We start from the raw sequence: 72,089 nt of genomic DNA on the forward strand, positions 1-72,089 counted from the left end.
AGTACTAATGTTGGAAAAAGAGTGTTTTTGTCTTCCTTTTGTATTTTCAGGATGAAATGAGCTCAAATTCACAAAAGAAGCAAAAAGACAACTAATTCTAGCATAAATACAAGAAAAGGAATAAAAGTAGACTGCCCGAACCATCAACGGCATCCCCCAAAACAAAGAAGAGAAAACAGAAGTCTGAACACGCCCCGTGCTCAGCCAGCACGGGGCCGTGCCCAAGAAGCAGCTGTCACACCCCCAAAATCCACACGCGGAGTATCACCGCTTGGGAGCGTGACTGACCAGGATCAAGCCACCAATCATATTGAACATGTAATTAATATTAAGTAAAATAAATGTAAACCATCCATTCAATACGATAGGTGTTCAAAACATAACCATAGTTTCAAAGTGTAGCGGAAGCATAGTAAGTAAACCAACAATAGTTAATAGTTTTAAATGTCATAATAGTTCAACGTAGAAACCACGATCCTTGCCCACAACGACCCGCTTCTCCAGTGCAAGCTCCAAGTACCTAACGATCTGCAAGGCATGTAACAGAATGATCAACAAACTAGTTGAGCGAGTTCACAGTAAGTAAATGCGTAACAGTAAGTAACGGGTGGCTCTACAGGGCCAATAGTAAGTTATACAGGTGGGGGCTTCCCATGTTATGTGACCACTAGACTATTCGTATTATCCCTGTTCTTCGTCCGAGAACAGTAGCGCGTATGGGGTGTGCGTAGGTTTTACGCACGTATCCTTCACAACCGAGGATAGAAGTAAGTAATGCGTACACGTAGGTTTTACGTGCGTGCCTGACATCCGAGGCAGTAATTGGCATGTGACCACGTAGGTGTTATCCCAACCCACGGAACCGTCCTGACATCCGAGGACCATGATAGGTGATAGTCTAGGAAAAGCATATATACGTTCTCAGTCAATGATAACCTTTAACCCATTCCCACGACCCGGGAATCCCATGCCTTAGTAGGAGTGTGAACTCACCTTGGTTTGCTCGGTATGCTAGGTTATGCACTCACAAGTAATTAATCACGTCCTATTGTATGCACGTATAACAAATCAGTTCATGTTCGAAATGATACGCATGCAATCTAATGTCACATAGTGCTTGATAGCCAATATCATGCGTCAATCATGTATCACATAACAGTCAGTTTGCATATCGGCACAACACGTATCATTTCACATTTAATCATCAGCTAGTGTACACGAATACAAATGTTAACATTCATCACCAAGCATGGCATGCCAAATAAATCAAGCATACATTCCATCATTCAAAGTATGTTTATAACCCCCCATTATCTTTCGACCCAACTGTTATCTTTCGACATATTAGTTATCACAGTTATCTTTCGGACCAATTGTTATGCTTCGAACCAAATGTCATCTTTCGACCAAATGTCATCTTTCGACCACGCTGTTATCTTTCGGTCAACACTACTATGGTTCGGTCAATGCTATCCTTCGGTCAACACTACTATGGTTCGGTCAATGCTATCCTTCGGTCAACACTACTATGGTTCGAAGGACAAGTATCTTTCGGTCACAACAACTATGTTTCGACTAACAAGTATCTTTCGGTCACAACTATGTTTCGAATAACTAATATCTTTCGATAAATATCAGTTACGTTTACTCAAAGTTTCCAAGTTTATCCGTGATTATCAATTAACACAAATTCAAGTATTCGGTTACCTCAGAATCGATCAAACAGGGAGTTTCATATTAAACCTCATGAACCCTAATTTAACCACATGAACAATAATAACACTTAATCATATTATGTTCCGGTTCCATGAACAATAAAAATTCCGAATTGCATAATATCACAGCCGATCCACAAAACATTATCATTAAACATCATCACAACAGATCCGATTAACATACACATCCGATTAACATCCATATCCCATTAACATACATATCCGATTAACATCCATATCCGATTAACATACATATCCGGTTAACATACAAACAACATATTGCAAGACAATTGATAAATCATGAAATCATATACACTCAAAGCATCATCTATTAACATAAACAACATCACACACTAACCGGAAAATCTGGATTACGGAACGAGATCTTCGAACAGAGAATGGGTCTGCTATGCCGTCACACACACACAATGGAACTAGGGTTTTTGAAATAACTGTCGACTTACATGCATTCACGTATATAAAACGTATCACAGGAATGGGCCAAGCCCATTAGAAAGACTGGGCCGAAAGATGTCGAAGGATCCTATCTTTGTTCGAAGGATAGAGTCCTTGGTCGAAGGATATGTTTCGTGATCCTTCGAACTGTAAGTCATGTTTCGTGATCCTTCGAAGGTTGGACCTATCCTTCGAAGGATCTTTGTGTTTCACACTAACAAGTTCACACATTTGACAAGTTTCACAAATACAACCAAACAATCAAACCATAAATAACTTCATGGTAATCAATACATGATCGTGCAATAAATACGAAATAGAAATTTTGGAAATTTGAGTTGTCACATTATCCCCAACTTAAAAGAAATTTCGTCCCGAAATTTGGTACGCACTCACTGAGGAAGCTGGGTAAGTTACATCGTTCACTGGTTTTCCTGAGGTGTCACATCATCCCCCCGTTGATTTGGAATTTCGTCCCGAAATTCAGTAGTAGTAGCTTCAGCCTCAGAAGTGGATGCATTGGTTTCGAATAGCTGGGGGTACTTTTCTTTCATCTGGTCTTCGCGTTCCCAGGTATACTCTGGGCCACGCTGGGAGTTCCAACGAACTCGAACAAGAGGGATTCTCTTGTGTTTGAGGACCTTAACATCCCGGTCCGTGATTTCAACTGGTTCCTCGACGAACTGCAACCGCTCGTCGATAGTGAGTTCCTTAAAAGGAACTATAAGGGTCTCATCTGATAGGCATTTCTTCAGATTCGACACGTGAAATACATTGTGAACTCCACCGAGTTCAGCTGGTAGGTTTAATCTGTAGGCTACTTTGCCAATCTTTTCTAAGATTTCGAATGGTCCGACGTACCGCGGATTCAGTTTGCCTCGTTTACCAAATCGAACCACACCCTTCCAGGGTGAAACTTTCAATAAAACCCGGTCCCCGACCTCAAATTCCAATGGCTTTCTACGCTTGTCCGCGTAGGCTTTCTGACGGTCGCGTGCTGCCGCCATGCGTTGTCGTATCTGCGCAATCTTTTCTGTGGCGTCCACTACAATCTCTGGACCCGTAATTTGACTATCCCCCACCTCTGCCCAACAGAGAGGTGACCGGCATTTACGTCCGTACAATGCCTCAAATGGAGCGGCTTGAATGCTGGTGTGGTAACTGTTATTGTATGAAAACTCCACTAAAGGGAGGTGCTTTTCCCAGCCGTTGCCGAAATCGATAACGCACGCTCGAAGCATGTCTTCTAGAGTTTGGATAGTTCGCTCAGACTGCCCATCCGTCTGAGGATGATATGCTGTGCTCATGTCTAATTGATGTATTGCAAAATACATACTTTTATCGTGTATAGTTTGTATATTTTATCGTTAATTTTAGTTTAGTTTAGGTTAGAATTGCGTGCTATTGATCTTTATTGCGTTTTCCAGGTCTTGATGCATAAAAATGCTGGAATTGGAGCAAAACCGAGCTGGAATGTCGAATGTCAAGTCCTGGAATCAATACACAAGGTGTTAGAATAATTTTCAAGGATTTTGGAGAGTTGAACTAGCTTTTGGAAGCAACATTCTGTGAAAAAGTCCCACTCGCGTAGCGCTAGGGTGACACCCTTACCAGTCGCGCTACGCTACTGCCACAGTTTGATTTTTCGTTGACCTGGGGAGCCTCGCGTAGCGCGAGCGCATGGACCTTACCAGTCGCGCTACGCGAGTGGTGTAACTGATGCGTCTGATCTGCTGGTCGATTAGGGGTTCATATAAAAAGCTTATTAATCATAATTAAACAATAACACACGAACCAAGAACCCTAGGGCGATTTTGAGAGCAGATTTTGAAGGTTTTCGAGGCGTTCGAGCTTGCAAGAATCATAGGATCGAAGCACGGAGCGTAGGAAAGAAGATAATTCGGGTCTTACCTCCCGTTTTTCACTATTTTCGCGTTTTGCTACTTTAGTCATGAATTCTTGTTTTGAAACTGATTTGTTTTCGTTAGACATGATGTTTCTTGGCTAGATCTTCGTAACTACCTAGACTAGATGAAAGTTTGATTATTGTTTGGATCTTTTAAAGGTTTTTATTTGTTAGACTATGGATTGATTCTGAAAGTAAATTGTTCTAGATTTTCTGATTTGGTGCTTATGCATACTTGACAATTGTTTTATAACTACTTGTTACTTCATATGATCCTTGGTGACGGTCTTTATCACGTAATAGGGTTATATTAGGGTTCTTGATTTAGGTGAGTGTCTATATCACGTTATAGATCATTAATCCTTTAGGGTGAAAACGCGTAAGTAACCTTAGAAGTAATATGTGGTAATTTAATAAAATCAAGTGTTCTGCTTAACTTGTCGCTGAGAGGCTCGAGTTAGTTATTAGGTCGCGGTGCAATATATAGCTAAATTAGATTTTGAGAGAAGTCGAGGTTAGTTCCCTAATTGCAGTTGTGTCTAGTAAACCAAGTCAGAACCTAGAACTGCCTTAGATTATCGCGCTGAGAGGTAGATAGTCATATTAGGGCACTTTTAGAATCGTTAGAGGACTGAGAGGAAATCTAACAGTCGGTAATCATAACAGCCTTGTAGGGTTTCCTAGGTTTCTTCCTGAGAAGGGTCGGGAAGTCTTAGCATTGAAATACCTTAAGGTTTAGTATTTAACGATCCCGGCTCCATACAACAATAAAACCGTTAGAAGTCCATGCGTAGTCAAACTGGATTCAAGTCTAGGTAGTCCTTAATCTCATCTGAATCAAAACCCTAGTTTTCGTTTGTGTTTTAGTTAATTTCAATTTAATCATAATTTTAGGATTTTAGTAAAACCCCCCCAAACACAATATTTGTTTAGTCGTGTCAGTGTCTAGTCTAAGTTTAGTCGTTAACGTAATTCATTAGAGTCCTTGTGGGTTCGACATCCGGACTTACTTTTCTGTGCTAGAGTCGACCGGTACACTTGCCGGTGAGTAGTTTAGTCAGGTTAAAGAGTCTAGATTTTTATTACTTGAGTCTTAATTTAGGGTAATTTAGTTTATTTAATTGAACTACTTTTTCCACATCAAGTTTTTGGCGCCGTTGCCGGGGATTCTTGGCAATTGCGTTAACTGCTTTGTTTGGATTTCAACTGATATCGTTACGTGCTTTTTGTGTGTTTGTGAGTCGTAGGAGTCCAAGTACTTTTAGTATCTTTTTCGTATTTCTTTGAGTCTTTTATTGGAGTCGTTTTACTTGTTTGTTCTTGGTTTTGCAGTTCATGCCCCACACGCGTTCGCAGGGACCAGTGAAGCCACCAATTGACAAGTCTTCCGTCTCCACACCAATCCTTCAGGTTCGAAAACCTCCAACTTCATCTTCAGCCCTTTCTGACTCTACACTTCCATCTAAACCACCGAACTTCGACTTTACCCCTAAGTCATCACCCCACAATTCCCCACCACCCTCCCGTCACCCTAGTCCACCACCAGTTCACCAAATGGCCGAAAACCAAACTGTCCACCAGCGTTCCACCGCGGGTTTTACCGCAAACTCACCCATCACCCTCCCTGAAATCACCAATGATAAGTCTTGGCAAATTCCTTCATACATCATGACTGCCATTAACAACTCTTGTCAGTTTCACGGTCGTGATGATGAAGACGCGCCAGCACATATCAACCGTCTCACCCGTCTGTGTAGCACCTTCGGTATCGAAGGTGTGAATCTTGATGCCCGCTATCTCCAAGTCTTCCCCTTTTCGCTTGCTGGCCGCGCAGCCACCTGGCTTGATTCGCAGCCGGCAGGTACTTACACCACTTGGGCCGGACTTAGAGATGCCTTCCTTGCTAAGTATTTCCCACCTGCGAAGGCATCCCGCCTTCGAGATCAGATCCATTCCTTCAGAATGGAGCCTGACGAACCGTATCACTTAGCATGGGAGAGGTTTCAAATATTGCTCTCGCGTTGTTCCCAACATGGACTGTCGGATTGGGCCTTAGTAGAAAAATTTTATAATGGTCTTACCCCTGAGTGCAAGGCCCGATTCGACACATCCGCAGGAGGCCACCTAATGGGAAAGAAAACTGTGGCTGACTGCAACGACCTCTTTGAGAGCTTCGCTCATGCTGATATAGATCATAGTGCTACCGGCAGGAATTCCAATCCTGTGGTTACCTCCTCATCCTCTCGAGGAGTGAATCAAGTCGTTTCAGACTCAAAGGTAATATCTCAGCTTGACTATATCACCAAAGAGTTGCTAGAAATTAAGAAGAAGGTAGATAGATGCGAGGTTTGTAGAGGGGGACATGACACCATAGATTGCCCAACCATCACACTAGAGCAGGTCGAGTATTTAGCAGGTCAAAATAGGGGTCCAACTAACCCGTTCAACAATAGTAACTCTAATTGGCGTGCTAATAATTATCGCTCCTCAGGTAACCCCCCTGGTTTTCCGTCAGGTCAATACCAAAGTAGGGGGCCAGGTTTTTATTCTAGTGGGGGGTCGGGTCAAACAGGTCAATTTGCTAGTTCAGGTTCAGGGGGGCAGTTTAGAGGTGAGGGGTCAAACCAAGAGGCTCAACCTAGGAATGAGGGGTCAAATGGTAGTTTGTCTAGGATAGAGGACCTTCTTTCCCAATTATTGGTTAGAGATCAGGCTACCCAACGTACCTTAGAGGACCATGCTACGCTCTTAAAGAATAATCATTCGAATTTCTTAGACCTTCAAAGGCAAGTTGGGGATATTGCACGCCAGTTGCAAGAACGACCTCCTGGCCAATTTTCGGGCAACACAAAGCCAAACCCATCTGGTAGTGTGAAGGCAATTTCGACCCGTAGTGGTAGGACTCTAGGAGAGGTAGTGAGACCCGAGAGTGTCGAGGAAGAAGATGAGGACCCCGTAGATGAGGAGATTGAAATGGAGACGCCCGGTAAAGTGCAACCTAGGTTAATCCCAGCAAGTACCGCACACACCGGGGGTCCTTCGAGTGAGAAGAGTGTAGGAAAGAAACCCGTTCAAGTCGTTCCATCACCCACTGTTAATATTTCCCGTGCTCCGTTTCCTTCCCGCCTTAAAAATCAAACTTATTCCAAAGAGTACGGGAAATTTTTAGAGATCTTTAAGCAGCTTAGGATCAACCTTCCTTTTATAGAAGCTCTTCAATCAATGCCGAAATATGCAAAATTCCTAAAGGACCTTCTAAAACGCAAGGATAGGTTAGGAGAGGTTTCTAACATCCCCCTTAGTGGAGGATGTTCCGCCGTAGTGTTGAACAAGGTTCCGGAAAAATTGACGGATCCGGGCCTTTTTACCATCCCGTGCTTGTTTGGGAGTGATACCGAGTGTAGGGCCCTAGCCGACCTAGGAGCGAGTATAAACCTAATGCCATATTCTTTGTATGAGAGGTTAGGTCTAGGAGAGTTGTCACCTACACGCATGTCTTTGTCGCTAGCCGATAGGTCCGTTAAGTATCCACGAGGCATTATTGAAAACCTTCTAGTCAAAGTGGATAAATTTGTCTTCCCCGTAGACTTTGTCGTTCTTGATATGGAAGCCGACGAAAAGGTTCCCATCATTTTAGGGCGCCCATTCTTGAACACGGCTAAAGCATTGATAGATGTCTTCTTAGGCACAATTACACTTAGAGCGGGTGAGGAGTTGGTAGTCTTTGACGTGAATACTACGAGAGGGTCGAGTGAGAGAGTTGAGGCGATAGCATCGGTAGAGGATAGTGAGAAGCAGGAGAGAGGTGAGAATAAGGTGGTAAGTGAGCCGAGCTTAGAAAAGGTGTTAAAACCCAAGTGTGGGGATCCACCTGATAGGAGAATCGAAGAGTTGGAAGAGAGAATGAGTACGTTAGAATTTAAGATAGAGAAACTGAGCAAGGCTCAGTGTGGGGATAGGTATAGAGATGATATGTTTAGATTCACACCGTTTGGTGACGAGTTGAAGGAAGTTGAGAGATCTAGGAGAGATACGGGTGATATGGGAGATGGTAGTGCTACGGCCCATACGAGTTGGTTTGGAGGTGAGCTCCACTTAAATGATCCTCCGTAATTTTGTGAACAGTTGTGATTATTTGTAGAGTTTGTATTTTGAGTCGTACTTTGTGTCGTGTCGTTAGTTAGGTTGGTTTAGCGTCGTTTGCGTCTTTTTCGTGTTTTGTGTTTTCGTGTTTAATTGTTTATTGAGTCTTTTGTTTTGTACCATGAGTCTCAATTAGTGGTTCTTGAGTCGTTTTTTTTTTTTAGAGTCGGTATTGCTTTGGTTTGTGCTTGTTTTTGGTTATGCAGATTAGAATATGTACCACCCGTACGCAATCTTCATCCGGGTGAGTTTGGAGCTGCTATTCGAATATAAGGCATTTATCAAGCGTACCAGTGTCAGAGTCAAAGCCGATCGCGACCAAAATGCTATACGATCGTGCAGGATGGGACGAGAGATTTGGAGCATACGCGTTGTTATTAATCAGCTAAGTCGTTTCCCGTGTATTTTTGTATTTATTTATTTATTTCGTCTTTTGTTTTAGTAGTTGTTAGGTAGTGTCGAGTCGTGTTTTCGTTCTTGCATTAGGGACAATGCAATCTCTAAGTGTGGGGATAGGAATACATGTAAATAATCGAGTCTTAATTATAAAAATCCAAAAAAAAATTAAAAAATTGAAAAAGAAAAAAAAGTGAAAAATCAGAAAATGTCTTTCGAAATAAAAAGAAGTTTGCAAAATAAAACGGAAAATGATAGAAAAAACAAATGATTGCTCGGGTTTGAATAGTAATAATATGAGATGATAATAAATCAAGCTTGCGTCTAGTTTGGGATATGTGGATAGGCCCGGGTTTGGTTCTAAGTCCCTTTGAGTTAATATACCTTAATTGTCGGTCTGCTAGTGGGTTCTCGCCTGGGAAATATGGGAAACTAAAACTGGCAAAAATAGTATAAGGGGTGCCGTTATAAGCTAAGATGGTTAGAGTTTTTTGTCATATCTCGCTGAAAAAATAAATAAAAGTGAGCTAGAAACTAAATGAAAGTAACACAGGCCTATGTAATCTGTGGTTGGGGATAGCGACTCTACAGCCGGAATGCCTCTGGGATGTGTGAAATCGACTTGCCGAATAAAAGTACCGAAACCTATGTAATCTGTGATTGGGGATAGCGACTCTACAGTCGGAATACCGCTGGGTTAGGGAAAGCATCGTCTAGTCTCACGAAAATGAACTTGAAAAAAAAAAAAAAGCAAGCTGAAAAAAAAGAGAGAAAAAGAAAAAAAATTAGATTTGATGTCAAACTCTCTTTATCTTGGTATAAAACGGTTAGGAATTGGTCAAATGATCGTTCTTTTAGCCCTATAAGCTTGAGTTGGGAGTAGGTGGACTGTTGATTCTAGTGTGAGACCCTAGGTGGATTGACCGCACTTAAATTAAATTCACATGATAAGGGTTTAGGATTGGATTCGGGTTTAAAGTGGACCAATATATCCGCAATCGCAGCTAACGCAAGTCTTGGTTTTAATTAAGTATACCTATGATTTTCAGCCCGAGTGTTTGTTTGTTTATGATTCCGTTGCATAATTCTTTTTCGGGGACGAAAAAAGAGTAAGTGTGGGGATATTTGATGTATTGCAAAATACATACTTTTATCGTGTATAGTTTGTATATTTTATCGTTAATTTTAGTTTAGTTTAGGTTAGAATTGCGTGCTATTGATCTTTATTGCGTTTTCCAGGTCTTGATGCATAAAAATGCTGGAATTGGAGCAAAACCGAGCTGGAATGTCGAATGTCAAGTCCTGGAATCAATACACAAGGTGTTAGAATAATTTTCAAGGATTTTGGAGAGTTGAACTAGCTTTTGGAAGCAACATTCTGTGAAAAAGTCCCACTCGCGTAGCGCTAGGGTGACACCCTTACCAGTCGCGCTACGCTACTGCCACAGTTTGATTTTTCGTTGACCTGGGGAGCCTCGCGTAGCGCGAGCGCATGGACCTTACCAGTCGCGCTACGCGACTGGTGTAACTGATGCGTCTGATCTGCTGGTCGATTAGGGGTTCATATAAAAAGCTTATTAATCATAATTAAACAATAACACACGAACCAAGAACCCTAGGGCGATTTTGAGAGCAGATTTTGAAGGTTTTCGAGGCGTTCGAGCTTGCAAGAATCATAGGATCGAAGCACGGAGCGTAGGAAAGAAGATAATTCGGGTCTTACCTCCCGTTTTTCACTATTTTCGCGTTTTGCTACTTTAGTCATGAATTCTTGTTTTGAAACTGATTTGTTTTCGTTAGACATGATGTTTCTTGGCTAGATCTTCGTAACTACCTAGACTAGATGAAAGTTTGATTATTGTTTGGATCTTTTAAAGGTTTTTATTTGTTAGACTATGGATTGATTCTGAAAGTAAATTGTTCTAGATTTTCTGATTTGGTGCTTATGCATACTTGACAATTGTTTTATAACTACTTGTTACTTCATATGATCCTTGGTGACGGTCTTTATCACGTAATAGGGTTATATTAGGGTTCTTGATTTAGGTGAGTGTCTATATCACGTTATAGATCATTAATCCTTTAGGGTGAAAACGCGTAAGTAACCTTAGAAGTAATATGTGGTAATTTAATAAAATCAAGTGTTCTGCTTAACTTGTCGCTGAGAGGCTCGAGTTAGTTATTAGGTCGCGGTGCAATATATAGCTAAATTAGATTTTGAGAGAAGTCGAGGTTAGTTCCCTAATTGCAGTTGTGTCTAGTAAACCAAGTCAGAACCTAGAACTGCCTTAGATTATCGCGCTGAGAGGTAGATAGTCATATTAGGGCACTTTTAGAATCGTTAGAGGACTGAGAGGAAATCTAACAGTCGGTAATCATAACAGCCTTGTAGGGTTTCCTAGGTTTCTTCCTGAGAAGGGTCGGGAAGTCTTAGCATTGAAATACCTTAAGGTTTAGTATTTAACGATCCCGGCTCCATACAACAATAAAACCGTTAGAAGTCCATGCGTAGTCAAACTGGATTCAAGTCTAGGTAGTCCTTAATCTCATCTGAATCAAAACCCTAGTTTTCGTTTGTGTTTTAGTTAATTTCAATTTAATCATAATTTTAGGATTTTAGTAAAACCCCCCCAAACACAATATTTGTTTAGTCGTGTCAGTGTCTAGTCTAAGTTTAGTCGTTAACGTAATTCATTAGAGTCCTTGTGGGTTCGACATCCGGACTTACTTTTCTGTGCTAGAGTCGACCGGTACACTTGCCGGTGAGTAGTTTAGTCAGGTTAAAGAGTCTAGATTTTTATTACTTGAGTCTTAATTTAGGGTAATTTAGTTTATTTAATTGAACTACTTTTTCCACATCACTAATCGTGAGCCGAAGGATTTGTGCATCGCTCGCCAAAGCTCTGACGTGAATCGTGCATCGCGATCCGAAATAATAGAGGTGGGCACTCCGTGCCTCGAAACAACTTCTTTAAGATAGACGTCTGCGAGAGTGGAGAACTTGTCCGTTTCCTTGATCGGCAGGAAGTGTGCAGACTTGGTGAGTCGATCAACTATGACCCATATTGTATCGTTCCCACGCTGAGATCTAGGTAGACCTGTAACAAAATCCATGGAAATTTCTTCCCATTTCCATTGCGGTATCTTAGGCTGCTGAAGTAGACCAGCTGGTTTCTGATATTCAACCTTGACTCTCGCACAGGTTAAGCATTTTCCAACGTACGTAGCGATGTGAGCCTTCATACTAGGCCACCAATAAGTAGTGCTGATGTCGTGGTACATTTTATCCGACCCTGGATGTACCGAATAGCGAGACTTGTGAGCTTCATCCATTACAAGTTCGCGTAAACCGCCATAAAGTGGGACCCAAATACGCCCCGTTACATAGTAGGCGCCGTCTTCCTTTTGTTCCATGCGTTGCCTTGAGCCGCGTAAGGCTTCAGCTTTGACGTTTTCGGGTTTCAGTGCTTCTAACTGAGCAGCTCGTATCTGTGCAGGAAGACTGGACTGAATAGTAAGCTGTAGCGCTCGCACGCGCTTAGGTAGAGTGTCTTTCCGACTGAGGGCATCAGCCACAACATTGGCCTTGCCTGGATGATACTTGATGGCGCATTCATAGTCGTTTAGAAGTTCAACCCATCTCCGTTGACGCATATTCAAATCCTTTTGCTTAAGAATATGCTCGAGACTCCTGTGATCGGTGTAAATCGTGCACCTGGTACCGTACAGGTAGTGTCGCCATATCTTAAGCGCGAAAACAACAGCTCCCAGCTCTAAATCGTGCGTCGTGTAGTTCCGTTCATGAACCTTGAGTTGCCGCGAAGCGTAGGCAATAACTTTATCCCGCTGCATCAATACACAACCAAGCCCCTGTACCGATGCGTCACAATAAACCACGAAGTCATCTGTGCCCTCTGGCAATGAGAGAATAGGTGCGCTGCAAAGCCTATCCTTTAAGTACTGAAAAGCGGTCTCTTGCGTATTACCCCATCTGTAAACGACACCTTTCTGTGTTAGCATAGTAAGTGGTTGCGCGATCTTTGAGAAGTCTTTAATAAATCGCCTGTAGTAACCCGCCAAACCCAAGAATTGGCGTATTTTTGTCGGTGTACGTGGTGCTGGCCAGTTTCTGATCGAATCAACCTTGGATGGATCGACATGAATCCCATCCTTGTTCACCACATGGCCTAAGAAGTGGACTTCACGAAGCCAGAAGTCGCATTTTGAAAACTTTGCGTACAATTGCTCTTTTCGAAGAAGTTCCAAGATAAGACGTAAGTGCTGCTCGTGCTCCTCCTGACTCTTGGAGTAAATCAAAATGTCGTCGATGAAAACGATAACAAACTTATCAAGATAAGGTTTGCACACCCTGTTCATAAGATCCATGAAGACTGCAGGCGCGTTCGTAAGCCCGAATGGCATGACAAGAAACTCGTAATGACCGTAGCGAGTTCTGAAAGCGGTTTTGGAGACGTCCTCATCCCAGACTCTCAGCTGATGATACCCTGACCTTAAATCAATCTTGGAATAGTAACACGACCCTTGCAACTGGTCGAATAGGTCATCTATGCGCGGAAGAGGATAACGGTTCTTCACCGTCACCTTATTGAGTTCGCGGTAGTCGATGCACATCCTAAACGTACCGTCTTTCTTCTTCACAAATAACACTGGAGCTCCCCAAGGCGAAGAGCTTGGATGAATAAAGCCCTTTTCCAAGAGCTCTTGTAGCTGCTTCGACAGTTCTTCCAGTTCGGTTGGAGCTAAACGATACGGTGCGCGGGCTATTGGTGCTGCTCCAGGAGCTAACTCAATCTGAAACTCGACTTGACGATGAGGAGGTAAACCAGGTAAATCTTCAGGAAACACTTGAGGAAAATCACGCACAACTGGTATATCCTCCAGCTTCTTTTCCTTTGCTGATGCGTCAGTGACAAGTGCCAGAATGGCAGTATGTCCCTTTCGTAAACATTTCTGCGCCTTTAAGAAAGAGATGATGCCAACCACAGCACCACTCTTGTCACCTTGTACTTCGAGAGGTTCTTGACTGGAGCGAGGAATACGAATAACTTTTTCTTTGCATAAGATCTCCGCGTGATGTTGGGATAACCAATCCATACCGATGACGACGTCGAAACTACCCAAAACTATGGGTATGAGATCAATCGAGAAAGTCTGACCCGCTAGAACAATACTACAACCCTTGACTACCTGTGCGGCTTCTACACTTTTACCATTGGCTAGTTCTACGACGTGTTTGGTGTCTAGGGGTGTTGGTGTACGTTTTAATAATTTACTCATTTTCAATGACATATAGCTTGTATCAGCACCCGAATCAAATAAGACAGTAACATAAATATCGTCGAGAAGAAACTTACCCATAACCACATTGGGATCATTCACTGCGTCACCCCGACCTAGCACAAAAGCACGACCCCGAGCTTCGTTGCCATTGTTGTTGTTGTTTCCCCCGTTATTGTTGTTATTGTTCCCGTTGCCCTGATTGTTGTTGTTGTTCTGGTTCCTGTTTAGCTGAGGGCAGTGTCTCTTGATGTGACCTTCAGCACCACAATTATAGCACCCCTTGTTGCCCTGTTGCTGATTCTGCTGTGCCAGTGGCTGCTGCTGATCCTGATTCGCAGGACGAGGGCTTCTACAGTCTTTGGCCTCGTGACCCATCTTGAGGCATCTTTGACAACGGCCCTTGTTACACTGGCCGTTGTGGTGCCTGTTGCAGTTGTTACACTTTGGAAGGTTTCCTCGGTATCCACCCTGCCTGTGGCTACCTGACGACTGCTGGTTAGGGCTTTGATAGTTGCCAGTCTTTCGCTGCTGATTCTGGGACTGAACCGAAATTGATGCTTTGCTTGAATCCCCCTCCCATTTCCTCTTGTTGTCACTGAGGGTAACGGGAGTAGCTGAAGGAGTGACTGTAGCAGTAGCGCTGACGCGCTTAGGCAGTTTATTCTGATCCACTGCCTGATCGGTGATGCGATGAGCGAGACGCTGGATTTCCTGGATGTTGTTGAGGTTAGCCGAGGTAACGTGGCTCTGTATTTCTGGTGCCAAACCTTTGAGATACAACTCAATACGCTTGTATGGAGGGTCCACCATAGTTGGACATAACACAGCCAACTCATTTGATCTCTTGGTGTAAGCTTCGATTTCCGAACCAACCATTTTCAAGTTATACAACTCGTCCTCCAACTTGTGAATGTCTTCTCTAGTGCAGTATTCCCTCTTGATCAGTTCTTTGAAATCATTCCAGGGTGTGGCGTTAGCAGCTGCCAACCCTAAGATCTGCACTTGTGCGTTCCACCAAGTGAGCGCAATCCCTTCAAGTGTGCCAGTGGCGAACTTCACCCTGCGAGCCTCAGGGCATTCACACATTTCGAAAACCGACTCGAGCTTTTCAAACCAGTGGAGGAGTCCAACTGCTCCCTCCGTGCCACTGAACGAGCTAGGACGACAATCCATGAAATTCTTGAAGGTGCACCCAGGTTGTTGCTGAGCGGGTTGACCTATTGTGTACGAATAGGGCAAAGTTAAGTACGAGAATTAATGTAGGATCTAAAGATCCTAGTGTCTATACTGCAGGGTATACTACCTGCTTGGGCGGCTGCAACTGCCGCAGCAACGAGAGCCTCTAGCTGGGCTTGAGTCATGTTAATTCGTGCGGCCATTGATCTTCACATCAAAGGCAACATAAGTGAGAAAGGTTCGCGAATAGTGCGATGACAGAAGAGTGTAAGCACATAAGTATTCTCATGCAATGACAAGTTGTGAGCAAGGTAATGTAAGCATACTACGAGCAAAGTTCTATGCAAATTCTAGCATGTAGGCAATAAACATAAACCTTATTACCTAGGAAGTTGAGTCTTGCACGTGGAGCGAAGCGTCGTTGTGGATCGTTGAGAGCACTGTTCTGGTTATAGTCCGGTTTTAATAAAAACGTTTTTCCATATTAAAACCAAGTTCTCTATAACCAATGGCTCTGATACCAATCTGTCACACCCCCAAAATCCACACGCGGAGTATCACCGCTTGGGAGCGTGACTGACCAGGATCAAGCCACCAATCATATTGAACATGTAATTAATATTAAGTAAAATAAATGTAAACCATCCATTCAATACGATAGGTGTTCAAAACATAACCATAGTTTCAAAGTGTAGCGGAAGCATAGTAAGTAAACCAACAATAGTTAATAGTTTTAAATGTCATAATAGTTCAACGTAGAAACCACGATCCTTGCCCACAACGACCCGCTTCTCCAGTGCAAGCTCCAAGTACCTAACGATCTGCAAGGCATGTAACAGAATGATCAACAAACTAGTTGAGCGAGTTCACAGTAAGTAAATGCGTAACAGTAAGTAACGGGTGGCTCTACAGGGCCAATAGTAAGTTATACAGGTGGGGGCTTCCCATGTTATGTGACCACTAGACTATTCGTATTATCCCTGTTCTTCGTCCGAGAACAGTAGCGCGTATGGGGTGTGCGTAGGTTTTACGCACGTATCCTTCACAACCGAGGATAGAAGTAAGTAATGCGTACACGTAGGTTTTACGTGCGTGCCTGACATCCGAGGCAGTAATTGGCATGTGACCACGTAGGTGTTATCCCAACCCACGGAACCGTCCTGACATCCGAGGACCATGATAGGTGATAGTCTAGGAAAAGCATATATACGTTCTCAGTCAATGATAACCTTTAACCCATTCCCACGACCCGGGAATCCCATGCCTTAGTAGGAGTGTGAACTCACCTTGGTTTGCTCGGTATGCTAGGTTATGCACTCACAAGTAATTAATCACGTCCTATTGTATGCACGTATAACAAATCAGTTCATGTTCGAAATGATACGCATGCAATCTAATGTCACATAGTGCTTGATAGCCAATATCATGCGTCAATCATGTATCACATAACAGTCAGTTTGCATATCGGCACAACACGTATCATTTCACATTTAATCATCAGCTAGTGTACACGAATACAAATGTTAACATTCATCACCAAGCATGGCATGCCAAATAAATCAAGCATACATTCCATCATTCAAAGTATGTTTATAACCCCCCCATTATCTTTCGACCCAACTGTTATCTTTCGACATATTAGTTATCACAGTTATCTTTCGGACCAATTGTTATGCTTCGAACCAAATGTCATCTTTCGACCAAATGTCATCTTTCGACCACGCTGTTATCTTTCGGTCAACACTACTATGGTTCGGTCAATGCTATCCTTCGGTCAACACTACTATGGTTCGGTCAATGCTATCCTTCGGTCAACACTACTATGGTTCGAAGGACAAGTATCTTTCGGTCACAACAACTATGTTTCGACTAACAAGTATCTTTCGGTCACAACTATGTTTCGAATAACTAATATCTTTCGATAAATATCAGTTACGTTTACTCAAAGTTTCCAAGTTTATCCGTGATTATCAATTAACACAAATTCAAGTATTCGGTTACCTCAGAATCGATCAAACAGGGAGTTTCATATTAAACCTCATGAACCCTAATTTAACCACATGAACAATAATAACACTTAATCATATTATGTTCCGGTTCCATGAACAATAAAAATTCCGAATTGCATAATATCACAGCCGATCCACAAAACATTATCATTAAACATCATCACAACAGATCCGATTAACATACACATCCGATTAACATCCATATCCGATTAACATACATATCCGATTAACATCCATATCCGATTAACATACATATCCGGTTAACATACAAACAACATATTGCAAGACAATTGATAAATCATGAAATCATATACACTCAAAGCATCATCTATTAACATAAACAACATCACACACTAACCGGAAAATCTGGATTACGGAACGAGATCTTCGAACAGAGAATGGGTCTGCTATGCCGTCACACACACACAATGGAACTAGGGTTTTTGAAATAACTGTCGACTTACATGCATTCACGTATATAAAACGTATCACAGGAATGGGCCAAGCCCATTAGAAAGACTGGGCCGAAAGATGTCGAAGGATCCTATCTTTGTTCGAAGGATAGAGTCCTTGGTCGAAGGATATGTTTCGTGATCCTTCGAACTGTAAGTCATGTTTCGTGATCCTTCGAAGGTTGGACCTATCCTTCGAAGGATCTTTGTGTTTCACACTAACAAGTTCACACATTTGACAAGTTTCACAAATACAACCAAACAATCAAACCATAAATAACTTCATGGTAATCAATACATGATCGTGCAATAAATACGAAATAGAAATTTTGGAAATTTGAGTTGTCACAGCAGCAGAAAAGACAAACTTGTAGAAGCTTCTATTTCCCACCACGGGGCCGTGTCCAGTGAGCACGGGGGCGTGGTGAAAGTACAGCAGGCGCATTAATTGTAATTGCGAATTACAATTAATGAAGAGAGATAGTGTCAGACGGGCACGGGGGCGTGTCCAGCGGACACGGGGCCGTGCCCAGCCTTCTGTTCAGCCTATAAATAGGAGTGCTTGGCTTCATTCCAATCCATCCCTTGGCACACCACCTCTCTCACACTTCATCCACCACCCACCACCACCATAACACCATCATCCACCACCATCATCCATTGTCCATCGTAGAGTGTGTGAGTCGTCTCGGGATCCAAGATTGATAGTAAGAGTTCTTGACAATCAAGGCCATGTTTGCCTAAGTCTCTTACATCACTTGGTGAAGACAAGTGTTTAGTATAATACTTTTTATTTTTAATCTTTTGCACTTTTTATTTGGTTTTGTATTAATGACTTTAATAACTAGTTACTTATGTTGAAGGTGATCTTTCCTTATCGTTTGTCCGTGGTGTCTTGGCATTATTTTACTGTCTATATAAAATAAAACATTTTCACCATTCATATCTCCACGGTCTATATGGAGGTATGTTGGCTACCTGATCGGGGGTTAAGGGAACGGTTTGGTAAGGGTCTTGCCCTTGTTCAGCGTTTAGAGGTCCTGCTTGGGACCTGGGTCAAATTTAGTAGGATCTCCTTCAATGCCCATAGGTATTGGATGGTGGGGATCCAAACTCTTTGACCCACTCATAAGTTAACTACTATTAATACTATAACCCGGCTATTTAGGACTGTATCCCTGCTGACTCAGACTACTTAGCCGAGGGTAACGTCACCGCCAAAAGCGGGGCCTACCATAATTTGCATTAATAACTTAATTCGTTATCTTCCAATAATCCAACCATTTAGGATTGTATCCTTGCTGACTCAAACTACTGGGTTGAGGGTAACGTCGCCTTCAAAAGAGGGGCCTACTACAATAACTAAGATAATCTCTTAAACAAGTGCAAAAGTGCGAAAATAATCAAAGGTTATACTAATACACGAGTCGGATCCAAGTGATTCATCTTGTCTATCTGTTTTTATTTTTATTTTATTTTTCAGCATTTAGTTAGTTTTTATTTTCTTAGTTTAAAAATATTTTTCTCACTTTTTGATTTGATTAGACGTTGAGGATAAACCGGTATTAAAAGCTCTTGTGTCCTTGGACGACCTCGGTATCTTACCAACACTATACTACGTTCACGATGGGTGCACTTGCCCATATGTGTGTTTAGTGTTAGTGAATATCGTGTTTTATAAATTTAAAACTTGGCTAAAGGTGTAAAAAGGGCTTAATTATATATTAAAAATATATTACACTACACACGCATCAAGTTTTTGGCGCCGTTGCCAGGGACACAAGGATTTTAAGAAAGTTAGGAATCAACGGCCTAATCATTTTTTTTATTTTTCTTTTTAATTTTTAGGATTTTCTTAGTTTTTCAGCTTCTGTAGAGCTCAGCACGGGCCGTGCCCGCTGAACACGCCCCCGTGCTCAATCATTGGAACTGGCAATCCTGTTTTAAGTCAGACAGTAAGCTGAACACGGGGCCGTGTCCACTCAACACGCCCCCGTGCCCAAGATTCTCTTACTGAAAACAGAACCCTTAGATCCCGGCGGTTGGTAATTTCTGACATAAACATGAGTGATAGTAATTCTTTTTACTTTCGGCACTCTTATGGTATGTGGTGTCAATTATGTGGAGGCGAACATGAAGAATTAAAATGTTATTTTCTAAATTATAGGCCCCACTATATAGACCCACCGATTCCTTATAACCTTAAGAGGGGCGAAAGTAAAAATAAGCACTATCTCTCCCTCGAATGCGCCCAGCCAGATATTCTAGGGGAAATGCTCCTTGACGAGTTATTTCAACTAGAAGAACTAATTCTAAATTGGTCAAAGGAACTTAGGAAGGATTTTATTGATCCGCCCCAAGACGATGACCATGAGGAAATGTTGGAACCGCATTCCGACAACCTTGTTGCTCCCGAAAATACCTTCATACCTAGAAAAGACTTGGGCGATAGTCGTCCCTGTGCCGATTGTGCCGTGAAGGACTCTCCATCGACTTCGTTCGGTGCATACATAGACCTGAGCGATTCGGCATACACCTTCTTTAACGAGAGCCCGGGAAAGGGTTGGACTTGTCCACCTAGAATGAAAATAGGAATTACCCTCACCGACAACCTCTTGCGTTCTCGCCTTAGTATAGGACAATTAAGGTATCTTAGGCACTTTGGGGTTGTTCCAACCAATCAAGAGCCACCCGATAACAAATAAGCTCCTTAAAAAACTATACAACTTCATAAAAAAAATAGAGATCCCTCGACACGGGGCCGTGTCCAGCCAACACGCCCCCGTGTTCACCAAAAGATTCCCTTCTGATCAGAACATCAGAATGCGGACAAACTGTGTCAGAATTTCACCTGCACACGGGGCCGTGTCCAGCGGACACGGGGCCGTGTCCAGAATGCTGTCGTTTTCTATAAATGCAGCCAAGAATTCTGCACATTTGGACCAACTTGGGACAGAGATTTGAAGGAATCTTCTCTCAAACTATCCTAGGTAAGTCTAAAAGAAGGTTCCAACAACCCATCTTGTCCTTTCCTCTTCTAGCCATTTCCTTCTTTTTCATCTTTCTACAAGAACTACCATCAAAAGCTTGAATTCTTCAACCTTTGTGGTAGGGAGCAATGAGTTTTATTAAAGGAATCTTGGTAAAAACATGTTGTGTAACATTGTTTAAAGTTATTAATATCCAAAAAGCCTACATAAATACAGAAAATAACTTAAAACTTCAAGGTTCCTTGCTTCAAAATTCTGCAGAAAGATGAACACGGGGCCGTGCTCAATGAGCACGGGGCCGTGTCCAGATACTATTTCAGCAAATAAACTGTTTTTTGGTTTATTTTTCGTAGAATGGCGAGTGAAAACAGCGAAACATCATCCGTTCATTCATCAAACAGCCGAAGGGGAAGAAGGCCATCCGTTGAAGCTACGCTTGTGCACTATGTGATAGCATTAAGGGAGGCTCTCGACGAAATGACATCAGTAGAGGAGGTCCTGATTGACCGTATTAACGATCTTACGGTGGGACTCGAAAGTAGCTTCCAAGAAATTAACCTCTTGCACCAGAGGTTAAATATTCTTGTAGCACCCCCGATAGAACCAGTCCTTCCACAACAGGACTGGAACTTGGCACTCGGGGTTAACAACCCTACCGGGTGGGAAGACTTTCCCGCGGAACCCCCCATGGAACACCCACAAGAGATTCCAGCGGAAATCGAAACTCCTCAAACTAATGCAAATGAGCCCTCCTTTCTCCTTCCAAGGGAGGTGGAGGAGTGGCTCGCCGACATACGAGGAGGGCCACACCCGGAAGAAGGAGTTTCAAAAAGCCTTATCTAACCAAGATTAGTAGCTTCTTGGAAATTTTGCTAATTAAAATAAAACATAGGGCTAGAACTCCATGGTTTAATATTTATGTATTTTCATCTTTAGTTTTTATGTAATGTCTCTCTATGTTCGCAATGATATGATGGTTTCTAAGGTTTGATGGTTTATGATAAATAAAACACACTCATGGTGGTAATGGATGAAAAAGGGAACGAGAAAAATGGCCCCATGCACAAAGAACGGAGCAACCCGACACAAATCTCCATCACAGAAGGCTTAACACGGGCCGTGCTCAACCAACACGGCCCCGTGTTGAGCCACCTGCAGAAAAACGCCCAGTTCAGGTAACTGGACAGGGGCCGTGTTCACCAGACACGCCCCCGTGTCCAGGCTTCTGTCTCATTTCTTTAATTTTTGTTACTGGCACCTGAACACGGGGCCGTGTCCGGTCCCCACGGGGCCGTGTCCAGACTGCCAGTAACATAAATCTTTGCTTTTTAACACTACACATCCAATCAACCTAAAAATTTATTTTTGGGACACATTGAGGACAGTGTGTAATTTAAGTGTGGGGGGGGGGGGGAACTAACACTTTGAAATTTTGCAAGTCCTAACAACAAGCCTTACACAAAACTCTATTGGAACCGCTAAACACCCCAATTTTTTTCAAAAAATTTTTTTTTTACTTGTCTAAAGTTTAATTTAGGAATCACAAGTTTAATAAGGTTATATTTTTATGAAATTTACAACCGAGAGCGTCGTGATAACAAGAACCAACATAAGAAAATTATGAAACGGCATAACAAGTCTAGTTAAAATTCGATTATATATATTTGATCACATTAAAAACCCATTCCCACAAAAGTGAGTTTTGAGCCTTTATTGAGCATACAAATTTACATCTTTAGACTAAATGCTCATTTTTCGTTTCTTGTGTGAATAGCCGCTTGGTTCTTACAACTCTAGAACTTGCCACGACGATTCATTCCCGGTTCTTACCAACTTAAACCCAAGTAAGTAAATGATGGAGGCATTAGGACTAACCATTTTTCTTTCTACACCATTATTTTTCATTTTTTTTACCACCTACCCAAAATCCCCCTAGTTAACCCCTTTGAGCCTAAACCTTTCATTTCATTACCCTAAACCCTTTTTACCCACCAAAAAAAAAAAAAAAAAAAAAAAAACCTTTTTATTTTTCACCCTTTATTTTAGTAACAAGCTCGGTTTTTCGCAAGCTCGTTCTTTTATGTGACTGAAAAAAAAAATGATGATGAAGTTAAAAACAAACAAAAGCTTGTTTAGAGAAATACTTCAAAATAAAAAGTCACTAAAAACAAAGTGTGTTACGAAAACCGACGCTTTTTACGCTTTTCGCCCTTTTACTGACCACTAACCCAACCACCTACCTTTAGCCCAAGTCTAACCCTTCACCCAAAAAGTCCTCTTGATATTTACAAAGGTATAAAAGTTAAAAAGCAGGAGGATTGATTGCTTGGCAAGCCTATGGAAGGAGTAAGTTCCATGCCGCTCTCGAGCGATTCACTAAATACACCTTCGGCCGAGTGTTGAGTGATTTATCCCGTGAGGTATGTGAACTTGTATATAAATGGAATTTTAAAAAGGCATGTTATGCCCAAATAAGTAATTTATCTTACGAAACGTTCTAGATAAATCATAACGAATAGGATTGTAAATAAATAAAAATAAAACCCAAAAAGATCTTGGATTCCCGACACTCTATGACAAGCCAAAAAACCTTCTCTTCTACCCATTCCATTTGGGAGTGTAAGCCACATTTAAAGAGTTTTGCTTGAGGACAAGCAAAAGTTCAAGTGTGGGGGTATTTGATGTGTGTAAAATGCAACATATAAATTACATCAATTAAGGCATAAAACTAACCCTTTTTAAGTACTAATGTTGGAAAAAGAGTGTTTTTGTCTTCCTTTTGTATTTTCAGGATGAAATGAGCTCAAATTCACAAAAGAAGCAAAAAGACAACTAATTCTAGCATAAATATAAGAAAAAGAATAAAAGTAGACTGCCCGAACCATCAACGGCATCCCCCAAAACAAAGAAGAGAAAACAGAAGTCTGAACACGCCCCGTGCTCAGCCAGCACGGGGCCGTGCCCAAGAAGCAGCAGAAAAGACAAACTTGTAGAAGCTTCTATTGCCCACCACGGGGCCGTGTCCAGTGAGCACGGGGGCGTGGTGAAAGTACAGCAGGCACATTAATTGTAATTGCGAATTACAATTAATGAAGAGAGATAGTGTCAGACGGGCATGGGGGCGTGTCCAGTGGACACGGGGCCGTGCCCAGCCTTCTGTTCAGCCTATAAATAGGAGTGCTTGGCTTCATTCCAATCCATCCCTTGGCACACCACCTCTCTCACACTTCATCCACCACCCACCACCACCATAACACCATCATCCACCACCATCATCCATTATCCATCGTAGAGTGTGTGAGTCGTCTCGGGATCCAAGATTGATAGTAAGAGTTCTTGACAATCAAGGCCATGTTTGCCTAAGTCTCTTACATTACTTGGTGAAGACAAGTGTTTAGTATAATACTTTTTATTTTTAATCTTTTGCACTTTTTATTTGGTTTTGTATTAATGACTTTAATAACTAGTTACTTATGTTGAAGGTGATCTTTCCTTATCGTTTGTCCGTGGTGTCTTGGCATTATTTTACTGTCTATATAAAATAAAAGATTTTCACCATTCATATCTCCACGGTCTATATGGAGGTATGTTGGCTACCTGGTCGGGGGTTAAGGGAACGGTTTGGTAAGGGTCTTGCCCTTGTTCAGCGTTTAGAGGTCCTGCTTGGGACCTGGGTCAAATTTAGTAGGATCTCCTTCAATGCCCATAGGTATTGGATGGCGGGGATCCAAACTCTTTGACCCCCTCATAAGTTAACTACTATTAATACTATAACCCGGCTATTTAGGACTGTATCCCTGCTGACTCAGACTACTTAGCCGAGGGTAACGTCACCGCCAAAAGTGGGGCCTACCATAATTTGCATTAATAACTTAATTCGTTATCTTCCAATAATCCAACCCTTTAGGATTGTATCCTTGCTGACTCAAACTACTGGGTTGAGGGTAACGTCGCCTTCAAAATAGGGGCCTACTACAATAACTAAGATAATCTCTTAAACAAGTGCAAAAGTGCGAAAATAATCAAAGGTTATACTAATACACGAGTCGGATCCAAGTGATTCATCTTGTCTATCTGTTTTTATTTTTATTTTATTTTTCAGCATTTAGTTAGTTTTTATTTTCTTAGTTTAAAAACATTTTTCTCACTTTTTGATTTGATTAGACGTTGAGGATAAACCGGTATTAAAAGCTCTTGTGTCCTTGGATGACCTCGGTATCTTACCAACACTATACTACGTTCACGATGGGTGCACTTGCCCATATGTGTGTTTAGTGTTAATGAATATCGTGTTTTATAAATTTATAACTTGGCTAAAGGTGTAAAAAGGGCTTAATTATATATTAAAAATATATTACACTACACACGCATCACTAACACAGGTCAAGCATTTGCTAACGTACTTTGCTATGATCGCTTTCATGTTAGGCCACCAGTACAAGGCCTTGAGTTCGTGATACATCTTGTCGGAACCGGGATGTATCGAATTGTGAGACTTGTGTGCTTCGTCCATCACGATTTCTTAGAGGTTTCCGTAAGATGGAACCCAAATGCGTTCCATGAAATAATAGATGCCGTCGTCTTTGAGTTCGAGCTACTTTTCCATGCCCCGCATGGACTCAGCTAGGAGGTTTTCCTCTTTCAACGCCTTAACCTGAGCGTTTCGGATTTGGTTAGGGAGGTTTGAATGAATAGTAAGTTGTAACGCACGAACACGCTTAGGTTTGGTTTCCTTTCGACTGAGGGCATCAACCACAACGTTTTCCTTGCCAGATGGTATTTTATTGCGCATTCGTAATTGTTTAGAAGTTCGACCCACCGGCATTGCCGCATGTTCAACTCCTTTTGATCCAGTATGTGCTGGTGACTCTTGTGATCGGTGTAAATCGTGCACTTGGTACCGTACAAGTAATGTCTCCAAATCTTGAGTGCAAAGACTACGACTCCCATCTCTAAATCATGTGTAGTGTAATTCTTCTCGTGAATTTTGAGTTGCCGAGAGGTGTAAGCAATGACTTTCTCGCGTTGCATCAACACGCAACCGAGTCCTTGAATAGACGCATCACAGTAGACAATAAAATCGCGAGTGCCATCAGGTAGTGAAAGAATAGGTGCACTGCAAAGTTTCTCCTTTAGCCTCTGAAACGCGGATTCCTGAACATCACTCCACTTATAAGTGATGCCCTTTTGGATGAGAGTTGTAAGGGGTTAAGCAATCTTCGAGAAACCCTCGATGAATCTTCGATAGTAACATGCCAAACCCAAGAATTGGCGGATTCAGTTGGAGTTTTAGGTGTAGGCCAGTTCTTGATAGAGTCAATCTTAGCTGGATCAACATGAATCCCAGCTTCGTTGACCACGTATCCGAGGAAATGGACTTCACGAAGCCAAAAGTCGCATTTCGAGAACTTGGCATAGAGTTGTTCGTTGCGTAGGAGTTCCAGAATAAGAGGTAAGTGTTGCTCGTGTTCTTCTCGATTCTTCGAGTACATCAAGATATCGTCGATGAATACGATTATGAATTTGTCAAGGTAAGGTTTGCATACTCGGTTATGAGATCCATGAAAACCGCAGGTGTGTTTGTTATTCCAAATGGCATCACAAGGAATTCGTAATGGCCGTAACAAGTTCTGAATGCTGTTTTTGAGATATCCTCATCTCGGACTCTCAGCTGGTGATAACCCAATCTTAGTTTGATCTTGGAATAGAAACTCGGCCCTTGTTGTTGGTCGAATAGGTCGTCGATACGGGGAAGTGGGTATCGGTTCTAGATAGTCACTTTATTCAGTTCGCGGTAATCGATGCACATACGAAAAGTGTCATCCTTCTTCTTGACAAAGAGTGTGGGGGCTCCCCAAGGGGACGAGCTATGACAGATAAAACCCTTATCTAATAGCTCCTGCAATTGCGTGGATAAATCTTCTGGTTCAGTTGGGGCTAGTCTGTAAGGTGCACGAGCTATAGGTGTCGCTCCAGGAGTTAGCTCGATTTGGAATTCGACTTGACGGTGAGGTGGGAGACCAAGTAATTCTTCAGGAAATACCTCGAGAAAGTCGCGGATGATAGGAATATATTCAGTCTTCTTTTCTTTTTCTTGGGTGACCGTGACAAGAGCTAGAATAGCGGCATGACCCTTTTGGTAAACACTTCTAGGACATTAAGAATGAGATGATGCCTACAACAGCACCACTCCTTTCGCCTTGAATGATAAGAGGTTCACCAATAGAACGAGGGATGCGGACCATTTTCTCTTGACAGAGTATCTCCGCTCGATGATGGGATAACCAATCCATCTCGATGACAACGTCGAAGCTTCCAAGAAAGATAGGAAAGAGATTGATGATGAAGATTTGACCGCATAGCACGAGTTTACAATCATTAATAACATGGGTGGCCTCGATGTTTCTACCGTTGGCTAATTCGACAACGTGTTTAGAGTTTAAAGGAGTTGGCGTGGACTTAAGCCTGTTACTTACACGTACGGATACATAACTAGCATCGGCTCCAGAATCAAAAAGTATGAAAACAAAATGATCATCAAGTAGGAACTTACCCGTTACAACGTTGGGATCATTCCTTGCTTCACCAGCGCCGATCACGAATGCCCTTCCCTTTGCACCATTGTTGCCGTTGTTGTTGTTGTTCTCGGTGCCTTTGTTGTTATTGTGGTTTTGATTTAGTTGAGGGCAATTTTTCCTGATATGCCCTTCAGCTCCGCACTGATAACATCCTCGATTGTTTCCTTGTTGCTGTTGTTGTAACACTCTAGGTTTTTCCCAAGTAACCTTCTTCTTGCATTAGCGTTTTGTGTACATATATTATTAAATGAGAAATTGTTAATTACTTTTATGCATTGTGTGATCCTCTTGTTGTTTTATGTGTTATTATATATATATGATTATGCGTATGTGAGAACCGAGACTGCAAGGTCTCGACTCGAGACCGCAAGGTCTCGACTCGAGACCACCTGGTCTCGAGTGACCCGAAACAGTTAGGCCACACACCCGTAAAGCCCACTCGGAAACCCTTTTGGGGTGCACCGCCTTTGGAAGGTTATAAAACCCCTACCCAAGCCGACATTTCCCTATTTTGGGCAACAATCATTCTCACACTTCCCCAAAAACATTCCTCATCCTCTCTCTCTCTCTCTCTCTAGAAAACCCTAACAACAATATCACCTCTTTTCCTCCTCTCGGGTTCGAACCGGCAGCCATTGGAGGTCTCGGATCAGCTCGCAAACACCGTTTGGAAGCTTCATTCTTCACTACTCTACACCTTTTGCCCACACTTGAATCGGTTAGTTGCTCCTTTCATTATGGTTGACTGTATGACAAAAGTGTGTGCGTGATGAATGATATACATGTTCTATGAGGATAGGTGAGCTAAAATGACTAGAGGATTATCATGACTAGCTTAATGTTAGATTATGTGATATAGAAATGGATGAGTGTTGATAATAGGATGTCATGCAAGACATGTTTCGGTATGAATATGTTTGAATAATCATGCTTGCAAAATAATGAAAACCCTAAGTGAAGAACTGTTTGAAGATGGAAGGAAATTTTGAAATGTGTTGTTTTGATCCATTTGTTAATAGTATTGAATGGTGGAAACATGTTAGTGCAATTTAATTGGTCAGTACATGAAAACATGTCTCTGAAATGTGATTGGATAGTACAAGTGTGAGGATTCTAGAATCAGCAGCATGCAGATTTCGAGTCGAGACCACCCCGCAGGTTGCCTTATCTGTGTTGCGACTCGAGATCATGTAGTCTCGACTCGAGACCAAGTAGCTCACACAAGCAAGGACTCGAGACCTCAGAGTCTCGACTCATGTATGCACCACTCGAGACCATCAACTTGCAACTCGAAACCTCTTTGTTTCGACTCGAGATCTCATGATCTCGGGTCGAGACCACCTAGTCTCGACTGGGCTGTTAGACAAAGTTATTGGGCCGCATTGTGTGATAACATGTGTTGGACTGTGTATACCTGCTACTGTTTAAACTGGACTTCGTGATACATGTTGTTGTTAACTGTTAGAATGAGGGAACAGGCCCAATAACGTATAGGATACTGGTGTGATATGTATGTTATGTGCTAGATATGTGTAGGTTATATGTGACTTATTTGTACCCAGAACCTGACTCATACTGGTAACCATATTAGGACGTGGTTGACCAGCTCACTTGACCAAGTAAACTATCTTCCGAGCAAACCGAGGTGAGTTCACACACTAAAAGCATGCGTCCCAGGGAGGGACACGAACAAACTGCCATCTTTGGAAAGAATACTTTCGAACTAGTATTTCCGGGGGAAAAATACGAATGGGTACTTTTAAATTACTATCTCCGGGGGAGATACGTTTGGATATTATTTATAAATAACAACTAGCAAAACTAAACGAATCTCTCATGAAAAGTCCCTGCTTACAATACCGATTAATCGCCGGGGGCGAACGGGTTATTAGTTGATAGTGCTATTAGGTTTGACAACCTCACACCGTGACCGGGGGGGTCGGGCGTGAACTAGTAGACCTTGCATCTTGGCCAATGATGATAGACATTGACTTGGGGCACAACAACTTTTCGTCAATAGTTTCGGTATCGCCAGTTTAGTAAGCTTTCAGATGGGGTAGCTCCCCATGACGTGATTATAAATGTCTTATCTAAACAACTTACGTTTCAAAAGTTAGAACTGGACAACTCGTGAACTCGCTAACATTATGTTGATACCCTACTGCATGCTTTGCAGGTACACAGTGACTCAGGAGCTTGCAGCTTAGGGATGTGTAGTGGTCGTCCAAACCCGTGTGTTGGGTTTCTTAAATAATTTAGAAACTGGAACTTTTGTTGAACTATTCTAGTGTGCTTCCGCTACTTACTTTGACTGCTACTTGAACTTAAAATCTTTTGAACTTTAACTATGGAGTTCACTAATCCTCATGGTCGGTTAACTTTACTATTATTAAAATTGCTTGTTCCGTATGATTGATGGATGGATCCTGGTCGATCGCACACCTCGCGGTAGTACTCCGCATGTGGATTTTGAGGGTGTGACAGTTGTTGCGGTCGTGGTTAGTTCGGCTCTGTCGGGTATGGGCTCCTGTTGTCCGTAGCCTCGTGCCCCAGCTTGTTGCATCGTTGACAGCGTTTCTTCTCACACTGCCCGTGATGATGTCGATTACACTTATTGCATTTGGGTTGGTTTCCTTGATAACCACCCTGGTTTTGGCTGGTGAGAGCTTGTTGGTGAGGACCCTTATTATTTTCGAACTTCCTTTGTTGTGCTATAGTTTATGTGGGGTTAGGGTCTTTGCCTTGGTTACCATCCCATTTGCGCTTGTTGTCACTAGGGGTATCAATAGTAGTAGTAGTATTGATGCATTTGGGCAGCTTGCCCTGTTCCATAGCTTGATCAGTGAGACGGTGTGCTAGACGGACGACTTGCTGGATCATGGGAAGATTAGCTGAAGTCACCAAACTTTGGATTTGGGGAACTAAGCCCTTGAGATAAAGCTCAATCCTCTTGTAAGTAGGCTGTGACATGTTGGGACATAGTGCAGCCAAACTGTTGGACCTTTTGGTGTACGCCTCGATTTCAGATCCAACCATCTTTAAATCGTAGTATTCCGTCTCGAGTTTATAGATGTCATCCCTGTGACAATATTCTTTCTTGATCAGATCCTTGAAGTCATTCCAAGGAGTGGCATTGGCATCTGCTAATCCGAGCATCTGAACCTGTGCATTCCACCAAGAAAGTGTGTTTCCCTCTAGGGTACTAGTAGCAAATTTCACCCAATTGTTAGCAGGGCATTCGCACATCATGAACACAGACTCGACCTTCTCGATCCAGTGAAGAAGGCTCACTGCTCCTTCGGAGCCGTTGAAGGAGTGCGGTTTGCAATACATAACAGTTTTGAAAGTACAAACACGAGGTTAAGTAAGTGTAGGTTGACCTATCACGTAAAACAAAACGAACAAGATTAAGAGTGATAAGACATCACGAGACAGGATCTAATCATCCTAGAACGGTAGGTTTACCTCCGGGGTGGGCTGCCAAACCCTCATCCACCCAGGCGTTTATCAGGTCCATCAGCTGGTCCTGAGTCATGTTAACGTTGCCTCTTCCGCGTCCGCTCATTTTCTTCACATCCAGAAAACACAGAGTGAAATAGAGGGAAGTTTGGCTATTGCACACAAGTACGTATTATATAGCTAACGTTTTATACACTAAGCATATCATTACGTATATCATCAAATATGCACCAAGTAAATAACAAGTAAACCATGCACGAGCCATGTAGTCTAAAACGTTGAGCCTTGCACTTGGAGTGTAGTATCGTTGCGAGTTGCTTAGTATAGAACAAGTTATAGTATAATTTTTCTTAAAAAGACTTTTCTTTTAAAACTGAGTTCACTATAACCAATGGCTCTGATACCAATCTGTCACACCCTCATTTTCCACCAGCGGAGTATCACCGCGAGGCATATGACTGACCCGGATCAAACCACCAATCATATTGAACAATATAATAGTAAAACAATTTTCAACATAGCCAACGATTAGTGACTAAAGTCCAAAGTTCATAAGTTCAAAAGAAATAATTAAAGTTAAAAGTGGAATCATAAGTTTAATAGTTCAACCAATAGTTTAAAAGTTCATAAATATTATTAAGAAACCCAACATGGGTCAATGCAACCACTACACTCCCTGCTGCAAGCTCCCGAGCTATCACTGAGTACCTGCAAAGCATGCAGTAGGGTGTCAACATAAAGTTGGCGAGTTCACAGTTTATCCAGTTTTAAATTACAAAACTTGTGTTGTTAAATTACTCATTTATATCATGCCATGGGGAGCTACCCCATATGTAAGCAACTAAACTCCGTAATACCGAACACTTGCGACTTCTTGAATCGTTGTTGCCCCGTTTGTCAATGTCTATCATCATTGACAGTTTGCCAAGGCCTATTAGTTCATGCCCGTCCTCAAAAGGCACGGTGTGAGGTTAGTGAAACCTAAATAGTGCTATCAACTAATATCCCATTCACCAGGCCCCGACGATTAATCGGTATAGAAGGTGGGGATTTTGTGATAGAGTTTCGTTTAGTACGCTAGTTCATGAAATATAAATAGCATTTAACAGTATTCCAAACCAAGAATACTAGGCAATCCTAAACCAGGAAAGTATTGTTCGTTCTGTTCCCAACCACCGGGAATACATGCTTTTAGTAAAGTGTTTGAACTCACCTTTGTTTTGCTCGACATGTTATTTACTTGTTCCTAGAGTTTGGTCAACCACATCCTATTATGGTTACCAATAACATATTAGGTCCGCATACAAGTAGTCCACGTATACTTACACGTGTTTAGCATATAGCACATAAGTCACACATCATGTAGCATATAGGCAGCATGCGGGCCATATATGAAGTTTGTAATAAGGTCCAATGTTAAGCAGTAACGTCACAGTCCATCATACATATACTTAAGTGTGCGGCCCAATTAACATATATTCCAATGTACTAGTGTGCGGTCCAACAATTAGTTAGCCCAGCACATGAATGTGCGGCCCAATGAATCATACGATGCAATATGTGAATGTGCGGCCCAATAATGAGTGTGCGGCCCACCAGCAAGTGTGCGGCCAATTGTTGGTGTGTGGTCATGCATAAATCGTTTGTACTTTGTGCAATAGACACTTGTACAATGAGTGTGCAGTCTCATGAGTGTGCGGTTGAGCATGATTTAGTTGTATAAGGAGCAATCAAGAGTGTACATTTTAGGGGTGTGCGGCACACGTGGCACTGTCAGTGTGCGGCATCTTTACCCAAACAATAACCATTTTTGTTTTATATGATTTAATCGATCAAAAATACAGATTTTCATGAATTCTAGCTCATGTTTTGTCAATCATTTTATCAAATATCAAAACAGCCCTATTTATCTATAATTAAACAAATCTACTCTTTTAACAGTCATCTTTATTTCACAACATCATCCCCACACAACACCCCTAGACAAGCATCAGCAAATCTGCCTTAGCAATCATTAAACATCCATCATTATCATATCAAGAAAAGGTCCCTATTTCATGAATAATAATCATCAAAACACCTTTTTGTATCTAACACCCTTTTAATTCTACAAATTCTGTTTGTGCATTTTATTCAACCAAGATAATGTTGGTTTTTGTTTCTAACATGAACACTAGATCATTATCAAGCATATTAGCATCAAGCATGAAATCAAATTTACGAATTTCATATCAATCTATCAACATACTATCCTTAAACAACATCGAATAATTCTAGTATATTATTTTAATCATGTCATACAAGCAAGTTATCAAACTAATACCAACAATATCATGCATAACACTAACTGGGAACTGGAGATGGAAATGATTGTGCGGGATTTAGAAGAAGGAAAAGAGATAAAACTTCTCAAGAGAAGAAGAAGGTTGCCGTGGACTTTGGGGAAGGTGATGCCGCCATCAAACACCAAAAAGGAAGGAGAATGTTTTTAGGGTTTTTCAAAAGGAGGAGAATGTTGGTGAAAAGTTGTCACAATGATTGCCCAAAACATTCCCTAAAGTTGGCTGCACATGGGTATCTATACAACCCAATAGATACCGCACACATGAGTGTGTGCGCCCCAAATGAGTGTGCGGCTCCTCTAGAGTTAGTTGTGGGTTTGTGGGTTTGTGGGCTTGTGATTTTGCCTGAATTTGTGTGTGTATGTGGGTCGCATAGGGTGTGTGGGTATTTGTTAGTATGCCGTGGCCCAAGACAGTTGAGGTGTGCGGCCACACCTTTGGTCGCACACTATTGTTCAAGTGTTATGGGTGGAAACAATCTTAATTGTAACACCTCATATGTGAAGTGTGACACTTTGATTTGTTTGTGGGAATGATAATACACTATAAGTGTGCAGTCATCATAGTTCTAATAATAAGAATTAATTTCATACATTAACACATCTTATAATATTCACACATTTGCATAACAATCAAATATATTAAGTCACGTTTACTCGTATCACACAGTTACAACGTATAGTGGAATGTGAAGGGAAAATCCGAATTGTCACATAGTTTGTATTCCATTAACACTTACAAGAATCTTGTAGACAGTTATATAATGTTTAGTAGGGGATGAGAATTATTTTTCCAAATACTCGCACCTGTATCTATATAGTATCGATACTCGTATCAATTTTGACTATTTGATACATGTATTAGTACCAAGTTTTTAAGATTGCGGTGTTCAGTACTTTTGGTATCAGTGTAAGTATATTTTCAATATAAAGGGTATTAAACTGAATTTGATATCATGATTTATTTTCGTATTGTGGTATTATGGTGTCTTGAATACAGGTACACGTACCGACTAAGCCTATTTGGTACTCGCACGGGTACTCATACCAAGATCAATAGAGTGCTCGAAAGATAAAAAACAAAAGAGGAAGCGAGTATCGTACCAATACCCATACTAGGACCGTACAACCATCCCAATATATTCGGTACCTAGTTTTGCTTAAGTTTGGTAGCAGTGTTTTCGGTACGGGTATAAATACAATACGCACATACTAAAGGAGAAAAGAATAATCACTTGAAGGTTACAAAGATATTAATAACAGAATCTATCTACTATAATAAAAGAAACTAACTTTTGGGCATGTGTCATTCATTGAAAGCATCCTCAAATATATACTTATCTTATATTAACTAAATAAATAAATAATTAATATCAAATCTTATCATACTTTAATAAAATATTATCCTCAAATCTAAATTGTTAATTTTATTTATTTTTAAAACAAATACCTCTCTTTCCTACTTATCTTATATTAAATATATAAATAATAAATTAATATTAAATGTTATCCTAGTTTATTAAAAATATAACTTTTTTTATTATTTGGTATAAAAAATTATATTTATTCAACTCGTGTAAAACGCGGGGATTTTTTAAACTTTAACTTTTGTTATTTACTATACAAAGTTACATTTATATAATCCTTGTAATACACGAAGTTTTTAAAGATATAATTTTTTTTATTATTTGCTATGTAAAATTAAATTTATTCAACACGTGTAATAAACGGGGTTTTTAAGGATATAATTTTGTTTATTATTTGGTAGATTTTTCAACCCGACTATACACGGGTTTTATAAAGATACGAGTTTTTAGTATTTAATATACAAAACTACATTTATTTAATCTGTGTAATACACATGGTTTTTAAATATATAACTTTTTTTAGATCTATTCAACACGTGTAATATACGGGGTATTTAAGGATATAATTTTTTTTATCATTTGGTAGATTTATTCAACCCGATTATACACGGGTTTTTTAAAAATACAACGTTTTTAGTATTTAGTATACAAAATTACATTTATTTAATTTGTGTAATACACATGGTTTTTAAATATATAACTTTATTATTATTTGATATATAAAATTACATTTTTAACCCGTACAATATGCGAGTTTCATAAAGATATAACTTTTTTATTATTTAATATATAAAGTTACATTTATTTAACCCGTGTAATAAACGGGGTTCTAACCTAGTTATACTAGGTCACTTTTGTAGTCTAACGTATTGATCTCTAATGTGGCTCCTGGTATACTATCTTTAAAATTTACCCCGTTGACAATGAACCAAAAACAACAAATTCAAATCATATACAAATTTTTTTAATTGATTATGAAAGACTCATCATGTAGGAAAACATAACTATTTGAGACATAAATCATTCATTAAAAATTGTTACTATTATTAATATTAATTAATCTAATAATAGTTATAACTAAAACCCCCTCTTCTATGTTACTACGTATACATACACACACAATTACACACGGATGCATACATAGTTAATACACTGAAGCTGCATAATGAAGTGATAATAACACACCACCAAACATCAACACAAACCATCATCTATGATTAATCCTCTTCACCAATTCACTCACCTAAAACTCTTTCAATTTTATCCTCACCCATCACCCCTTTTCACACACACCCCTAACCCACCCTCCACCACCACCACCACCACCACCATGGCAATAACCCACCGGAAACTCCTCCACCAACAAGATCCCACCCAAAACTCAACATGTTCCGATTGCGGCCCAACATGCCGCTACAAATGCAGCTACCCCGAATTCTACTGGCCGCCACAGCCGCAACCAATACCGCCACACACCACCACCACCACGACCCATATATCACCATATGTCATAATAATAGTAACCTTACTAGCCAGTGCATTCCTCTTCTTCAGCTACTACCTCATCATGGTAAGATGCTCAACCCGTTTTCGACGTGCCCCATCGACACCAATCTCCAACCAAGACAACAACTTCTCCAACCAAGACCGCGGGTTAGAGCTTGATCATCCCATCTGGTACATCAACACCATTGGCCTCCAACCATCAGTGATCAACTCGATCACCGTCTTCAAGTACAAAAAACTCGATAACTTAATCGATTGCACCGATTGCTCTGTTTGCTTAAGTGAGTTTCAAGATAATGAGACTTTACGATTGCTACCAAAATGTAACCACGCTTTCCATATTCCTTGCATTGATACGTGGTTAAATTCACACACAAATTGCCCGCTTTGTCGTGCTGGCATTTTGTCGAACACCTTGTCTGCAGCTTTGAGTTCGAACGATCACAATGATTTTTCTACAACGGATGGATTAATTGGTTCAAATTTGCATACCCAGGTGGGGAATTTGGAGGATGATGGTGGATCGAGTGGGATTATTTTTCCAAATATTGAGAATTGTGATGAAAATGATGATTCGAAAACAGAGTATGAGTCTGTTTTGGGGGCTAGAAGGTCGGTTTCAATGGATTCTGTTGCGATTGGAGATGTTATTGTTGAGGTTTCCGGTGATTAAACGGTGGATATTGTGATTTCAGATCGTGGAGAAATTTGAAGAGTAGACTGTAGTTATATGGGTTTTGTTTGAAGTTTAGAGATGTGAGTTCTTTTTTTTTTTTAATCAAGATCATGCACTGAAAATATTGTGTGTGTTTGGCCGTAATATGAATGTATATTTTATTTTGGAGTTAATTACTCTTTTCGTACCTGTGTTTATCAAAAATCACTATTTTAAGCCATTAGTTTAAAATTTCGATTTCAGTCTTCATGGTTTCACTTTCGTAACCATTTCAGTCCCTGTGGTTTCACTTTCATAACCATTTCAATCCATTTATTCTGTTAGTACAGGGACTGAAATGGTTACGAGGTGGACTGAAATGGTTACGAAATTGAAACCACAATAACTGAAATCGCAATTTTTAAACTAATGGACTGAAATAGTGATTTTTGACAAACCATAGGGACGAAAATAGTAATTTACTCTTTTATTTTTGAAACAAATTGCCGGTCACTTTTAAAGGTAAGTTTGAGTAAACTGTCATTTTGGTCCCTGAGGTTTGGGCAGTTTTGCCACTTTAGTCTAAATCTCAAACCTTTTGCATCTGGGTACTTGTGGTTTCATTTTTTTTTTTTTTTTACCATTTTGGTCCAAAAGCAAAGTCAGCTCAGATTTCTAAAAAAAAACCATCGTTTTTTGTCCTTTTCCTCAGGGGCAAAATGGTCATTTTGAGCATTAATATATATATATATATATATATATATATATATATATATATATATCTCTTCCTATATAATAAAGGAAAAGTTTAACAAGACACGTGTCAGCATTACAAGCCCCCCTCCTTCTTCCCACGTGTCGTCTTCCCGTTTTTTTTCTTTAACCCCTAAATACTTATTTGACCGAAGATAATACGTCGCTTTCTCTCTTTCCTGCAGGTCGATACATCACACGCACTCATAACCTTCTTTTCCTTTCCTTTTCTACTCTTCTTCTTCTTCCTTCTATTCTTCAACCTTCTGTATGTATTCCACTTCCAGCTAGGTTTCAAAAAAACCCAAAAGATCCATTATGTATCTCACTTTTTCTCTGAGGTATGTATCACATAGTCCCATCTTTGCATAAAACGCCAATTCCCTTTCAAGAAACACAAATCTCACACAAGAAACACAATCTGACGGTGTAGATTAGCTTTCACACGGATCGACCTTCGAATTTGGGTTCATCTTTGCATATTAATCTTGTGATGGAGTCTATAAAGCCCTACTACATCATACTCTCTCTTCTACTGGATCTGGTTTTGTTTTTCTGGTAAGTTCTTGTATTTTTTGTATTTTATATAGATGTTTAATTTTAAATTTTATTTTCTGTAATTTATCAAGTTAATTATTGAAGTTTATTTACAGGTTGTTGTTTAGTGAAGGAAGTTTTTCTATTTTTTTTTTCACGAAATCAGGTTCGTCAATTTCACCTTTCACCTAATTTTTGGTTGAATTTGAATGTTTGTTTCACATATTAGGGCAAAATTAGCATAATAGGATTTTGGTTGAATTTTTAGTATAATATGTGTATTTTTTGAATTTTCGTTGAATTTGAATGTTTGTTTCGGTTATTAAGGTAAATTTAGCATAATATGATTTTGGTTGAACTTTGGTTGAATATCAATGTTTTGTTTCAGTTATTGTAGTTTTACTTTCATAACCATTTCAATCCATTTATTCTGTTAGTACAGGGACTGAAATGGTTACGAGGTGGACTGAAATGGTTACGAAATTGAAACCACAAGAACTGAAATCGCAATTTTTAAACTAATGGACTGAAATAGTGATTTTTGACAAACCACAGGGACGAAAATAGTAATTTACTCTTTTATTTTTGAAACAAATTGCCGGTCACTTTTAAAGGTAAGTTTGAGTAAACTGTCATTTTGGTCACTGAGGTTTGGGCAGTTTTGCCACTTTAGTCTAAATCTCAAACCTTTTGCATCTGGGTCCTTGTGGTTTCATTTTTTTTTTTACCATTTTGGTCCAAAAGCAAAGTCAGCTCAGATTTCTAAAAAAACCCTTGTTTTTTGTCCTTTTCCTCAAGGGCAAAATGGTCATTTTAAGCATTAATATATATATATATATATATATATATATATATATATATATCTTCCTATATAATAAAGGAAAAGTTTAACAAGACACGTGTCAGCATTACAAGCCCCCCTCCTTCTTCCCACGTGTCGTCTTCCCGTTTTTTTTTTCTTTAACCCCTAAATACTTATTTGACCGAAGATAATACGTCGCTTTCTCTCTTTCCTGCAGGTCGATACATCACACGCGCTCATAACCTTCTTTTCCTTTCCTTTTCTACTCTTCTTCTTCCTTCTATTCTTCAACCTTCTGTATGTATTCCACTTCCAGCTAGGTTTCAAAAAAACCCAAAAGATCCATTATGTATCTCACTTTTTCTCTGAGGTATGTATCACACAGTCCCATCTTTGCATAAAACGCCAATTCCCTTTCAAGAAACACAAATCTCACACAAGAAATACAGATCCTACGGTTGTCCCTGGTTTTTAAACATAATCTGACGGTGTAGATTAGCTTTCACACGGATCGACCTTCGAATTTGGGTTCATCTTTGCATATTAATCTTGTGATAGAGTCTATAAAGCCCTACTACATCATACTCTCTCTTCTACTGGATCTGGTTTTGTTTTTCTGGTAAGTTCTTGTATTTTTTGTATTTTATATAGATGTTTAATTTTAAATTTTATTTTCTGTAATTTATCAAGTTAATTATTGAAGTTTATTTACAGGTTGTTGTTTAGTGAAGGAAGTTTTTCTGTTTTTTTTCACGAAATCAGGTTCGTCAATTTCACCTTTCACCTAATTTTTGGTTGAATTTGAATGTTTGTTTCACATATTAGGGCAAAATTAGCATAATAGGATTTTGGTTGAATTTTTAGTATAATATGTGTATTTTTTGAATTTTCGTTGAATTTGAATGTTTGTTTCGGTTATTAGGGTAAATTTAGGCATTTAGCATAATATGATTTTGGTTGAACTTTGGTTGAATATCAATGTTTTGTTCCAGTTATTGTGGTTTCACTTTCATAACCATTTCAATCCATTTATTCTGTTAGTACAGGGACTGAAATGGTTACGAGGTGGACTGAAATGGTTACGAAATTGAAACCACAAGAACTGAAATCGCAATTTTTAAACTAATGGACTGAAATAGTGATTTTTGACAAACCACAGGGACGAAAATAGTAATTTACTCTTTTATTTTTGAAACAAATTGCCGGTCACTTTTAAAGGTAAGTTTGAGTAAACTGTCATTTTGGTCCCTGAGGTTTGGGTAGTTTTGCCACTTTAGTCTAAATCTCAAACCTTTTGCATCTGGGTCCTTGTGGTTTCATTTTTTTTTTACCATTTTGGTCCAAAAGCAAAGTCAGCTCAGATTTCTAAAAAAACCATCGTTTTTTGTCCTTTTCCTCAGGGGCAAAATGGTCATTTTAAGCATTAATATATATATATATATATATATATATATCTTCCTATATAATAAAGGAAAAGTTTAACAAGACACGTGTCAGCATTACAAGCCCCCCTCCTTCTTCCCACGTGTCGTCTTCCCGTTTTTTTCTTTAACCCCTAAATACTTATTTGACCGGAGATAATACGTCGCTTTCTCTCTTTCCTGCAGGTCGATACATCACACGCGCTCATAACCTTCTTTTCCTTTCCTTTTCTACTCTTCTTCTTCTTCCTTCTATTCTTCAACCTTCTGTATGTATTCCACTTCCAGCTAGGTTTCAAAAAAACCCAAAAGATCCATTATGTATCTCACTTTTTCTCTGAGGTATGTATCACATAGTCCCATCTTTGCATAAAACGCCAATTCCCTTTCAAGAAACACAAATCTCACACAAGAAACACAATCTGACGGTGTAGATTAGCTTTCACACGGATCGACCTTCGAATTTGGGTTCATCTTTGCATATTAATCTTGTGATGGAGTCTATAAAGCCCTACTACATCATACTCTCTCTTCTACTGGATCTGGTTTTGTTTTTCTGGTAAGTTCTTGTATTTTTTGTATTTTATATAGATGTTTAATTTTAAATTTTATTTTCTGTAATTTATCAAGTTAATTATTGAAGTTTATTTACAGGTTGTTGTTTAGTGAAGGAAGTTTTTCTGTTTTTTTTTTTCACGAAATCAGGTTCGTCAATTTCACCTTTCACCTAATTTTTGGTTGAATTTGAATGTTTGTTTCACATATTAGGGCAAAATTAGCATAATAGGATTTTGGTTGAATTTTTAGTATAATATGTGTATTTTTTGAATTTTCGTTGAATTTGAATGTTTGTTTCGGTTATTAAGGTAAATTTAGCATAATATGATTTTGGTTGAACTTTGGTTGAATATCAATGTTTTGTTTCAGTTATTGTGGTTTCACTTTCATAACCATTTCAATCCATTTATTCTGTTAGTACAGGGACTGAAATGGTTACGAGGTGGACTGAAATGGTTACGAAATAGAAACCACAAGAACTGAAATCGCAATTTTTAAACTAATGGACTGAAATAGTGATTTTTGACAAACCACAGGGACGAAAATAGTAATTTACTCTTTTATTTTTGAAACAAATTGCCGGTCACTTTTAAAGGTAAGTTTGAGTAAACTGTCATTTTGGTCCCTGAGGTTTGGGCAGTTTTGCCACTTTAGTCTAAATCTCAAACCTTTTGCATCTGGGTCCTTGTGGTTTCATTTTTTTTTTTTACCATTTTGGTCCAAAAGCAAAGTCAGCTCAGATTTCTAAAAAAAAACCCTTGTTTTTTGTCCTTTTCCTCAAGGGCAAAATGGTCATTTTAAGCATTAATATATATATATATATATATATATATATATATATATATATATATATCTTCCTATATAATAAAGGAAAAGTTTAACAAGACACGTGTCAGCATTACAAGCCCCCCTCCTTCTTCCCACGTGTCGTCTTCCCGTTTTTTTTTTCTTTAACCCCTAAATACTTATTTGACCGAAGATAATACGTCGCTTTCTCTCTTTCCTGCAGGTCGATACATCACACGCGCTCATAACCTTCTTTTCCTTTCCTTTTCTACTCTTCTTCTTCCTTCTATTCTTCAACCTTCTGTATGTATTCCACTTCCAGCTAGGTTTCAAAAAAACCCAAAAGATCCATTATGTATCTCACTTTTTCTCTGAGGTATGTATCACACAGTCCCATCTTTGCATAAAACGCCAATTCCCTTTCAAGAAACACAAATCTCACACAAGAAATACAGATCCTACGGTTGTCCCTGGTTTTTAAACATAATCTGACGGTGTAGATTAGCTTTCACACGGATCGACCTTCGAATTTGGGTTCATCTTTGCATATTAATCTTGTGATAGAGTCTATAAAGCCCTACTACATCATACTCTCTCTTCTACTGGATCTGGTTTTGTTTTTCTGGTAAGTTCTTGTATTTTTTGTATTTTATATAGATGTTTAATTTTAAATTTTATTTTCTGTAATTTATCAAGTTAATTATTGAAGTTTATTTACAGGTTGTTGTTTAGTGAAGGAAGTTTTTCTGTTTTTTTTTCACGAAATCAGGTTCGTCAATTTCACCTTTCACCTAATTTTTGGTTGAATTTGAATGTTTGTTTCACATATTAGGGCAAAATTAGCATAATAGGATTTTGGTTGAATTTTTAGTATAATATGTGTATTTTTTGAATTTTCGTTGAATTTGAATGTTTGTTTCGGTTATTAGGGTAAATTTAGGCATTTAGCATAATATGATTTTGGTTGAACTTTGGTTGAATATCAATGTTTTGTTCCAGTTATTGTGGTTTCACTTTCATAACCATTTCAATCCATTTATTCTGTTAGTACAGGGACTGAAATGGTTACGAGGTGGACTGAAATGGTTACGAAATTGAAACCACAAGAACTGAAATCGCAATTTTTAAACTAATGGACTGAAATAGTGATTTTTGACAAACCACAGGGACGAAAATAGTAATTTACTCTTTTATTTTTGAAACAAATTGCCGGTCACTTTTAAAGGTAAGTTTGAGTAAACTGTCATTTTGGTCCCTGAGGTTTGGGTAGTTTTGCCACTTTAGTCTAAATCTCAAACCTTTTGCATCTGGGTCCTTGTGGTTTCATTTTTTTTTACCATTTTGGTCCAAAAGCAAAGTCAGCTCAGATTTCTAAAAAAACCATCGTTTTTTGTCCTTTTCCTCAGGGGCAAAATGGTCATTTTAAGCATTAATATATATATATATATATATATATATATATATATATATATATATATATATATCTTCCTATATAATAAAGGAAAAGTTTAACAAGACACGTGTCAGCATTACAAGCCCCCCTCCTCCTTCCCACGTGTCGTCTTCCCGTTTTTTTCTTTAACCCCTAAATACTTATTTGACCGGAGATAATACGTCGCTTTCTCTCTTTCCTGCAGGTCGATACATCACACGTGCTCATAACCTTCTTTTCCTTTCCTTTTCTACTCTTCTTCTTCTTCCTTCTATTCTTCAACCTTCTGTATGTATTCCACTTCCAGCTAGGTTTCAAAAAAACCCAAAAGATCCATTATGTATCTCACTTTTTCTCTGAGGTATGTATCACACAGTCCCATCTTTGCATAAAACGCCAATTCCCTTTCAAGAAACACAAATCTCACACAAGAAACACAGATCCTACGGTTGTCCCTGGTTTTTAAACATAATCTGACGGTGTAGATTAACTTTCACACGGATCGACCTTCGAATTTGGGTTCATCTTTGCATATTAATCTTGTGATGGAGTCTATAAAGCCCTACTACATCATACTCTCTCTTCTACTGGATCTGGTTTTGTTTTTCTGGTAAGTTCTTGTATTTTTTGTATTTTATATAGATGTTTAATTTTAAATTTTATTTTCTGTAATTTATCAAGTTAATTATTGAAGTTTATTTACAGGTTGTTGTTTAGTGAAGGAAGTTTTTCTGTTTTTTTTTCACGAAATCAGGTTCGTCAATTTCACCCTTCACCTAATTTTTGGTTGAATTTGAATGTTTGTTTCAGATATTAGGGCAAAATTAGCATAATAGGATTTTGGTTGATTTTTTGGTATAATATGTGTATTTTTTGAATTTTCGTTGAATTTGAATGTTTGTTTCAGTTATTAGGGTAAATTTAGCATAATATTATTTTGGTTGAACTTTGGTTGAATATCAATGTTTTGTTCCAGTTATTGTTTTATGAATCAGTTAATATTCCCCAAAGAACACTAAAACATGGATGCTATGAACAAAAGATCTGTATGGATGCAAGAACATTAGATCTGTATGTATGAATCTGTTTCATAATATGATTTCAGATCTGTATGTATCTTCAATTTGTTTCTAGAACATGGATGCTACGAACAAAAGATCTGTATGGATACTCTTCGCAATCGTTTCTAGAACCTCCTCCAACTCACCTAAAAACATGATTTCTTTCGAACCGATCAAGTAGACAGCACCGTGAGCTTGCACGCGACATTGCGTTGCCTTTTGTGAAATTATCAATTCTTGATAATGATGATAACCTTACTAATAGGACGTATACAAAGAAGTTTTTACTTGTAATTTGTATTGGTATTTCTCTATGTATTTTGTTTTGTTATCAAAAGCATAGTTTTGATATATTATTGTCTCATAGCATAACACATATTACTACAATCGATTAATGTTTCATAGTATAACACATAAACGATTACAAGCTAAACATACGTATAATAATTAGACAAAAATGAAGTGGTACCAAAATTCGTCATATATTATAGGCAACACCATGGTAAAACTAAATTAATTCATTTTATAGATATTATAGGAAACATCAGGTGAAACATCTTTTAGTGAGTCCTTGAACCTTGCAGAGAAAAGAAAATGGGAAGAATCTGCAACATCTTCAAAGAGACCAAAGATAGTGCAAGTAAAGGATTCAAAAGGAAATGTCACTTTTGTACAAGAAATTGAGAGAGAAGACATGATGTTTCCTGAAAGCAAACTCAAAGAATTCTATTCGTCTGAACAAGACAAAGAAGAAAGACCATTGAGTTCATGAGCAGGGACATAAGGTTGGAAAGACTTGAAAGAGGAGAATGCAGCATTCACCTAGTTCAAACTAATCCTGTAGTGAGAGTCAGAAAAGTGGATCCCTTTGTTGCACCAAATGCAATTATAGGCATCCATGAGCAAAACAAGTATACCTTGATCAGAAAAATGGTGATGAATAGGTAATCAAAGATGGTGATTTAGTAGATAGGCTCCATTCAATAGACCTGATTATGCTGAAAAAGACCTTTGATGAAGAAAAAAGAAACACAAGGGTCATAATGAGAGCCCCTGACAGCCTCTCAAAAGCTTGAAGGAATCTATTTACATGAATAGCTTTAACTGATTTTGATCTCTGCATTAATTACGACTATGTAATTAACAAAAATTTGCTCATGTCCCCTCCTAACACAACAATCCCAACAGAACTACAAGAAGAAGTCAGAACATGAGTTATTTTTGAAAATCCAGAACTTTCTATTGTTTTTAGGGATCATGAAGGAGAGAAGGCTCTTTTTAGAGTAGATGAAATATGCAAGTACTCAAACCAGACTCTCAATAAAGAAATGCATGAACAAAAAGCAAGAGCAGCTTAAAGCAAAGGGTCGTGACAAAGACGTGTTGAAGAAAAAGATTGAGAAGATCATCAATGAATTGAATGAAGTAAGAACTTGGTACAAGGAAATATTCAAGGAATGCAACAAAACAATTGACTTCAAGAAGAGACTAAAGGATGGTGATCTTTACAGAGTCAATCTTGACAGTGCTTGATAAACAATTTATTTCCGTTATTTTTCTGTTGAACAATGTTTCTGTTACAATTTGAATTTCTATGGTTTAAATTTTCTTTCATGTTCTCTGTTATGAATAGTTATTTTTCTTACAATACTTTTGGGAAATTGTTGGGAAAATTTTTGTAAGTATTGAAGAAAATTATGGTCAATCTGATCATGTGCTGAAGATAAAGTCAAAAGATCAAACAAGAAGAAGATACCAGATAAACAAGACAAAAGAAGAAAAGAAGATACATCTTCAACAAATATCAGAGATCACAAATAAAGAATGACGATCAGAAAGGACAAATCTGATGAGTCTGATGATGAATCTGATGATTATCATCAGAATCCAGTGAACTCTGATTATCAGAAATCCGGGGATCAATTCGACAGATTTTTGGTAAGTTATCCATCAGAAAATCTGATGAATCAACTTGTCTTAAAGATAAGACTCTGCCGCCGAAGTAAAGTAGCAAGTTGACCTTGGATGGTTTCAATGAATATGGCAAAAAACTACTTTATACAGACAAGTACATGAATAAACAAATGAATCAATATATGGGTTATATAATTATAATAATGAATAAATGTTGCACTAAATACAAGAAGTATCTTGAATGAACTAAAAAAAAAGGATAGGTGTACGGTATCCTTAGCCACGGAAGGGATCTCCCTTCCCAGTTCATGACCCGACAACGATCACTGGCGGTAAATACCCTTGCCAACTTGATTGGATTGAAGAGCATGGAGCACCCAGGATTCGAACCCGTGACCTCCAGGCAATGGGAGGCCTCAAGAGACACTAAATGGGTGTCGGTAACCACTGAGCCAAGACCCAGTGGTTATCTTGAATGAACTAAGTTACAACATATTATAAAGGTGGTTTTTTAATACTAACCAACCTATAGAGGTTGTATATATTTGGATTTAAAAAACATTAATAGATAACAAAACGATCTCTTATCTTATATATCGCATAAAATACAAAATATTCTACGAAATAGAATACTCAATAAAATTTTAGAAACTAAGAAAAATTTATAATTTTCATATTTATGAGCTTACATCAAATCTCCTTCGATAGAACTTTAACCTTGGTTTAAGAGTATAAATTGAAAACATAATAAGAAGAAGAAAAAAAGTAAAAACGTATAACTAAACTCAACTACTATACAAATGAATTAGCTTGATCCATCTCCATTGATTGTTGAGAATACTGCATTTCTTCCTTCAACCTCTTCGTCAACTTATAATCCCCATAGAAGTAAGAAGCAAATCCCCATAGAGACAAAACAAGTGCGACTCCTTTCTCAGCTTGAAACTTTTCTTTGTAGAAAATTACTGCTAATACTTCTGTTACCGGAAGAAGAACGGCAATTATAATCCCTGATAATAACGAAGATGCACAAAAGATAACTCCAATAGCTCCTAAGAAGAAACATTGCCATATCAAAGCACTAGCACACAGTATTGCATAATATTTTGTTTGCCCAAGTTCAAAATCTTTTGCCTCACTTTGAATCACCTACAAACAACCAAAACCAAATAACGTTCCACAAATTCATAACTTGAAACAAGTCATAACAATATATGAAAAAAACTAGTTAATTGAGAAACATTTGGTTTTATATTGGTTTTTGGTACAAGTTTTACGAGTAGTGTTAGGTGCATTTTTAGTTTTTCATGTATGGTTTACCACATTTTAGCATACATTTTTGTAGAATTTTATGTATTTAGACATATATATTAAATCATTTTGGAAAATACACGTTTTGGTAGGATAAAATTTAAGTTCATTTGTTTTTTATTGATATTGTAGGTGTGGAGTGATTGCACATAGTGTTTGTTTCACAGAATGGAATGGAATTTGGATGAAATTGGAATTTAGATTTCATTCCTTGTGTTCTTCGTTTCAACAAAGGAAAGAATTAGAATCTCAATTCCATTCTTGATCGTGTTCGGTTTGCAAAGAATTGGAATTGAAATTGGAATTGAACTCTTTCGAATTCTTTAAACTAAATGAATTCAAAATCTTTCCAAATTTTGAATGAATTCAAGTAAAGTCATTGGAATCTTTGACCGGTCACCGATGTCTAAAACGTCTCAACCCGAACTTGTCCGGCGCCAACATGCAACGCCTCGATCCGACCCAGTTCGCCACCGACCTACAAAAATTCAACCCGATCAGCCCATGCTGACCCGCAACGTCTCAACATGACCCGGCCTAGCATCAACCGGACACGTCTAGACCCGACCCTTTAACGATCTGAAACGTCTCGACTTGACCCTTTAACGACCTAAAACGTATCACACCGACCCGACCCGTTAATGACTTGAAACATCTCAACCCGAACAGACTCATAACGTCTCGATTCGGCCAACATATCAAATTGACCCGACCCATTAACAACTTGAAACATCTTGACTCGATCTGGCTCCTTAAAGATCTGAAACGTCTTAACCCAACCCGCCCCTTTAAGGACCCGAATTGTCTCGACCCGAATCGGCTCGTTAACGACCCGAACTGGCTCACCGATTGTTGAGAAGGAATCGGTAGATTCCAAATCATGTGCCAAACGAACACATCAAGAATGGAATTGAGATTCCAATTCCTACTGGAATGTTTAAATTCCAAATCTAATTCCTTTTAAATCCAATCCCTATGTAAATTTCAATTTCAATTCCATTACATTCCATGAAATGCCTAAATGTTCGAAAGTATTGAAGAAATTCAGGATACAAACTCATGATTTACGATTAAGGGTGAAAACGAACTAAAACAAGCGTGGATTAAGAAATTGTTTAGATCACAATTTCTTAAAATTGAATTAGAAAAGAAAAAAAAATATGTCGGAAATTGATGTGGACGTTGAATTGCAATTTGCAACATCCAAATTAAACATTAAACAATGATGGGTTAAAAATGATTTTCGTGGGCTATTTATATTGAGTGGCCTAGAAATAATATGGGCTAAACTAAAATATTAGCCGTTCGGTTGGAACGTTGGGCTGCCAAGAGAAAACAAAGCCACAAGGAAAATAAAAGTGGAAGTCGGCATGAGGGTTTTGGGATTTTTATCAGGGTGTTCGAAAAGCTTGCAGTTCCCGACTTCCCGGCTCGCTCAAAAAAGCTCTTTTGTAAACAAGCCGGCTCGACTCAGCTCGATTTGTAAACGAGCCGAGCTCGTGTGAGTTGGCTTGTGAGCTTGTGAACCAACTCGAAATTATTTTATTCTATATAGTAATTTAAATTACAAATATATAAGAATAAAAAGTATCTGGGAGAGAGCTTAATTGTTAACATTTTAAGATTAATTACTCAATAACATATAAGAATATTGGGAAAAAGTTATACATTTAAATTTTACTATGCCTGGTCTTTGAAATAAAAATAATAATAATAATAATAATAATAATAATAATAATAATAATAATAATAATAATAATAATAATAATAATAATAATAATATGCATATATACGTGTGTAATAATTTTTTTTCATGTTATTAATATATGTAAAAACAAAATAAAAAATATTAAGGAGTTGGCTCGATTAGGCTTAAGCTGGCTTGAATTTTTTACAAGCCGAGCTCGAGCTCGACTTGTCAGCTCGTTAAAATAAACAAGCCAAATCGAGCTGGCTCGTTCAAGTTTAAGCTCGAGCTCAAACCCAATCTGACTCGGCTCGATTACAACACTAATTTCTATTCGATGCGAATTTTTTTAAAGGGAATTTTGGATCAGTAACGGGCTATTGGAGTATCATCGTGCCACCAGCGGAACCACCCGTCATATCCATCTCCAGTAGGCAATAATGTCTATACACTAACTAAGTAGGAAACCCAATAAATCTGGAAGAAACCCCTTAGGGGAATCGAATCCAAGACCTAATGATCACTAAAACTTATTCCACCCAAGATACTACTAGATTATGATTTCAAGGCAATTGAAAATGTCTAACTTTGGCAGCTGCAAAACGAGCAAGTAAATTGGGGAATTTTTTGTTTTAGAATTTCATGAACAATTAATTATTTTGATGTTTCTTCAGTTTGTTTCCTCTATTATATCATATGTTTTCTTTCGTCAAGTGAAAGTCAAGGTACGAGACATCAAGGAGTTGCGGGTGATACTGCTTGAGAAGAAGTACACCTTTTTTTTTTATTTAGTACTTTCCTATGTTAATTATTTAGCCTGACAATTAGGTCAGAGTTATGTGTATCAATAATGAAATGAATATTTATTAAAACAAAACTTTACTTTGTTTAACACATGTTGAAAATATTTTGTCACAATTTTTACAAACAATATTTTGTTTATCAGCAAATGAGTTACAACTGAAATTATTGAAATTCATTTTTTCTTGATATAATTGGTAATTTTATTGGAAATCGGGCATACCTTCATGGGGATAAGTCAAGGTCGCTTGTTTTTGTATGGACTCTTGCAAACTAAGGACAAATGTGTAGGGTCAAATGTTTGAAAATAAGAGTTGATAATGGTGACAATGGTCCAACCAAAATTTAAGAAGTGGTGTGCTTTATTTGACTACTTTTAGAGTTTTAGTGACAGTTTATTTAATATTATACATTTTCATTTTTTTTAGTTATTGTTGAGAATATATTTTTCATCTTATGTAATAATTATAATTTTTGAGTTAAATGATGCGACTTTAATATAAAGGTTTCATTTTTTGTTTGTGGGTATAAAAAGATTTCACTGTTGCCATTTTAGTCCACTAGATTAATTTCATCCACCTTTTCTGTTAATGAGAAAGACAATTCGGTCATTTGATATGCCGAATTGCCCTTCTAGTACATAATTACATATAAAATGACCGAATTACCATTCTCGTTTACGCCCCGCTAGCGGTATGCTCACATAATGTATATATGTGTGGGCGCTCGGGGGACAAAAGTGAAAGTGCTCTAATTTTAACGTTATTGTACTAATTTCGTGAAAATAACGATAAAAGAGGGGGATGGTTAATCATGCATCATGTGGTGGCGTTGATAGCCGAAAGACAAGGGGGTACATGCACTAATCAGCGTTTGTCTCAATTGCTGAGTGTTATGTGCCCTATGTCCTAGGCTTGATGCAAAACTACTATCGAGCCGGGGGTCTCATTGGAAGCAGCCTCTGTATTCCTATGGGGTAGAGGTAAGCCTGTCTACATTTCACCCTCCTCAGACTCTACCTTAACTTTTGTTATTGGTGGGATATACTGAGTATGATGATGATGATAATGATGTTAACAAAAAAATAGATGAAGTTAACCTCAGTGGACTAAAATGGCAATGGTGAAACCTTTTTGGACTCACAGACGAAAAATAAAACCTTTAGACTAAACTGAAAAATGGCCCAAACAAAAAAAAAAACTAACATTTAACTCTAATTTTTTCTATAATTTAATATGAGCTTTGTTACACCATGTCCAACTTTAATGACAAAATACCAAAAACTACATGAACTCTATTTTTTTCTATTATTTAATATGAGCTTTGTTACACCATGTCCAACTGTAAAAGTAGATTTTCTGAATTCAATATAATATATTAAATATTGAACTGGGTACAATATATTAATAAAGTCATCTTAAAATAGTTTAAGGTATGGTATAATAAGTTAAATCATTTGATAATTATTTTGTCAATTTTTGTCTCAATATAATAATTTAACGTCAAATCATGTCCCGGTATATTGATTTTATTGCTACAAATATCATAAACTTAGGCTAAAGGGTATGGGGAGCATGGGTTGGGTCATTAATGCCACATAGGACCATCAATGGATTGCTACACCATCCCCTTGCTTCATCCACCATGGTTGGCGTGGATTAAACCATGGCAACCATGAGCCTACTTTCCTTTTTCAATATTTCATTTTCCTTTTCCACAAAAGTAAACTAAAATAAGAAAATAGTGATTTGGGTCATGACCACACCCTTAGGGTAGTGGTTTTGGATGATGGATTAGAAGTGAGTGACATGGCACCGATGTGAAGAATCATGGTGACCATGAGGGTCATGACCACACCCTATAGCCTTATAAGATAACAAAAAAATGTATTTTTGAAAATATATTATCCAATAATATAAATAAAGTATATTTTAAGATCGAAACATAGAAGGTTACAACTATCTATAACATTATTTTATTGGAAAAAAAATAAGATCGAAACATAGAAGGTTACAACTATATCTCTATCATTACTTTATTAGAAAAACCAAAATAATATTTCATAAAAATATAAAAGATCGATCCAAGTGAAAAAAATCACATCATTAGACACGTGAATAATGTAGATGGCAATTTTTGAGGCAGTTAGAATAAGTCCATACTGAAATGGTTCATAATGGATTCTAAAATATCTTGTGTATGCTATATTTTAAATTCAGACGTTTTTTTTTCATTCGGGAACCAAAGACACATTAAACGTGTACGTTTACGGTGAAATTTCATTCTTGAACTTTATCAATCAAGGAATAATATTAGATTTGGATGCTCTATTTCTTACGGCCCTTTTCTGAATGAAGAAATCAAATTGGCAATCTTTGAATGTGGTTCTGACAAGGCGCCGGGTGATGGGTTCAATTTTAGGTTCATAAAAAGGTTCTGGAATATGTTTGAGGAAGACTTCAGAAATATCCTAGCCTCGTTCCATATTAACGGTGAGATCTCCGGTGGGTGCAATTTGTCTTTCATTGCTCTACTCCCAAAGACAAAGAACCCTGCGTGGTTGAAAGATTATAGGCCCATAAACCTGATCGAAGTCATTAGCAAAACGATATCGAAAATGATGGCAAACCGGCTAAAAAAAGTTATCCGCTCGGTCATCTCGGAAAACCAGATGGCGTTCCTCAAAGGAAAGTATATTCTCGATAGCCCTCTTATGCTTAATGAAGTTTTGTTGTGGCTTAAAAAAGTAAAAGAAAAGCTTTCCTTATAAAAATTGATTTTGAGAAAACTTACGACAACGTTAACTAGGGCTTTTTAATTGAAACGATGATACAAATGGGTTTTCCTCCAAGATAGTGTATTTGGGTAAAAGGGGTTTTGGCTTCGGCCAGGTCATCGGTTTTAGTAAACGGGTCCCCTATTATTGAATTTCAATGTTCCAAAAAGGATTAGGCAAAGGGATCCTATCTTGCCTTTTCTTTTTTTAATTGTTATGGAGGCTCTGTCATGCATTTTTTGAAAGCGGGGTAAGAGGGGGTTCTTAAGGGGATTAAAACTCCTAACGAGGGCCCAACTTTGACTCCCTTTTTATACACGGATGATGCATTGGTTCTTGGTGAACGGTCTAAAGATAATATTTTAGTGTCTCTCGGTTACTTAGGGTTTCTTAAGAATGCCCGAGTCTAAAAATAAATCTTTTTAAGTCTAACCTGTATGGGATTGGCGTGGGAGCTTCGGAAGCTACCTCTCTGGCGGAGGTTTTGGGGTGTAACAGAGAAGATATTCCTATAACATACTTGGGGATTGTAGTGGGGGCTAATATGAACAGAATTAAAAATTGGAAACCGATTATTGAGACTTTTGATAAAAGGTTATCTGTTTGGAAAGCTAAAACTTTATCGCTTGGGGGGAGATTGAACTTGATCAAGGCGGTTTTGGAGAGTCTCCCAATTTATGATTTCTCTCTATATAAAGCTCATATGGGTATTGACACTTTAGAGGCAAAAATGAGATAATTTTTGTGGGCGGGGAACAACGATTTGAACAAAATTCATTGGGTGGCTTGGGATTGGGTAACGTTACCAAAAAGTAAAGGGGGCTTGGGTATAAACTGTCTTTAAAATGTGAGAAGCTCTGTTGGAAATTTGGGTCTGGAGATTCAGGGTGGAGAACCAAAGCTTATGGAGGAAAGTGGTGGAGGCGTGTCATTATAAGAGGAGAGGTTGGAGTTTTTTTGACATACAATGATTCTATTGCAAGTTGTTGGACTAAGCTAAAATGGAGCTTAAATTGAAATTAAACGGGAAGTGTCTTCAACATTTCATTTCAGGGATTGTGGGGGACAGAAGGGATATTAGATTTTGGATTGACATTTGGTTGGGAGAGATTCCTCTCAAAGACTAGTGGCCTCATTTATTTAATCTGGAAATGGAAAAAAATGTGTAAAGTGATGGATAGGGTCTATAGGAAGGAAGAGATGTTTGGATGGGCTTGGCAGTGGCAAAGAGACCTGGAGACAGAGATAGAATGGCTCGAATGGCAGGAATGTCAAGACGCTTTCTCGGAGGTGCGACTATCAAATGAAAAAGCCAAGTGGAAATGGATGGGAGGCGACACGGGGGTTTTTACGGTTAAAGTGATTAAAAAAATGATGGATACTGATAGGGGTGGTGGGACGAGGGTGGAATTTAAATGGTGCAAATGGGTTACTTTAAAATGCAACATAATGTTGTGGAGAGCTAATCTCGACAGATTAGCCACCCGAGTGAATCTAAGGAGAAGGAACGTGATCATCCTGTCGGATCTTTGTTTGATGTGCGAGGAGATAGAGGAAACGATGGAACATTTATTTACGGCGTGCATGTTCGCTAATAGAGTATGGATCAGTTTTAGCTCGTGGTTTAAAATCCCTTCTTTGTTCGTGTTCTCGGTTAAGGATTTAATGGAGTTACATAGATACTTACAAATGGGTAAGAAAGCAAAAAAGATTATTGATGGCTTGATTATTATCACGGTTTGGTGCATATGGAAATGAAGGAACGAGACCATGTTCCAAAATAAGAAAATGTAGCCCGTAAGATGTGATTGGTGAGGTTAAGTCTAGAGGTTTAGTTTGGATTAAGAATAGGTCTTTCTTTAGAAGCATTAGATGGAAAGAGTGGTGTATGTCTCCTGTGTATATGTTGTAAAATTGGTCTCTTGTCCGTTTGGGTCTGGGGTTTTGTATATTGTTTGGCGTCTTGTCCGTTTGGGTCGGGGGTTTGTTTTAACGAAGTCTACTTTTCAAAAAAAAAAAAAATCTGTTTTTTATATTTTTGTATACACATTTATGCATTTTTATCGATCCAAAATTTATGATACGCAAGATCAGCTCAATCATTTTGATGACTCTAGGTGAAAAAAATTGGTGCCCTTTTCAACTTTTCATTATTGCTTTTTAAAATAAAATAATTAGAAATTTAAGACCTAGAATTCGATCCATGTTCCTTGTGAACATAATTGATACCATGATTTTCTTTTAATTGCTAAGTTATTATTATTATTTTTTTCATAAAACGTTGATATATTAAAGCCTTGCCTTTCAAAATGACAGTATTTCTTCAAAATTAAATCTTATTAAGGAAGTGAGTGGGTTGGATAACTTAATCTTCAATTTTTGCAAACAAAATCGCAATGTAGAGTTATAAAAAAAAAGAAACTTTTAGAGGGGAGAAAAATGCCCGGATAGTCCCTGTGGTTTCGCCTTTTTTCACCTATAGTCCCCAACTTTCTAAAACTACCTGAATAGTCCCCAAGTTTTCGTTTTTTTTTTCCCGGATAGTCCCTGGGTCTAACTTCAGTTACTTTTCTCTGTTAAAATGATGTGAAATGACAAAAATACTCTTTCCTTAAAAGGCCAAACCATAGGGACTATCCGGGCATCTTCTTCATTTTTATTTATAAAACCCGACCACCACACTTCATCTTTAACCTCCACCCACCATCACCCTCCTCCACCCTCCACCATCACAGAGGTGATTGAACCTGCAACGTACCGTTTCCCTCCTCTCCGATCAATCTCCGACGATCTCAACTCCTCTTCGATAGCTCCCGATTAGCTCGACAACACCACTCCGTTCTCTCGTTAGTGTTAGTCGTTGGTTGAAAAGTGAGCGACCGTTCAAAAAACAAAAGTTGAAAAGCGAGCGGGATTATTCTCCCGGTCAAAACCACAACTCACACCACACTTTCGCCGGTCCACCTTCAACAGTCAATGTTCTTTCCCCCTTATCCTTCCATTCCACACCATCAATCAAACACCCCAACACTCTCCTAGATGAACACAAACCCTACCTCACCGCAACCTTCCAGATGCACCTTCACTCTCCCAACACTCATCACCTTCACCCTCCTCCTCACTCCGCCACCCCCCGCCGCCGCCGAGGACGACGTCAACTGCCTCCGCGGCCTCCTCCGCTCCCTCCACGATCCAGATCACACTCTCTCCTCCTGGAACTTCAACAACAACACCGCCGGCTTCATCTGCCGCTTCGATTACGTCGGATGCTGGAACGATCAGGAGAATCGCGTCATTTCGTTAAAAACGGCTGACCTAGGGCTTGCCGGAACTTTCCCTCGGATATACGGTTTTGTAAGAATTTGCAAACTCTAGATCTGTCTGGTAATAATATTATAGGTGAAATTCCTACTGAATTATGCACGTGGTTGCCTTATTTAGTTGATATAAATCTGTCCGGTAACCGTTTCACCGGTCAAATTCCGTCAGGTTTTGGTGATTGTGCGTTTTTGAATATTGTTGATTTGTCAAGTAATCGATTATCCGGTAATATACCCGTTCAGCTGTCCATGGTGGGTGGAGGTTGAATATGAAGGGTGGAGGAGGGTGATGGTGGGTGGAGGTTGGAGGAGGGTGATGGTGGGTGGAGGTTGAAGATGAAGTGTGGTGGTGGGTTTTATAAATAAAAATGAAGAAGATGCTCGGATAGTCCCTGTGGTTTGGCCATTTTAAGGAAAGGGTATTTTTGACATTTCACACTCTCTTAACAGAGAAAACAAACTGAAGTTAGACCCAGGGACTATCCGGAAACAAAAAACGAAAACTTGGGGACTATTCAGGTAGTTTTAGAAAGTTAGGGACTATAGGTGAAAAAAGGCGAACCCACAGGGACTATCTGGGCATTTTTCTCTTTAGAGTGGGTTGGATAACTTAATCTTCAATTTTCGCAAACAAAATCGCAATGTAGAGTTGTACAAAAAAAAACTTTTATTAGAACTGGGTGGCTCTAAGTCTTATGAAGGCCTAGGTAATGGCCTAGTTTCATTAAACTATAAGTCCAGTCCTAATGATACGTGATGTATATTTCTTTACTCGCAAATGTCACAATTTTTGTATTATTATCGGACAAAAACGATACACGAATAAAGATAGATAATCATAAAACAACGTATGTGATAAGTATGGATGTTATATTATTTCAATACCATGGTATATAACAACTACTTTCTTGATTTTCTCATTCCCAAATTACTTTGCACCCAAACTATTTTGCACAGTGAAAAGCTAACAAACTTGCACATGTAAGTTGAAAGAAATTAAAATAAAGTAAAATATAACTTTTCTAAAGTGAAGTAAGTTGAAAGAAATTAAAATAAAGTAAATGTAACTTTTCTAAAGTGAAAAGTAAGTTAAAGAAATTAAAAATAAAGTCAAAATATGTACTTATAATTGGTGTAACTTTTCTAAAGTGAAAAGTGAAAAGTTATTTGCTTTAAACCATAAAACGTTGAAATTCTTTACCATCTCTAGTTATTTTAAATTACAATTTTCTATTTCAACTCAAATAACTATCACACAATAACATAAATTTTGATCGCATTATTCAAAAGTTATTTTTGTGTGGTGATCCACGGTAATACGTTTTGTTTGTTATGAGAGCATTCACATTCGAATCATCATCTCTATTCTTATAATATATATATATATAGGTAAAGAGTAAAATACAAATGCGCTTATCGTACGATACGTACGCGATCATCCCAGCCGTTTGATCAGGTGCAGATCTGGTGCGAATTCAATACATATCGCATGTGAAAAAATGGTTAGCATGGGGTAGTGTGAAAAATGGCATGAGGTGTGTAGATGGACAAAATCGCATGTGGAAGATTTGAATATCGCATTTGAAAAAATGGCATGGGGTAATGTGAAAAATGGCATGGGGTGTGTAGAATCGCATGTGGAAGATTGAATATCGCATGTGAAGAAATGGCTAGCATGGGGTAATGTGAAAAATAGCATGGGGTGTGTAAAATCGCATGTGGAAAATTGAATATCGCATGTGAAAAAATGGCATGAGGTAATGTGAAAAATGGCATGAGGTGTGTAGAATCGCATGTGGAAAATTGAATATCGCATGTGAAAAAATGGCTAGCATGGGGTAATGTGAAAAATGTCATGGGGTGTGTAGAATCGCATGTGAAAAATTGAATATCGCATGTGAAAAATCTCTGTGTGTGTTACTGTTCATCTTATTCGATTGTTGGTCGATCATTGTCAGTCTTCTTCCGTTTGACCCTTACAACTCCCAAATTAGTAGTTCTTATTATCGACATCGCACTAAAAGGAACGAAGGGAGGTTGGGGAAGAAGATTTTCAGGTTTTTGAATTTGATTTAGGGTTTGATTTTGAACTATCATTGGTCAATTACAGAGATTTATGACCTCGCAATGATGTTTAACCTTCCTGGTATGATTTAGATATATTAAAATGATTAATTTAATCATTTTAATTAGTTTCGCTCGCGTTTGATCGATTGAAGATCGTATGGCTGAGGGCATCGCGTACATAATGTAGGATAAGAGGTATTGTACGTTAACCGGCCTCTATATATATATATATATATATTTTAAAGATATATCTATTCCCTGTTTTTTTATATTGATTAAAAAAAAACTTAATTTTTTTCTTAAAATAAAGAGTTAAGGATAGTATAGAAATTCAGAGGGATGTGCATGTTATATCAATTTCCATTACCATAATAAACTAAATAAAATCAGTATTACTACGGGTATTTATTTTTATGGTTTTCGGTTTTTCTACTATTCGGTTTTGGTATTTTTGTACCATCAATCGATACCGAGCTGATACCATATTGCGACCAGCAATCCCGGCCGTATTCAGTTTACACTTTTACTCTCTCCGATACGGTACTGGTACAAACAGTGGCGCGGCTTTCAAGGGGCCGGGAGGGGCGCCCGACCCCCCAAACTTTTCGCTCAATGGTGTTATGTATGTACGTTTCGTATAGAATTTTTTAGGTATATATGTTTTCGACCCCCCAATTTTATAATTTTTTTTTTACTTATATAGAATTTTTAGTTTCGGTAACTTCCGACTTCTCGTGGAAATTTTCAAGCTTCGACACTGGGAACAAATTTTGTATTTGAAATAAAAAATGAGGCTATAAGGAGTTGTACCTTAAAGTCATTGTTTGCAATCATTCCGACCATACAAAATAGGGTTGCAAAAAAGCACATGACAATCTGAATCTCCACCACAAGTGTATACGTAATCTCTTGCTTTGCATGCTTGTACGTTAGTTCTATAAACGGCAACACAAACCCATACAACAACGCTGCCGCTACCGTCATAACAAACCCCATCCAATACTCCTTCTTACTCTCTCCCGCCGGCCGGTCACCGCTCGTATGCAATGCCAACACCGCTGCCCCGACCGTCAATAGCACCACCGCGTTGACCGAATACGGTGTAAACTTTTGTTTCACAAGAACGTAAGCAAAAAACGCAACAAAAGCGAGATGGGGAGCTAGGATTAGGGCTGACGTGGATATTGGGAGGCGGGCCACGCCGTAGGCGTAAAGGTAGTCATCGAGGCCAGTGAGGAGGCCGATAAATGCTACTGCGAAGAATAACCGCGGACGCATGTAGATGAGGGTTGTAGGTTTGTTTTCTGTTGTTCTGTGACGGTGTAAGTAGAGAACTATGAGAACTACAATGATGACAGGCCATCCTGCGGTTTCTAGGGACGACGATAACCATACACGGTTGCCGCCATGGATGAAGTAGAGGCGTGTGATCAACGGGCCACCGCAGTTTCCGATTGATAATAAGATAAAACTAAGTATTAAAAGAGTTATTTTGGTTGGCGGTCTAGCCTTAGCCGTTACATGTGTGGTGGTGGTGTGGGTAGTGGAAGTTGTGGTTTGTTCATGGTTTTCCATTTTGTATAATAATGTACTAAAATCAATTTTGGGAGAAATAACACAATATTGTTATGACCGGTGTATTTACACGTTGCGTTATTTGTACATTTTTTATATGTGGATGGTATTTATCTACTAAGATAATCATGAAGAGTTACGTTTTATAGGGCTAGATCAAATACATAGTCTCACAAGAATAAGAAGTCGTAAGAAAAGTATCAAACGGACTTTGATTGAATTCATTCAAACGGCATTGTAACCATCTCATCGAATTCTACGATATGAAATCTTAGGTTTTCGCTTTAGCTTGTAGATTTCAGAATTTTTGTTTAGATTATTATGACTTTTTATTTATCATTGTGTCTTTTTTATATGACAAGGTATGACCCGGTTCGGTCAACCCAAACTGGCCAAACCTATTTTAATAATAATACATCATGTCGTCATTATATTCCATTTGCATGGATAGACATTATTAACTAAATCTCCAATAAACTGGGGAGATCTGCATGATCTCCTATTTTTGGTCTCAATCTCAATTCAACCATAATTCCTCAAAAGAGGAAACCCTAAAGCTACCAAACACTAGAGGAGCCGAACCCATGGTAAGATCATTTACTCCATGAACACTCCCTCCCTCTCTCTATTATTTACTCTCACAAACCAAGACTTATTCTCATATCGGAGGGTGGTTACATGAATGACCTCATTCCTGTAACGAGTCCTAACAGTGATTTGTTTTGTAGGACATCATTCTAGTTGTCAACGTCAGAGATATTCACCGGAGATCCACCCATCAGGTACACGTTTCTTCATTGGCGCCATCCGTGGGATGGAACTGATACAAGAAACCTACTACCATGACGAGCAATCGTGACGAGACACATGTGACAAACATCCTCTTAGCATCAGAAGGCCAAGGAAGAATGTATGTTATTACTACGATAGTCGTGCAACCATCAATAACCAGATCTTTAGATCTAGAATTCGAGGCTAAAGCACCACCAGGATATGAAGGAACTATACAACTATCATCACCTATGATACCCAGAGCATCGTCGAAAGACCCATTCTCATATTCCTTGTGGCGTAATCATCGTCACCACGTTGTCGGCCACCTCTATTCCCTTCACGCCATGGAATGTCTCCACGGTTTATCCTACCCTATCACAACACGTAACTGCAACATAATACTACTAGCCATCTTTAGTTCTGTAGATACCTCTGTTGTATTCAGCGACTCTCATAATGGCCTTATCCGCGTCACCCCCATCAGCTCATTGTAATGCCTCACACGGTGTAGAATGCTCCCATCACGCCCGGAAAACAAGCATACATTCCCTCGTATTACTACATTCCTCCGTATGAGTACTTACCATCGGTCCAACCTCATGCGTATGGATCTTCGCTATCTTATGTGGGAAATCCTCAATCGTCATAATACCTGACATACATGCCAGCACCACCGTGGTTTAGGCGTCCTGGATCATACCTCACGTATAGCTAAACCTCGCCATCGGTGGGTCAAACATATGATCGAGGCAACTCGTCTACACAACACCTTACTTGTGACAATATTGGGCGAACACCCACCAACCTAAGCGCCACACCACTTTCATCCAGGCTAAGAAACAACCTGGAAGAAGTATATCAATACGACCTAACAAAGCCATATAAACCGGCAGATGTGACATTTCGATCAAAGTTCAGTCGGCGCATAGTGGACGCACCTATTAAGGAAAAACCAAAGATGCCCCTGACTATAGGCAAGTATGACGGATACCAATGACCCAAACGATCACTTGAACATGTTTAAAAACGCAGGGGAAGTGGGATTTGGTCCATGCCCTGTGGTGCAAAATGTTTGTTCAAACGTTAGTAGGAGCGGCCTAGGTATGGTGGGATAGCCTTCCTACCGGAGGAATATATAGTTTTGAAGATTTGGTTACCAAGTTCACACAATAGTTCACCCAGCAGAGGCGTCACACAAAGGGTAGAAACGAGGTTTAACAAATTCGACGCCGCGACAACGAGACGGTGGAGAATTTCTTGGCAAGATTCAATAAGGAGAGTATAGCGACCCCCAGGCTAGCACAAGACCTCGCCTGTTGGGCCTTTCTGCAAGGTATTAATGATGATGAATTACTCAGAAAATTACATGATAAAAACGGGGTGTTAACTACCATCGAAGAAATTATGAAGATAGCAAAAGTTTATGTCTGCCAAGAAAATTAGTGGTAGCCAGTCACGCTGCTAATACAAAAAAGGATCCCGGCAAAGGATCTGACGACCAAAACTAGCGAAACCTACGGTGGAAGGATAGAAGTAACAAATTTCCAAGAAGCGATCTGTCACACCCCTGTCAGATGCGGAAGTGCGAGGTGTGATTGTGATTGATTCTCATTGCATACGATAAGTAAACATGCTACATGATATAAAACAAACTCCAAATTTGCCATTCAATGTTTCAACATCCAAAATACAAGTTAAGAGCAAGATAGGGCTCAGCCAAAGCAATACTAAGCCAATTAGCTTCTGGAGATCGGGTTCTCACTACCAGTCCAAGTCAGTGGGGGGACCCTATCGGGCTCCTTCCCCCCCTCCCCCTCATCAATAAGCTCACCTTATAAGAGAAGTGGGAGAAGGCGAGAGGTAGCTGTTTTGAGTTTACATCTCCTCAAAAGACAATTGTTTGAGAAGTTTACAACATCATTTCCAATTAAAAGATCAAGGTTTTGCTTCTTATATCTCCGCAAGGAGGCGGAATATTGAAAACAAATCCATCAAAAGATGGCAAAGGAGCGTAGACACATAACATCTTGAACATGAACATAACTTCTTGAACATAAGCCCGCAAGCATCCACTCCTGAAATACATGTAAGTTTTGAAAATCGTCAACAAAAGTTGATGTGAATTCATGCAGTTTGTATAGAATGTATGAGTTATAGTTGTATGAAAACATGGTATGTAATTGTAAAATGTGCTTGTAAATTGAAATATGTAAATGTAAAAATCGAGATCACTAATGTTTCGCGAGGACATTAACATGTGTGACGACATAGGAAGCATCCAATCCTAGGTAATTTTTCCGTCGTTTCACGACTGGGACCCAAAAGCACTCTTAGGCAAATGTAGGGGCCAGGAGTGAGGCTGCCCAAAACCCATTAGATCTAACCTTTCGCTCCTCGGTCTAGGTGTGTTCATGATTAATGGTGCTTAAGTTTCACCCTATTCGTACATGATCTATTGTATCATTCCTTAGTTTTTCTACATACCATAGTACATGTATTTTCCCCAAAGTTTTGAAAACAAGAAAATGTTTAAAAGTGAGGACATGAACTCACTGTTTTGCGTCTTCAGCGTCTAAACTTCACCGGTGTCTACTTTGTATGCGACGTGACCTATAACTGTTCTACATATGTTAATCACCTAAACTTGTAACTCACTAAGTACAAGTTACCATCTTGACTTATGTATTTGTTTTGTTTTAATCGTATATGTTAGTCACATGTGTGGGTTGTGCCCATGATGGTCGGGTCTCGCCCGTTCGTCACATTATTGTTAAATCTAAATTGCATTTTTTATTTGTGATTATATATATTTTTATTCCAAAAAATATATATTTATGTATATGTAGAAAGTATACTTGTATTTAAGTATAAATACTTATGTATTTTGCATTAATTGGCAAAATTAATTATTATGATTTTTAATACTTTCCGGAATTCCGTTTCTTAAAAATAATATATTTTTAAGGTTTGTTTGTAACATATATATTTTGTCATACTTTTTAAATATATATATTCATTCTTGTCACATGTCCGATTTCGTATAATTTCCATTTAATTGTAGTAATTATATATATTTTTCCATAAATATATATATATTTGTCCAGTATTGTCCAAATGTTGTCCAAGTCCATGAATTTGTAAGGAATGTCTTTAAATAAATATACATTTTGGTATTTGTCCATATACCCATTTACGGCTAATTTTTGTATATATTATTTATAAATATTTCCTTGTGTATTTTTGTGTGTATTTTGGTGTTTATACTCCGTTGGAGTATTTAGTGTATTTTCAAGTTCCTAAACATACAATAATATATATATATATATATATATATATATATATATATATATATATAGATATATTACACTTGGGGAAGGATGTATAGAAAATCCACTTTAATTTAGAAAACCCAGGAAACTCAAAGCTCCCGATGTTTTTTTTTTCTTGAAAATATTTATACATGTTATATACATGTTTTTAAGGGTTTTGGGCAAAAAAAATCAAAAAAGCGCCGAGTAGATATTTAAAAAAAAATAAACAAGTTTTGGTGTAACACATGTTACATTTATCTGACATATTTGTAACATGTGTTACACCAAAACTTGTTTATTTTTTTTAAAAATATCTACTCGGCATTTTTTTGATTTTTTTTGCCCAAAACCCTTAAAAACATGTATATAACATGTGTAAATTTTTTCAAGAAAAAAAAACATCGGGAGCTTTGAGTTTCCCGGGTTTTCTAAATTAAAGTGGGTTTTCTATAGATACTTACATTATTACACTTAATATACATATAGCACACAATTTTTGTGACCACTAAATATATATTTTTCCTAAAAATATACATACTTATACTTGTTTTTATTCTTGAAGAAAACTTTATTTTCTTAATTTGTATTTTATATAAAAATTAGGGAAACCTTTGTTAATTATTTTTGAACAATTTTTGTAGAAAAGTTTCACCAAACTTTATATTTTTCTAAGTGTCAAAATTTTTTAAAAATTTTGACATAGTTTCCCCTAAAAATGGAGGTTTCCTATGTTTTAAAACATGTGTTTATTTTCTTTTAAATCACCAAAATTCAAGATTCAACAATCTAACAAGTAAAGATCACTAAAATCATCATGTTTCTTCATGTGATGAACTTGAAACTTCATAAAAATATGTAGTCTTTTAGATCCATGTATTAAACACTTAGATCCACCTGAATCAAAGCTTCTTGGTAAACTTTAGTAAACTTTAATGAAACTTTATTTTACAAAATTGACCCTCAATATGTTTAGTGGTTTCAAGATCATGCAAAATCTATTTTAAAACCATTTTCAAGCTCACTTTAAAGATCTTCAAGTTCATCATCAAGTTTCTTCATGGATCTCTCAAGATCCATGCCTAAACTTGTTAGATCTAAGCTTCTAATAGCTTACACATGTTGGATCTAACCAAAAACACAAGATCAATAACAACAACTTCATAACATACATCAAACAACACTAAAATCACTTGTTTTTTCTTTAGGTTTGTTAGATCTTCATGTCTACATCTTTTAAAGTTTCGATTTTTAGATAGTGTAAGTTGTACATATAACTAACATGAAGTAAAAGAGAGTTTATGATGCTTACCACTAGCTCTTGTGGCTAGGGAAGTGGCAAGAACTAGATGAAGAAGAAAAATGATGAAGAAGTGGTGGATAAAAGCTCCAAATGGTGGTCCTTAAGCTTCCAATGCTTCACACCTTCTTAGAATACCTTCTAACACCTTTGAGTAACCTTGGATTGCCTTGAATGAGGAAGAAAAATGGAGATGTATGTGGGGGTATGTATGGCCGAGAGCAAGAAGGAGAAGAGGAGGAGAGAAAATTTTGAAAAGTGTTTGTGAATTGATAAGGTTTTTCTCCTAATGGACATTACTTATAATTCTCCAACATTTTGTTAACCATAGGGTCTTATGTTTGGCATCTTTGACCAACAAAGGGTTGGTCAACATGGGAAGGATGTGGGGCCTCTTTGGGGCCGACAACATTGGGGGGGGGGGTAAGTTGTATGGTTTTGGAAGATGAGGGGTTAAAGAGGTAAGTTAGAAAGTTTAAGGAAGCGTTATATGTGTTTAAGTGTTTTTATGGTTTTCAATGTGTTTTATGATCATAACTAGCTTTAAAACACTAAAACAATGTTTCTAGTTTATTTTTGGAGTTTTGGGTAGTGTCCGGTTAATCGTTTGGTTGTCGGTTCATTAAGGTGTTAAGTTGTGAAATTTACAAGGTATGAAGTACCTTTTGTGACATGGTTTCATTCCCGACACTTTACAAGTTATTCTGGATATTTTATACTACTTTCTGCATGTTATTTTGTGTTTTAAATGCTGAATTTTGCTGAAGAGTGCAGAATTTTGTGTTTAAAATGGGTTTCAGACAATTTTTAGTGCTTATTTTAGTTTTCGGAAAGTGTTAATATAAACCATTGTTCACCTACTTGGGTTTTAATGTATTTTTGATGTTGGACCTACATCTAAGTCCTAAATCTATCGTTTAACTGAGTACGCTGTGCTGACACAACTTGTCTAACCGGTGAGTTTACTAATTGTTTCGACGTAATGCTTAATGTATTGCATAATGCGCTAAATGAAATTTGTAACATGCATGATTTCAAATGTATAACATGCAAGCATATAATGTTGACGTTTAAACACATAAATGCAGGAAATAAATAATTATTAAAATAGTACGGAAATTACCGGTTTCGTGCCAGTTGTCACAGTCTCCCCCTGTTAAAAGAATTTCGTCCCGAAATTCAAGCGGAGTTATCCCTCGCAGGAGTTTCCTCGAACAGGTGGGGGTACTTGGCTTTAAATTGATCCTCACGTTCCCAAGTATACTCGGGACCGTGACGAGAGTTCCAACAGACTTTAACCAGTTTTATGAGACTTCTCCTCGTTTTCTGGACCTTCCAGTTTGTGAATCGGAGTTTATCATCAATGTGTACCTCATCCGCAGGGATGATAACAGTTTCCTGTGTTGGACTCTTCTTGAGGTTTGACACGTGGAACGTATCATGTACGCCATTCAGTTCCTCCGGTAGCTCCAATTTATACGCAACGATACCAATCTTTTCCAAGATCTTAAACGGTCCAATATACCGTGGATTCAACTTTCCACGCTTGCCGAATCTTGCCACACCTTTCTAAGGCGAGACTTTCAACAAAACTTTGTCTCCTACCTCGAAAGCTAATGGCTTCCTTCTTCGATCGGCGTAGCTCTTTTGTCGATCATGAGCCTCCTTGATACGGTATCGGATCTTAAAGATTTTGTGGTCATTTCCTTGACTAGTTCGGGACCAATCAGTTGTCTGTGTCCAGCTTCCACCCAACATAGCGCAGAGCGACAATTGAGACCATATAGAGCTTCGAATGGTGCGGCTTTGATGCTCGTGTGATAGCTGTTATTAGTGGAAAACTCGACCAAGGGTAGGTGAGTATCCCAGCTGCCGCCTAAATCCATTACACATGCACGAAGCATATCTTCAAGTGTTTGTATTGTTCGTTCGCTCTGGCCTTCAGTTTGCGGATGGAAGGCCGTGCTTAGATCCAAGTGAGATCCAAAGGCCTCCTGAAAAGATTGCCAGATCCTTGATACAAAGCAACCATCTCTGTCTGAAATTATTGAAATAGGCACTCCATGACGAGCCACTATTTCCTTGAGATACAATTCGACAAGCTTTCCAGTACTATCCTTTTCCCGTATTGATAGGAAGTGCGCAGACTTGGTCAATCGATCGACTATTACCCATATCATATCGTGTCCTCTGGGGGTCCTGGGTAATTTCATTATGAAATCCATCGATATTTACTCCCACTTCCAGACAGGTATTTCGGGTTGTTGCAGCAGACCTGATGGCTTTTGATACTCGACCTTAACCTTTGCACAAGTTAGGCACTTTCCGACGTAAGCAGCAACGTCGTTCTTGAGATTTGGCCACCAATAATACTCTTTCAAGTCTTGATACATCTTGTCTGATCCTGGATGGATCTAGTATCTTGACTTATGGGCTTCATCAAAGATAATCTCCCGAATACCGCCAAAGAGCGGAACCCAGATGCGTCCCTAAAGTATAAGGCTCCCTCTTCATTTGACACCAACTGTTTCTCCATACACTGGAGAAGTTCAGCCTTGATATTCTCTTCCTTGAGTGCTTCTTGTTGTGCGTCATGAATACGCGTAGTAAGGTTCGTCTGAATCGTCATTTCCAAAGCTCAAAATCTTAATGTTTTAACCCGTTCCTTTCGACTCATTATGTCCGCTACCACGTTCGCCCTTCCTGGGTGGTACTTAATCTCACAGTCATAATCATTCAATAACTCAAACCATCGTCGTTGACGCATATTTAACTCCTTTTGGTTAAATATGTGCTGAAGACTTTTGTAATCCGTGAAGATAGTACATCGAGTACCATACAGATAATGCTGCCAAATCTTCAAAGCGAATACCACCGTGCCTAATTCTAGGTCGTGGATGGTATAATTCTTCTCATGAACTTTCAACTGACGCAATGCATATGCGATGACCTTTTGTCGTTGCATAAGCACGTAACCCAGACTTTGACGTGAAGCGTCGCAGTATACCACGAAGTCATTGGTACCTTCAGGCAGTGATAAGGTTGGTGCATCGCATAGCTTATCCTTGAGAAGCTGAAATGCTTCCTCTTGTTTTTCTCTCCAGTCAAACTTCTTGTCTTTCTACGTGAGGGAAGTTAGCGGTTGAGCATTTTTTGAAAAATTCTCAATGAATCTCCGGTAGTAACCTGCTAATCCCAGAAACTACCGTACTTCAGTCGGAGTTTTGGGCGCTTCCTAATTCTTGATTGTTTCTATCTTTGATGGGTTTACATGAATACCATTCTCGTTCACCACATGACCAAGGAACTGTACTTTGCGAATCTAGAATTCGCACTTAGTGAACTTCGCATAAAGCTTTTCTTTCTTTAGCATTTCCAGAATGACTCTCAGATGTTGCTTATGCTCCTCCTTCGTTCGCGAATAGATCAGAATATCATCGATAAATACTATTAAGAATTTATCGAGATGTGGTTTGCATATGCGATTCTTCAAATCCATAAAAACTGCCGGTGCGTTCGTCAATCCAAATGGCATGTTAGTGCATTTATGTCTATCGCCTTCGTCAATCCGAGCCGTAGCGAGAAACTGATCTTATTAGCGTTATATTGTAATATTTAGACAAAAGGCAAGGTGGCATTTCTGTAATTAATGAGAAGTCTCATTAATTCTCCTTGGCCTATAAATAGATCCTTTATGTTTAGATTAAAGACTTTATGCTCATTTGACATTTAGAGAGCTCTAGATCTAGAGAGAGAATCTAGAGAGAGAAAGTGATTCAAGGTGCTTGTATTTGTTAGATTTCTAATCGAATCACGTTTATATTACATCGTGTGTGTTAGGTCACGTTCGTGTACGGTTTCCGCACGTCATACGTTCGTTTCACAATCGTTTCGGAGTCAAAACTGATCCTACAAGTGGTATCAGAACAGGAGCTCGATTGCACTGATCAAACGCATAGATTCAGATCCGAATTGCATCAAATTCAATCTATTTCTTCATCTTCTACACTTCTTTCACGTTTTTTACTGAATTTTTCAAAATTGAATGGGTTTTTACGGTACAAATTACATGATTTTTTGAAATGTTGTGCGAAAACACCTGATCTACAACCCTACAAAGTTTCAGATCCTAATTCCTAGCCGTTTGAGAGAAATCTGAGATTTTGTGTCCGATACCACGTGACGTCAGCTTAATTTCGCACGAAATTAGCTATTTCATTTGAAAACATGTTATTTCGCACCAAATTGACACCCTATTTCGCATGAAACACCATATTTCGCTTGAAAGTTCACATATTTCGTACGAAATACCATATTTCGTTTGAAAATTCACCTATTTCGTACGAAATACCTTATTTCGTTTGAATGTGTCACTATTTCGCGTGAAATACCATATTTCGTTTGAAGCTGCCTATTTCGTGTGAATGTTTCGTTTGAAGGTGCTAATTTCGTGTGAAATTGATATTTCGTGTGAAAATGTGATTTCGTTTGAGTTAGTATAGTCAATTCACACGAAATCAGTCTTTCATGTGAATTCATCGGCCCAATCATATTCTGGTTCAGTCTGTACGGTGTGTATATCAAAACATTTTGTCGGCCAGTGAGATATTCATTAAAGTGTTGCATGTGATCGAGGTCAGTCAACAAGATTCATTAAAGTCCATCGAAAAGACAGATTCATTAAAATTCTTCGATATTAGTTTGCATGTGATTTGATCATATAAATCGGTCCAATTATCTTCAATTAGATACATTGCATGTGTCTGACGTACATTTCTGTGGTCCATTTAAATTGATTGGTGATAATTGTCGTCGGCCCAAGAAAGCCCATGTGATCACACTGTTCGAAGTAGTAACGGCCAAATGAAATTAAAATGAGAATTGTTTGAGAATTAAAGATTGTCGGACACATTAATCTTGTTTACAAGTAAACCAATCGGCCCAATGAGATTGTGACGTGTGTTAAATAAGTCGGTTTTAAATCCAATTCACGAGAAACAAGCATCAATTCATGTGATATCAATTGAGTTTCATCGGTCCATGTGATTGATTTTATTGTCCAATTAACCGGTCCAATCAGCAGTCACTGTTGTTGTCAGCCACATTTAAATTGAAGGTCCAATAGAATTTAAGTGGTGACAACCCACTTAATTGTTCATATTCATTTTGTTCACGTGATATTGAAGTTCTTACTTGTTCATTACCAAGAATTTTGTCGTGTAGTGTGACTCGATTGAAAAATCAACTCACACGGATTGATCAGTCAAAGGTCCAAGTCTCATGGTTTGATCATTCAAAGGTCCAGTCCAGTTGAACTTTGAACCAGGTCGTTTGGAATTGTACTCAGTTTGCAAGTAGTGGGTCAGGTCGGTTGATTTTGAATCAGGTCATAGCTGTCTGCACGGTTTGACAATTCGAATTTTAGTCCGCACAGAATATTCACCAGTTCAAGTATCAGTTTGATTCAGTTGTTTGATAGTGTTTAAACTGATAAGTATTTGTTTGTTTGTTTGATTCAGGTGATTAAAAGGTGTTGAGATTCGTGGAAGTTAGCATCATGGCTGAAGAGTTCTACAACACGTTTTACAACGCGTTTACGTCCGAGTCTTCCGAAAGCTCAACTGTTACACCAAAAGCTATAACAAAAGCGATCAATGAAAATATCAAACATGATAATTTCTATGGAACACATTCAAAACCACCAACCCTTGAAAGTATTGAAGATTACACTTGGTGGAAAGAACGTTTTATCAACTGGGCAAAAGCTTATGCGCATGAAAGCTGGTTTTGTTTGGAGTTTGGTTATAGTAGGCCAGTCAATGATAAAGGAGAAGATCACCCACTCAAAAGTTTACCTAAAGAAGACAAATCAGAATTCGCAGCTGAACAGAGAATGATTGCTTTAATTCAATCTTCAATTAGACATGATCTGTTTGCTTTACTACAACATGATGGGTCATCAAAACCTATCTGGGAAGCTTTACGGGTTAAAGTTGAGGGGGGTAAACAAATCAAGAAAAACAAAATTTCATTATTAAAAAAGGAATTTGATTTGTTCGATAGTTTGAAAGGAGAGATTGTGAGACAAATGATAGAGAGATTTGGTCATTTGAAAATTGAACTTGATCGTTTTGGAATTGTTAAAACTAGAGAAGAAATAATTGATAAGATCATAGAAGCTTTACCACGAGCTGATCAGTGGCAAACATTTGTGTTCATATTGAAAATTGATGCTTTATATGATACAATTTCTCTTGATGTCTTGATAGAAAAGATAGAAAGTCATGAATTGGAGTTACAGAAGCAGAGTAAGATGAGCAGTTCTTCATATCAACAAAATGTTGGTCTCTATTACAAAGGTGTAATACCTTCGGTGAAAGTTAGTGAATCACCAAAGACAGCATTTAGTGGTATAAAGACAAAAGAATCTCCGACAAGCTCATCAAGCTACAATCCGGGATATCATTCGTCTTTATCAAAAGCAAATGTTGAAGAATCTGAAGAAGTTCTCTGCAACATTGCGCTCAAATTGAAGAATTCTCCGTCTATGAGTATCAATGAAGCCAAACAACAAATGAGTTTTCTTGCATCTGTTTTGGAATCATATGAAGGTCTAGTAGCTGGCAAAATTGGAAATTCTGAATTGACCAAAGAAGACTATGACCAGATTGATCCGGAAGAAATGAAACTCATAGATATATGCTGGTGTTTGGCTAGTTGCATCAGAAGAGCTTAGAGATATATGGAGATTACTGGGAAACAGTCAATCGGTGGTGTAGGATCGTTATTGACGATCGATTGAGTCAATCAGAACTAGAACACAACTGTTTATGCAGCGGAAATACATAAACAGCTTGAATCAAAGTAGAATGGAGTAGAAACAGAATGCAGATTACTTTAAACACGTTTTCTCATTAAACTTTCTCAGAAAAATTCGGCAGCAGTTCGGCTACACGGTCAACATTCAGATACAAAATGAGAAAACATCAACACTATATATAGGGGTCTGATTTCGCTCCAAATGACATTGTGTCATTTCGGGCGAAATCAGAACTTTGTGATTTCGCTCCAAATGACACAATGTCATTAGGAGCGGAATAAGAACATTAAACCACAAAAGTTACTAAACAGCCCCTATACATTACAAAACTAACACATATGACCCCTAGACCCTATACAAGCTTGACTAAGACAAAGACGCAGGCTTTAGTCATTCGTGCACCAACAAACTCCCCCTTGGATACAGCCGCAGTCTTCAGTCTTGTCTTCGGGTCTTCAGAGTGACTTGAACGTTTCTTCACGCTGCTTAGGCTTCCTCCTAAGCAAATTCCTCACTCTGTCGTTCTCTTTCTTTCTTTTCTTCTCTTTTTCAGCTTGAATGTTCATCCATTTTCCTCTGTTTTCTTCAAGCTTTCTACTTTCTCGTTCAGCTTTCCTTTTGACTTTCTCTTCAAGC

At 38.5% G+C, this 72,089-nt stretch overlaps 3 protein-coding genes and 3 long non-coding RNA genes across 6 annotated transcripts; 4 read left to right on the forward strand and 2 right to left on the reverse strand.

Moving 5' to 3' along the window:
- Window positions 1-29,840: 29,840 nt before the first annotated feature.
- Window positions 29,841-30,455, reverse strand: LOC110924941. The gene has a single exon (XM_022168912.1). The coding sequence runs from the start codon at window positions 30,453-30,455 to the stop codon at window positions 29,841-29,843; it is 615 nt and encodes a 204-aa protein (XP_022024604.1).
- A 5,029-nt stretch (window positions 30,456-35,484) lies between these two features.
- Window positions 35,485-36,658, forward strand: LOC110924989 (RING-H2 finger protein ATL54). The gene has a single exon (XM_022168962.2). The coding sequence runs from the start codon at window positions 35,503-35,505 to the stop codon at window positions 36,466-36,468; it is 966 nt and encodes a 321-aa protein (XP_022024654.1). The 5' UTR covers window positions 35,485-35,502; the 3' UTR covers window positions 36,469-36,658.
- Window positions 36,659-37,393: 735 nt separating this feature from the next.
- On the forward strand, window positions 37,394-37,881 carry LOC110926077. The gene is made up of 3 exons (XR_002584964.2): window positions 37,394-37,544; window positions 37,637-37,761; window positions 37,857-37,881. It is a non-coding gene; the product is annotated as an uncharacterized LOC110926077 (long non-coding RNA).
- Window positions 37,882-40,148: 2,267 nt separating this feature from the next.
- LOC110925856 lies at window positions 40,149-40,816 on the forward strand. The gene is made up of 3 exons (XR_002584792.2): window positions 40,149-40,305; window positions 40,398-40,522; window positions 40,618-40,816. It is a non-coding gene; the product is annotated as an uncharacterized LOC110925856 (long non-coding RNA).
- Window positions 40,817-41,485: 669 nt separating this feature from the next.
- Window positions 41,486-42,613, forward strand: LOC110925802. The gene is made up of 3 exons (XR_002584744.2): window positions 41,486-41,683; window positions 41,808-41,932; window positions 42,028-42,613. It is a non-coding gene; the product is annotated as an uncharacterized LOC110925802 (long non-coding RNA).
- Window positions 42,614-46,344: 3,731 nt separating this feature from the next.
- On the reverse strand, window positions 46,345-59,310 carry LOC110921476 (purine permease 1). The gene is made up of 2 exons (XM_022165803.2): window positions 58,487-59,310; window positions 46,345-46,863 (listed from the first exon to the last, which is right to left on the reverse strand). Exons 1-2 carry the CDS (start codon window positions 59,249-59,251, stop codon window positions 46,507-46,509), a joined length of 1,122 nt encoding a protein of 373 aa, XP_022021495.1. The 5' UTR covers window positions 59,252-59,310; the 3' UTR covers window positions 46,345-46,506.
- Between the last annotated feature and the right edge of the window lie 12,779 nt (window positions 59,311-72,089).

Source organism: Helianthus annuus, chromosome 4 (assembly GCF_002127325.2).
Source record: "Helianthus annuus cultivar XRQ/B chromosome 4, HanXRQr2.0-SUNRISE, whole genome shotgun sequence".
In the NCBI taxonomy this organism is placed as follows: domain Eukaryota; kingdom Viridiplantae; phylum Streptophyta; class Magnoliopsida; order Asterales; family Asteraceae; genus Helianthus; species Helianthus annuus.

Excerpts from the sequence above, each read along its gene's own strand:
- LOC110921476 (XM_022165803.2), bottom strand. The coding sequence starts at position 59,251 with ATGGAAAACCATGAACAAACCACAACTTCCACTACCCACACCACCACC. Across the intron at positions 46,864-58,486 it reads TTGCAAACAATGACTTTAAG|GTGATTCAAAGTGAGGCAAA; the intron begins GTACAACTCCTT and ends GGTTGTTTGTAG.
- LOC110924941 (XM_022168912.1), bottom strand. The coding sequence starts at position 30,455 with ATGTATTGCAAACCGCACTCCTTCAACGGCTCCGAAGGAGCAGTGAGC.
- LOC110924989 (XM_022168962.2), top strand. The coding sequence starts at position 35,503 with ATGATTAATCCTCTTCACCAATTCACTCACCTAAAACTCTTTCAATTT.